Raw genomic sequence first — 72,089 nt, 5'->3', positions numbered from 1 at the left:
AATAAGATCTGGTCCTCAAATTACCTTGTTTCAACGTTCCTAGAGCAAGAAAGATGAATGTGCATACGCATGCCCTCAGCAAAGTAACAGGATACAACGTCACTCCCAGAATAGGTTAGAAAAGAATGAGGTAATTTACACAAAGTCCAAGATGATTAAAATCTCACTGCCCACCCCTGAGGACCCCACACTCAGCGTCATAGTACAGCCTGTAAAGACTGTGAGCATCAGGCTGTGCTGAGCAAGGGAAAGATTTGCTGGAACTGGCTTTCTGAGAAATGCTGAAGATGTGAGCACAAACCCTGCTCCACTAGAGAGCACTAATGACCAAACTCTTTCTGCTGAAACTTTGCAGAGACAATCCCACCTTTATCAGTCTCCTCAATGCGCCTTCACAATTTTGACTGTGGCCCACTAACATGCATGGTGATGAGGACAGCTTCCTTAACAGAGAAGAGTGCCCGTGTTCTGTGTCATAGTAGCATCGGACAAAAAAAATATAGAAGTAGATTGCAAATTCATTAATATTACCTCTCTTTCCTTTTATTTTTGAGCTCCAACATGGCACCATCAGACTTGACAGTTGCAAATAGTGTCAACAGCAGGAGAGGGAAAGTGATGAAACATTGACTGTGTGGAACGTGGCCTCATTCCACTGCTCATAATGGTGGCGCGACCAGCCAGGGTCACGCTGTGCTTCCTCCTCTACCAAACAGCGGTTGTGTGTTCCCTGAGGTTCACAGTCAACCTTAAAGGGCTCCCCTAGTTTTTAGATACAAAAGAAATCCAGAAAACAATACCCAGATTATGTCACTATCACAGAACTATGAAACCACTGGATAGAAGCGATGCTAGTGGGTATTATATACATAGCATTTCTGCAATGTAAAACTAAAGTAAAATGGCAATTCGAAAGTTTCTTTTTAACTAAAATGAATTTTTTAACTTTTATTTGTGTTTGTCTTATGCTGAACTTATTCCCAGGACATGTTTTGTTTCTTCCTTTTCTTCAGGGATAACGTCTGCTGCTGCTGCTGCTCCTGTCGTGATTTAGGAACAATTTGCTCGTTTTCAGCCATGTGGTCTCAGTGTGGCGGGGCAAACTCACATGGAGGCTGATCTGCCTGTGGTTCCGTGGGGAGGAGCATGTCTGGGGCTTTGTTCACCTGGATGTGCTCCATCTACCTCTAAATCAGGCAGTTCAGCATTACTGTGTGTTTTTCAGCATGTGCAGCAAAAACTCAGCCCTCTGTCTGGACCACCGACCCTGCGTCCAGCCCACTGTTTGGCCGGGGCGCACACACCAGCTCCACCACTGTGACAACAGACTGGCACGCATCGCCTCTGTACAGGGACGTCTCTCAGATACCTGTGGCTTTTCGGATATCGTGCCCTCGATGGCCTGCCGGGTTTCTAAAGTGGACACAGAGATTTGAACCTCTTGATCTGCATGATTTTGTGGGGTCTTCTGGGTCAACTGAATGGAAAGTCATTTTCAAAGATCACCTCATGCTGCTTACGGGAAGAGCAAAACAAAATATTTCTCAAGAATATATTTCTATTTTATCATAGGAAACTTTGAGAAATGGTGTTCTGTTAAGAAGTCTTATATAGAAATCGACTGGGTTGCCAGCTCCTTCTGAGTCAAAATCCACAGATGATAACTAGGAACTGAAATTCCTGTAGATCGCATGTGTATGGACAGAGTTTCTCGGACTCGGTTGTGAGTACCCTGACTCAGGGGCTCTGCGTGTGGGCTCTGTCACTTTCCTCCATGTCTCACACGTATTTCGCAGCCGCTCTACCCTTGCTCCTCAGCTCCGTTCCCTCTCTTGCTCCCCCATTTTCTCTGACACACGTCATCCACTCAGTCCACTCAGCTGGAACACTGCCACTGCCTCTCCCCCTCCAACTGGCAGAGTCCTAGTGGTTTTGCTCTTAGACCTCCTCAGTTCCTTCACCTCCTTTCTACCCTCTCCATGACCCCTTTCTTAGGCCCTCTTTTCTCTCACTTGGATTTAGAAATTATTAGTCTTTATCTTTCAGTTTCCAGTCTCTTTCTTTCCAAAGCTCCCTCCCTATTAGCATAAGTGTTTTCTCTCAGCTTTCTAAGTGATATGTCACTCCCTGCTTAAATACTCAGATCCTTGTACTGCTCCTTGCTGCCTCTGAGAGTCTCTGTACATTTTTTAATGTTACAATATGTCGTAACCAGCACTAAAGTTGACACATGCAAGATACATCAGTGTTGTACAGGCAGGCGAGATCCACACTAATCCATGGTGATGCAGAGCCTCCTGCGTCCACCCCACTGCTCACAGTGGGGTCCCTCCCTCAGGCTGGAAGATTTACAAAGGAGCGGACACTCAGCTCATCTGGGACCAGGACACAGGCTTGGGAGTCAAACAGTCATGAATTCAAATTCCTGACCGACCACTTGCAAGATGTGTATTTGGGCAAGTCATTACACTTGTTTAAGTTTAGATTTCACCTGTAAAACGCGGGTAACTGTGCCTGTCTTTCAGAGTTTCTGTGACAGTTCATTGAGACAATTGACTTAATGCCCTGAACACAGCACCTGGTGCAGGGTAAACGGTGTCCATAAACATTGGTACTTGTCCCTGCAGAAAAGTGTGGAAAGACAGGAGACTCCCTTACAGGGAACGGCTATTTCAAGCAGGAAAAGCTCAGGCGACGGCTTGTCCAGGTGAGGCAGTATGAGGAACTCCAGGGGCTCGGGAGCTCGACAGGGAGGAGAAACAAGACGAGAACGAGAAGAAAGCACCAAGGGCCTTGCATTCCATTGCCTTCTGCCCCTTCCTCTCTAAGACGCTTCAAGGCTTTCCGCTTCCTCGTCATTTTCTTCCCGTCGTATCTCACTTATGAGCTCAGTAGACCACACTCACCGTTTATACTTCCTCAGCCCACGGCGATTCGGCGTCTGGTCCCCACTCTCCATGGCATTATCCTCACCGACATCACTAACAGATTCTTAATGGCCATGTCAAATGGGCGCCTGTCAGCCCACGGTCTTCTAGAACTCTCAGGATTTCAGTGCATAACTCACCCTCTGGAAAGTCACTTCCGTCTGGATTTCAGCTAGTTCTTTCACTCTCATGGTTTTACATTTATCTCTCTGGGCCTTCCCTTTCCACCTTCTTCAAGAGACCCTAATCCTCTGCTATCTCTTAAATATGTGGTTCTGCCCTTGGAGCTCTTCTTTCTTCGTTCTGATTCTTTCTTGCAGAACTCATCTTCAACAGTGACTTCAGGTACCCGCTAAGTATTCACGATTCTCAGATCTAATACGGATTTGTAGCCCACCCCTCTCTACTGTCATCCCCGTCTCCCCACCAGACTACATACTATCAACCACCTCCTTCTTGTTTACTCCTCTGAACAACTGCCTGACTCTGCATTTCTATTCCCAGTTCTTCACCCTGGCCGTGCTCATGCTCTTCACCCTGTGACTTTGTGTTCCCTCCTATAGACACAGCTTACTTTCCCCAATGTGTGGGTACTAGACTTGGCCGAGTGACTTGCTTTGGCCAGTGGAAATAGGGCGGAAGTAACAGTATGTCAGTTCTAAACCTCATCACAAGAGGTGTCATGTGTTCCCCCCTCCCCTCTGGAAGCTTTCAGACTGTCAGGGGAAGAACTCTTACCGGGAAACTGGTGCCTCTCCAGCCTTAGGCCCAGAATGAGTCTGATGGGGCAGAGCCATCCCCGTGATCCCACTGACATGCAGAGCGAAGCAGAGCAGCTCCGGACAACCTGCAGTCTTGTGAATGAGATAGTAAATGAGTATTTTTTTTTAAGCTGCCGTATTTCAGGGTGACTTGTCTCACAGCATCTTTGTAACTATAGCTGACAGAGATACTGGCTACACTTCAACCCTTGAGATGAGAGGATAGACAGAGAACAGAGGTGCAAATGCAGATGGATTTGTAGGTTTGATGCTGTGGTGCTGACTACTTCTATTTCCTCAGTGGAGATGGAGGGATGTGACTACTTGAGAAGTGGACTTGGTACAGGAGCAAGGGTGAGAAGAGATTGAAATTATAAAATAAAAGCTTGAAATGTGAGGAAGTAGAGGATGGGAAAAGGAAAATAGCTGGCTTTTCAGGTAGTTGAGTACATTTACTTATAAATTGATGAGCCATATCAATTTTGACCTTCGTGACTCCTTTTTTATGTTACCTAATTATTTTTTTAAATGTGAGTCTTATAATTTTCTTTTTAATTTGTGCAAATTTTCTCATATATGAAAACATTACGCTTTGGCATGTTCCTTGTACATATTTTTACATTTGGGAGTTTGCCTTATATTTTTGTTCATAATTTTTGGCATAGAGAGTGTTTTATTTTGTTTGGGTGGTTAAGTCTATAAGTCTCTTCCTTGTTTTGTTTTCTGCCTCCACTGGAACCTCTGCAGAAACTTCAGGGCAGTAAAGACTTTTTGCATTATAAAGCATTAGAGCTAGAAGTTGTCATTGCCACATCATGAACTTCATTCGAGGAAGATGAGGTCTAGAGAGGTCAGGAGGTGACTCAGCCAGTGGTGTCGCCCGGGGGAGCGGCCAGCTCTGCCTGGATCCTGGCAGTGTGTGATACGAACTGATGTTCCCAGGCCCCTTTCTCCTGATAATATCTCGTATTCCAAACCCAGGGAACCTCAGAGTTCACTTGTGCATCGTATGGCACAGAGACAATGAGAAGAGGGGGATACCTCTGCTCCGTGGTGGTCCGGAGGATCGGACTCCGTGTCAGCGCCTCTTTCCCGGCCCTGCCAGACTGTCATTCCTGTCTCCTGTCCCTTGTTCCTCTCTGTGTGTCTACAAAAGTGTCCCATGGATTCTCTTTAAAGTGAAGCTCAAACTGGACCACAGATGTTAGGCTTTTGTTTAAACATGGGGTAAAATTCAAATATCATTGAAAGTTGAAAGCATAACAATAAGAGTGGGGTTTTTCTCTGTGCACCTGATTTTAATATTTTTGGCTGTGTTAATGAAATTCTATATGGTTTGTATTTTTGGAGGGAACCTCTCCTGTATAATAGTATTTTCCTTCATTTGCTAGTGCAAAGAGTAAAAAAAAGGAGGAAATAATTTTAGAGAATTGCGTTATGTAGAAACTAGCACATAGAGCTTAGAACCTGGCCCTAGGAGCAAGGAGGCACTTGTATCCATTTATGTGGATTTCTAAACAAGAATTGCCCTTCAAAATCTTTCCTTGATGAAAATTATTCAGATATTAAGTAAAATCTCTAATTAACTAGTCACTTTGCAATAAGATCTTTAAAAGAACTGTTGACTCAGATGTTGCAAAGAAAAACCGTGTACTCATTCAAATATGCACATCAGAAGGAAGAGGGGATCATCCTGATTGTCCTCAGTCATTTTCTATGCTGTAGTCATTTCTGACCCCTCAATGCTGATCGGAAGAATTGTGCTACAGCTGTTAACCCAGGCAAGTGTAACTTTCTCCACATGATGATGCAAATGTACGAACCCCTGGCCCACTACAAGAGCACTTCGACAAAGAGCTAGAAACATTTTCAGCCCGCAGATTTTCTTACCAGGTTGGGAAATTGTCATGAGTCCTACTATTTCCATTGTGATATGATTATGCATCTCTTAGCCATCATTATCTGTATCTCGAGGATGCCCAATATCATTCCTGTGGATTATCATTTACATTTTTATTAAAACTCTCCATCTCAGAGAATTTTTCTTTTAGTAAACATAGCCTAACTGTCTTGGTCTTTGCTAACTTTCATGACGAGTTGTGTGTGTATAGCTCTGCATCTGTATGCACCTGTATACCTGCGTGTGCTTAGAAACCTTCATCCTGGGTGAGACTTGTTCTCTGAGTCTGAGTAGCTTGTTTTCTCAGTTGTGTACATTTTCTCGAAAACAAGAGTCCTCGGCTGATGAGAAGTATATCCTAGAAGGGAGTGAGATCCTATCTGCTAGGCTTTTTATTTTTTCTGATTTTCCATAGCAAGAGACTATTTTGACTTTTTATCCCTGATAAGGGATAGGCCAGCTCAAATACTGTAGAACGGATGTATGTAGCCAGAGTCAGAGGTGATGGTGCAGGAGCAACTACCATGTCACAGACTGAGTCCTGCTTGGTGACACATGAAACAGTGATGTTACAACTGGCCTCGCAGCGTATCTGTATCTAGGCTGTTGTATCTTCCATCGGAGTATCAGAGACATTTTGTATAAACCAATTCTTTATTGGGCTGGATGTCCAGGAATATCCATAGAATGTTTACATCCTTGGTCACTGCCAGTGATAAGCAAGTAATACTCCTCAGCCAGTCTGATGATCTGAAATGCCCCCACGTATTTTCAGATGCTTCAGAGGGGGACAGGTAACACCCCGGACTGTGAACCACTAAGTAAAACATTTCATAAAGTCATTATAGATACTTTTAATAAGATTTCCCTAAGTGAATACTTGTTTTACACTTGATCTTCTAATAGCTCATCCTAAAATGTTACTTTGTTACACTCCCTGAACTGGAGGGCAGCTCTTTCTCTGTGATATTTCACAAAGCTCTATATGAACGTGGGGCTCTGGCTCCCTCTTTGATTCACTCTCTGCTGCCACAAACTCTGGGTCAAGATTTAGAGAGATTTCTCTCAAAGAGAGTTCTTTGCCTGCTTGTGTTTTCCCTCAGAGGTTCTCTGTTCTTCTACTGTATCCTCAGTTCTCCAACTCGAGGTTTAAGTACCTAGGCCCCAACAGGCGAGAGATTCTGGATTGAGCTGAGTCACATTTCACTTGAGAAGAGATGAAAGATCTTGAGCAAAGTTTCTATACACCTGGATTACTAAAATTGCTAGAGGGGATGGAAGAAATAATCCAGGAAGAAAGCTAGGAGGTCAAAGGAATAAAAGCCAAGGATAAAATGTCACCAAATAGAGAATATGTCACAAAACAGAAGGGAAAGGAAAATTTGAACTACTGGTGCTACATAACAGGATGCATGCTCCCTATAACACAGATCAGGATCATCTGGGTGAAGGGCGGCATCCTGTTCTCTGTGCACTCGGAGGCTCCCGGGCACCCCCGTGGAGGAAACCTGCTCCCAATGCCGGAGCAGAGAGGAGGGAGGACCCTGCTGACTCCGGGCCAAGGCTTCTGAGCCTCCTGGTTGAGGTCTGACCTGGCTCCTTGAGCCTGTGGTATTGGGGTTTTGTTTTTCTGTTTTGAAACTGAAAGTCTGACTCAATTTACAAAGTCTGTAAACTTGTTCTATCCACTTCTGCTTTTTCATGTGGGCAATGAACTATACTGAGATGGCTTCGGACAGTGAACCTGAAATTTTACGAGGAGGTAAATGCATCTAATTAGATATTACAAAGGCCACACGGGATAGTGTTCCTTAGTCTCATTAAACAGAACAAAAGTGGATTTCTTTCAAAAGAAATAACTTCTAGAAAAAAATGTGAGTATAGCATTTACACACTCTCTCTCTCTCACACACACACACACACACTTGCATGAAAATCCAAGAATATGAAGAAAATAATTATAACGTTTTATAGACCATCTTCTCTATACCTCTTCACCTTTGCCAGAGGGTGAACCTATAGCATCTTTAGTACTGTACAGATTACAGATCACTAAAACTTGGTAAGGCAGGTACATTTTATAGACTAGGAAACTGAAGTTGGGAGGTTTGAGTAACTTGTTTATTGGACGTGCAATGTTTGCATAGCCGGGATTCCAACCTCTTTTGTGATTTCAAAATTTAGAGGTGTTAATATTTTAATATTTTTTTCACTGCATGTGGATTAGATTAAGAGAAGAGTAAACGTGGCATTGTTACTTTTATGGGAGTGATTCCTCCCCGCTAAAGAAGAATACTGATGGTGCCACTTCCATACATTTCACAAAGCTAAGAATGACTGAGGAATTCTGGAGGACTTTAATTATACTGATATCAGCCATGAATTCCTTAAACTATGGGCCTGTGCTGCCAATACGGGAACTCTCAGAAAGTAGATGAAGATAGAAGCGGACTAATGAGGACTTCATTAAAGAAATAAAGGCGAACTGATTAGTGAAAAAAGTCATAGGAACTTTCAGATAATCATGTAATTTTGAATTTAAATTGGTCTATGACAGGGACATTTATTTCAGAACTTTGTATGGTTAAAAGCAAAATTTGGAAAATACTAGAATGTTCTCTTGTACTGAAAATTGAACAAATTGTGACACATGAGAACCCCGGAGAGCTACAGAGTCATCCTAAAGAAAACATTGGATCGCTGTCACTTGTGGGGCAGAGTCCAGGGTTACAGCGAGGGAAAAAGCCAGATGCAGAGATGAACACATCACATAATCCCTTGCTCAGGTGGATTCTCCAGGAAGCAGGATCCAAGATGGACTTTAGACTTTAGGATATTTAATAGGGAGTGTTTTAGAATCTATATCTGTGGAGTGGAGGATTAAAAAGCAAGACTGGGCTGAGGGTGAAACTGAACTGTGAAACAGACCTGAGGAGAATCTTGGCTGAGCCGATGGGGCAGGTTAGGGCTAAAATGAGTTGTCAGAATGTCCTTGCATTGGACCAAAATGGCCAGTGAGTCCTACTCTGACCTGCAAGGTGTGTGGTGCTCAGGAAGTGATGTGGCTTTGGAGGAAGTGGCCTTCTGCAGCTGAGGCCACCCCGGGGGGCCTGAGAGCCCAGGGCATCTGCTGACAGCTCTCCTGGCTTCCAGTCCTCCTGGAAGGGGAGTCCTGGTGGTGCCTCTGTCCATCACATTCCTGAAGCAAGTTATGCCCAAACTCAAAAGTGTAAACACGTTTGTAAATGATCACATGTACATGGAGAGAAGTAGACTGGAATCCTTGGTGATGGGGAAAGCAATTGGTCTGGAGGTAGCACAAGAAATCAAAACAAGGCAAAGGTAAAAATATTAATAAAAAAGTAAGATATAATGTCTTATTTAGGTAAAATTAAAAATATATTTATGTAGTGCTTAGAAAGAAGTATTAGAAGACCATCACCTAATAGTAGTATTTATCTCTGGGTGGTAATGTTACCCTTCCATTGTGCTTCCCTGTGCTATATGAGTAAAAATAAACCTTTATTATTGGGCTAATTTGAAAAATTATGAAGTTATCTGAAAATTAATAGCAATTAGGTGATCACTAGATAAACTTAAAACAAGGCCTTAAGTTTTTGGAAGGTAAGGTTTAGATCACACAGCAAGATACTCTAAAAGGCAAGATGGTACTAGGGGCATTGGAGCCGCAAACCAGTCATGATCCCCAAGAGTCAAAGTCAATAAATCAAGCCTTCATGTGCAACACGCATTGATTCAAATACTTCTGGAGAGCTTTCAACCAGCCAGGGCCTGTTCTAGGATGTTGGGTGACATCTGGAAAGAAAGCAAATGAAAATTCCTGCCCTCGTGGGTCTCACTTTCTGTAGGGAAGAAAGAGACAATGAGCAATAAGAATAATAAATGAGTAAATTCTGTGGCAGGTGAAAAGCTGTTGAAGGCCGGGTCCCAGGGAAACAGACTGTCAGAAGCTGCAGTTTGCATTCAATTTTTTGGAGAATGCTCTTGGGAAGAACAGCTACAGGGGGAGGGGAATAGGCACAGGGAGCCCACAGTGACCTGTGGTGGCCAGAGCTTAAAGGTGAAAGACGCTCACCGGGCTCCTGTTAGAAGCAGTCTCCCTCTGGGAACTCGTCCATGAGGCTTGTAGAACCCACAGTTGAGGTGCCCAGACTGTATCTGGATTCAGAGCAGGGGGGTCAACATGGTCTGAACCAAGACTGTGACAGTGTGCGGCTGTCCATTTGAAGTGGACACAGACAGTTTCTTGCTCTCTTTTCTGAGGGGTGGAAAAGAACACTTACTATGCGCATGCCCCTGTGTGGAAACTGGCTCTGGCAGAGCCCACACCCAGCACAGCAAGTGTCCCTGGCATTTCTGCAGGACGCAGGATCCACCTGGGCATTACAGGGCCCAGCTGGTAATTAAGTGGAGATCGAATGAGGGCCACTGCTCCTGCATCCATTGTGTCTTTAATAGTGGCAGTAACCTTTGCTTACTCTCCCCTGTTTCCAACACTAACATGCCCAAGACCAAGGTGAGGGGCACATTTCAGAGCCTCTGTCTCTGCCTGTCCACTGTGATGGCTCCTAACCTGCATGCCAAGCAGCCAATGGGTGTATTTTCAAAAGCTAGTTATGTCTATTTCAGTTGTGCATTTAGAGACCAAGAGAGTCTGCAAACCCAGTGGTCCCAGTGACCCCACAGTGAGCCACATGTGGGATTCACTTAAGTCCTCCGACTCCCTCCTCGAACAGGAGTGCCATAATGACGCTTTGGGCCTCCAGCTATCTATGTCAGCTTGGGCCCTATGTCTAAGAGATCTCAAAATGTTTGGGCTTCCTCCCTCACACTAGTGTAAAATCACCCAAGTAGATGGCAGGCTCCCTTGGGAGGAACTGGGGGATCGTGACATGTCCCGGGCTGTGGCGTTGCAGGCTTCTTCCTTCTGAGGTACAAGTCTCTCCTTCCATCAACAATTCCCAGGTCTGAAAACCAGCTCAGGTCTGGAATCTGGGTAAGAGCTTGAAACTTCGGTATGGGGTGTGGGGTAACCGCCCTCACCTCCTGGTCGTCTGTCCTTTAGTTGGCTGTACAGATTGAGCAGCACCCTTTGTTGGCTGCCCAGGCGTCTTACCCAGGACCTCCTCTCCGGCTGCCACTCTGAGGTTGCTGTCCACTCTAATTGCTCCAGCTGGTTTCTGACGGGTCTGCACTGCCACTCGCCTCTGTTAATTGGAGAACCCGAGAGTCCCACTGCTGGCAGTGATCCCAGTTGTTAGCAGCGTCTCCTGCTGTCACCCCTGCTCTAGAGGAGGGCCCCCGCTGGAATTCTTATAGTGCCCATGCCCCTCTCCCCTACGTGCTCCTTGTTCCTCGGGTAAGTGGAATTTCCTCTCCTGGATTGTGGTGGTCTGGTAGGCTTTCTGACCTGCTTAGCGTGTCCTCCCCGGCGTCCTATGTCTGTGAGTGCGTGGACCCTCCTCAGCTGTAAGCTACAGCAGTTCCAGCACTTCCGCCTCACAGAGCTCAGGCCCGCCCTCTCTCCAAGCTTCCAGGAGCCGTCCCAGCACCTTGTCTGCTCCTCTCCCAGGGACTCTGCGCTGGTTGTAAATCCTGTAACCTGGGAGGGTGCTCTCACATCAGTGAACTCTCTTTTATCCACACCCTCAGAATGCAGCCCCCTGAGTTGTCTCCTGGCTCCAGCCAGTATATGCTGGCTAGCTTTTCCTCCAGCTTACAATCCTTGCGACTGTAGCAGATCAGCACTTCCCCAAAGGAGTTAGGTTGTGACTTCACCCTAGTTACTGGCTTAATGTCCAGCAGAGGGGGAGAAGTGAGGGCATATCCTGAGAAGAGCACATTTGCTCTTGCAGTGAGGACACCTCAAGAAAAGGTAGGCTAGCCCACTAATTAACAGGAGGAGTACGTCACTTTGACATTTACAAGGGTTGAGGAGGATCTGCAGATTCAAAGTTTGGAAGTTCTGCAACCCAGACACCTACATCCCAGGTCAGAATTCTACTCCTCCCCATCTGGGACCTGACCCTGGCTGAGCAGACCCCTTGGGGTTGAGGATTCCACTTGCTAAAGAGCTCTACTCCTTTAATTAAATTCTGAATTTTCAACTTTCACTCTTCACTGGCCACAGGAGACCCTCTGAGTTTCCTATTGCTACTTATATTAGTGATTAATCACCCTCAGACTTTCCTTGCCTCCAACTTATTAATGGCCCCCAGATATAGTTATCCAATTCCAAAGTTCTTAAGATTCCTATTATCTCTGAAATCCTCCAACTCCTGAGAAATCATACTTCCCAGTGAGTTCCTTTTAATGTCTACCTGTTCCCAGTTCTGCACCATTGAACATTTTAACAGTTTCACCACAGTCAGATGCCTGGACTTAACCGTGTTCCATCTACTCCCATTGGGGATGTTTTTATTGCCAATTGTCTGGCTCCAAATTTGTCTGGTCCAGCTCCAGACATCTCATTTTAGACTTTGCTTCCCAGGATCAATTCCAGTACAGCTGTCATAGGTCAAATTTCATGAGACTCTGATGTTTGTGTGCAGAGGAGTATTGGGTAGAGGTCTCAGCAGCGGCGGTTGTGAAGGATGAGAGAAGAAGCTGAAGTGTGACGTAGCTGCAACAGAGGACTCAGCTGCCCCCACAGGGAGTACTAGAGTTTGGCTGACCCTTCACAGTTGTACCGACTTGACGCACGGGACAGACCTCGGGGCCTTTTGAACTGACTGGTCACTGTATGTGGGCTGCCCCTAGGAGCGACATCGCCCTGAGGGAAGCTGCACTCTTCGTTGAGGGCAATTGTTGGAGAGGAATTCAGCTTAGGATCATAAGCCAGCACCAACCCTGGAGGAATGAGCGACTCTTACAAGGGGAGTGGAGGTAAAGTCTAGGCAGGACAGCAAATTTTAACAGAAAAGTTGATACACTTTATAGGGAAAAAATAGAGCAATTACGTGAGGAAGATCAGAGTGCCTAAATCAATAACAGAAAGATAACTGGAAAATACCAAAATATATGGAGATTAAGCAACACACTCCTAAACAAATATCAGTCAAAGAAGAAATCTCAAGCGAAATTAAAAATTATTTTGAACTAAATGAAAATGAAAGTACAACTTAGCAAAATTTGTGGGATGCAGTGAAAGCAGTGCTTAGAGGAAAATTTATAGCATTGAATGCATATATTAGAACAAAAATCTAAAATCAATAACCTAAGTTTCCACCCTAAGAACAGCAAATTAAACTCAAAGTAAGCAGAAGAAAAGAAATAATAAGAATTAGTACAAAAAATCAATGAAATTGAAAATAGGAAATCAGTAGAGAAAGTCAATGAAATCAAAAGCTAGTTCTTTGAAAAGATCAATAAAATTGATAAACCTATAGCCAGACTAACTAAGAAAAAAACAGAGAGGACACAAATTACTCATCAGAAATGAAGAAGGAGCATCATCACAGATCCTGTGGATGTTAAAAGAATAATCAAGGAAGACTATGAACAAGTCCATGCCCACAAATTGGATGACCTAGATGAAATAGATCAATGCCTTGAAAAACACAAGTTGCCAAAACTCACACAAGAAGAAATTAACAATCTGAATAGGCTTATTTATATTAAATAAATTGAATCAAACAGAAAAGAGAAAAAATATTATTGATGTTGTTAAAACTATGGTATTATGTTACTCCTATACATTTTAATATACTTGATAGATTTCATAACAAAAAGAGAGAAAAGTCAATAGATACGCCAGATGTGGGCAGCACAGATCCTAGTGGTAATTTGTGTAGTTAAACTTGCTCTTTTATCATCAATTCCCTTGATCCTACCCAACCTAATTCTTCCAAGCTACCAGCCTTATCATGGCTTATTTCAAAATACTTTTTAAAAAACAGAAACGGTTTCAAAGACATTCTTTGCAGGCCTTTAATTCTATCATCTTCATCAAGTCTGGCCACACTCACCATGCCAACCATCCACTGTGCATCAGCCCATGCACACGTCCTCTGCTCTGCTCCTGGGCAGCTACAAGTCCACTGCAAAGATACAAATTTATTCCTTCTGGGTTGAACTGACAATATTGGTTGCAACCAGTTTACCTTTCTCTAGCTACTTAATTGAATTCAAGTCAACTCATCATTGAGCATTTTATGTGTCCCAGATATCTGTTAAATCCTGGATTCCCGTCCTTGCTTCCTGAGTTAATATTTCAAATATTTACCACTGATTTTATGCCCACATCTGCCTTCACTCCCTCCCTTTTCCCAGATGTTGCTTACCTCCTGCCTCAGTGAGACAGGAGAGGTGGTCAGAATTGAGACCTCTCTTTTCATCCTCCCTTCACTGCCTCAGAATTTGTCTTTATATTCCCTCAATTCTCCTCTTCACTACATTCTCCCTCTTTGCTCCTTTTTTTCCCCAGAAGAAATTGTCTTTACTCATTTCCAAGGCTGGTTCTATCATTTGGGCTTCTCACTCAATTTTTACATTTCCATTGGTAACTTCATATATTAATTATTCTCTCAAATATATTTTATATTACTCTCATTTATTCGTATGTTTTTTATCGTTACTACTACATGCCCTGCATTATGCACAGCTTTGAACAAAACAATGTCCCTATTCCCATATAGCTTACCTTCTGTGAGGAGACAATTTTTAAAAATATGTTGTTTATATACTGTTAGGGGGGATAAATACTATTAAGGAAAATAAAGTAGTGTATTAGTGAGAGTTCTCCAGAGAAAGAGACCAATAGGAGACAGACATGTAAAGTAAAGTAAGGAATTAGCTCACACTGTTGCAGAGGATAAGCCCTCCCACAAACTGCCATCTGCTACTGGAGACCCAAGCGGGCTGGTCTGTGGTTCCAGCCCAAGTCTGAAGGCCTGAGAGCCAGGAAAATCAATGGTGTAAGTTCTAGTCACTTCTGAAGGTTGATGTCCCGGCTTGAAAACAGTCAAGCAGAGAGAGCCAATTCTCCTTCCTCTTCCTTTTTGTTCTCTTCAGAACCTCAAGGGATTGGATGAGGCCCACCCACATTAGGGAGGGCCATCTGCTTTACTCAGTCTACAGATTGAAGTGCTCATCTCATCCAGAAACACCCTCACAGACACACCCAGAAATGACATTTAGCCAAATAACTGGGCGTCCTGTGGCCCTGTCAGGATGACATATAAAATTAGGGAGTGCCAGGGTAAGTCTTCACTGAGCAGGGGTCACGTGAATAAGAGCACAAAGGGAGTGGGTGTCCAGGTGAATGTGGGGAGAGCAAGAAGGCAGAGGGAACAACTCTGCCTGGTCTCAGGTGGATCAAATCTGAGCTGTTCTGGAACAGCCAGGAGACTGGAGCGCTAATCACGGAGGAAACGAGGCAGGACGGTGAAAAGGAGCCAGATCATATGGCCCCTTTTAGCCACTATAGGGATGGTGGCTTTTACTCTGAGGGAAACAGAGCCACCGGGGTTTCCACATAATGGCGTGAAAAATCTGACTTGTTTAGGAGAATCACTGTAGCTGTAGTGCTGACGACAGACTGTAGGAGAGAAGGGGAAGGGAGCAGAGCAGTCACGAGACTCTCTAGGTGAGCAATGTGGTGGAATGAACCTGGGTGTCAGCAGCTGAGGTGAGAGAAGTGGTCTGATTCTTGATGAACTTTGATAGCAAGGCAAATAGGATTTGCTAATGAGTTATATGTGGATTGTGAGAGACAAAGAAGAGTCAACAATGACACAGGAATTTCTGATCTGAGCAACTGGAATGATGGAGTTGCCATTAACTGAGGGTTGGTTTTGATGGCGTTAGGAAAAGAGGTGTTCAGTGTTAGATAATTTAAGTAGGATTTTCAAATAGTTAGATACAAAAGTCCAGATTGGAGACTTGCATATGGAGTCTTTAGGATACAGATGGAATTTAAAGCCATGAGATGGGAAGGGATCAGCAAGAGAGTCAGTAGGACAGTGTAGTCAGTGTAGAAAAGCATTCTAAAGTCTAAGCCCTGGTCACTTCAGTGTCAGGAGGTTAGCTAGGCCAGGTGAACCAGGAGAGCAGTTTCCTAAAAGCCGTGCGAAGAAAACGTCATACGCTGCTGATGGGTCAAATCAGAGGAAGACTGCAACTGATCTTTGGATTTAACCAGGTACAAGTCGTTGGACATCTTGACAAGAGCCAAAAAGAGAGGAAAGAAGATTAACAGTAACATAATGCTCTGCAATGTTAAATGCCCACTTGAGTAGTGGTCATGAGGTTAAGGTGAGACAGATTTGTAAATTTTTTTCCAGCCACATTTAGCTGTTCAGTACAGGAATAAAGGAAATATAGAGCTGTGCTCAACCAGGGAAATGGTTTTTCGTACCAAGTTTAGCCAAGAGAAAGCCAAGTGAGTTGAAGTCTGTGAAAGGGAGTGTTGAACATGATTGATCAGGGAAAATTGAGAATGTTTGAAAGGAAGTGATTACAGTGATTGACCAAGCTGAGTATGTAGGGCAGGGAAGGCATGAGGGGTGAGGAAAATGGTGGTAAGATCAATGGATTGTAAGTCTGGTGGGACTCAGGGCTGAAGGACATTTGGGAGCCAAGGATTTGAGGAGGTGGTCTAGAAAGACAGGAGGTGATGAGTAGACAGTGGACCTGGAGTGTGACCACAGAGTTCAGTGACTGAGGTAAGGTGGAAGAAACCATCACTGTAGGGAGATAGTCAGGGAGGCAACAGGACTGAAGGAATTATATACCTAAATAGTGAAATCACTCAGAATCAAGGAAAGAGCTGTGGTGAGTGAGCCAAGAGCTAAAGCTAAATTTTTCAAAATTGAGGAGAACCCTTCAGTCCTTTAGATGACTTAACTAAGGACCAGAAGTAAGGGGGTAGTGTGATGACATTAATGTGAAAGAGGGGAGGGAGGTGTTGGGGAGCATAGAAGAGTCTGTACGTGGCAATGAGGAGCGAGGATGAACCTTCCCTATCTTCACCCTTTGAGAGAGCTGCGGGGCTTACAGTGCCTCTAAAGGAACCACATTTCAGTAAGAGCAAGGTGAGTTCAGAGAAGCTGTTGAGGATGTGGGAGATTTTGCTAATGATAGACAATCGGTCTCAGAAGTCAGGGAGACTGCTACTGAAAGGTTGATGTACAGAGCTGCATGGAAATGACAATATGCAAAATGAACTATGTCCTGGGGGTCCAGGGTTTCTGGTCGTGTGTGACAAAAGTAGTGACACAGTGCATAAAGAGATGAATCCTGACGATCTCTGGCCAACCACGGAGGAGGTGAGTGTCGGGAAACATGCAAAGGTTAGAATCATGAACCTCTTTCCATCATCTTGATGGAGGTGTGGGTACCAGAAAAGGGATGATCTTAACTGCACAGTTGTTCCTGTAATTGTACAGCTTGGAAACTCTTCTCTTAATGGCAAAAAGTCCTTCTTATGGCCAAATTTGTTGGCTTCCATATGGGGCAAGTTCAAACATTTAGTGGGTACCTCTAGTTTCGCATAAAATAATATAATAGTTTCCCATAAAATAAATAACCAGTTTGGGCACATGAATGAACAGAAGCCATTGTGTGGTTGTGTCAGAGCAATAGCGTAATGGGTGTCTACCACCTCCTATGAAACCAATAAGTGGTGAAAAAACACATGCTCTGACTAATACCCCAGGATTGCCCTGTGTGGCTTCTTTCAAGACTTTCTGGACCTTTCAGTATCATTATTTCTGTGGACCACTCAGCAATTTAGGACTACCCTTCCTTTTGGATTTCCTGTCACTATCTCCTTTCCTGATGACTCTTTCTGAGGCACCTTCCCTGCCTTTGAAGCTCATCTGTCCCTTAAATAGACTGTATGCATTCCTAGAATTTTCTATGCAGTCTCCTTCCTGTTCCATTCTGTAGCAGGGATCTGAATCAAAAATGCCTTTAAGGGGGCCACCCCGTGGCTTAGCGGTTAAGTTCGCACGCTCCGCTGCTGGCGGCCCGGGTTCGGATCTCGGGCGCGTAGCGACGCACCGCTTCTCCCACCATGCTGAGGCCGCGTCCCACATACAGCAACTAGAAGGATGTGCAACTATAACATACAGCTATCTACTGGGGTTTTGGGGGAAAAATAAATAAATAAATAAATAAATGAAACTGAATGGATGGATCTTACAATATTTGCTCCAGAGTGGAAGGCTCTGCTTGAGTTTCCTTGATGAGATCATAAATAGAGACTCATATATATATATATAAACTCTGCCTTTGTTTAAAAAAAAAAAAGGGCCAGCCCCGTGGCTTGGCGGTTAAGTGCTCGTGCTCTGCTGCTGGTGGCCCCGGTTTGGATCCCGGGCGCGCACCGAGGCACCGCTTCTCCGGCCATGCTGAGGCCGAGTCCCACATACAGCAACTAGAAGGATGTGCAGCTATGACATACAACTATCTACTGGGGCTTTGGGGGGGAAAAATAAATAAATAAAAATCTTTAAAAAAAAAAAAAAAGGAAATGCCTTTAAGGGACATAACGTCTCTTCTTTCTCCAAATCATCATCATCACCAATGTAAGTCCAAGGGATCCTTTCAAAAAAAAAAACCTGATGGTAAACATCCTATGCTCAAAACATTCAATGGCCTCTGTTTATTGCTAAGCAAGTTTTTTTTCCTCAGCATAGCATTCAACGTTGTACGAAGTTTGATCCTGTTCTTCCTGGGTTTCATTTCCCATCACTTTTTCTTTTCTTGGCATTCCTTTACTGCAACCACATCTACTGCACTCATTTGTGGGCTCTGATCAACACCTGTGTCCCCTGGGCTTTTGCTCACACTATCCCCTTTACAACAAACATTCTTTGTCCTCTTCTCCACTTGTTAGTCCTTCCGTTGCAGACTTCTTTTCTGAGTAGCATCCCAATCCTCTGAATTGTCCGGTCCTTCCTGTTTGCTGTCATTGAGTTCTATTTAGACTTCAAAAAGGAGTATTTCAGATTCTGTTTTTTGTTACACTTTGCTTGTTCATTTAAATTCTCCTTTTTAAAAAGGAAGTATGATGATTGTCCTCGGATCTGCGTGTGTGTTTCTTCCCTGTCTGAGCGCCTCTCCTGGATCATCAGTTTCTCCAGGGCAGCTTCTTGTTCCCTCAGTACCTCACACCATGGCGTGCACATAGCTGGTGTCTAAGAAATGTTTGTTCAATTAAAATGTGATGAGAGGGGCTGGCCCGGTGGCACAAGGGGTTAAGTGCACGTGCTCCGCTGCGGTGGCCTGGGGTTCGCTGGTTCGGATCCCAGGCGTGCACCAACGCACTGCTTGTCAAGCCATGCTGTGGTGGCATCCCATATAAAGTGGAGGAAGGTGGGCATGGATGTTAGCCCAGGGCCAGTCTTCCTCAGCAAAAAAGAGGAGGATTGGCAGATGTTAGCTCAGGGCCGATCCTTCCTCACACACACACAAAAAAATGTGATGGGAAAGATTCCAGGCCAGAAGGAAGAGTGAATGGCCATCAGCTGAGTAAGATGACAGTAGAATGCGAGTTCCACGAGGACAGGGATTTTAAACTGCTTTGTCTTTTCGGAGTGCTGTAAAAATTCAACGAATAAAGAAGAATTATATAGGAGATTTCACCCTTATATTTCAACATGTAGCCATAAGCAACATATCGGTATTATAAGAAGAGTGGGGTTTATCACATCCCAATTCAAATACACTTTTGAGAAATGGTGGCTTTTTTTCTCACAGTCAACCTTTTAAAAAAATCTGAACAGACATAAAAGAGAAAAATGTTTTCCCGAGTATAATATTACAAAACATAGTCATTCTTACTTTTACCAAACTTATAGGTTTAAGGAATGCTTATGCTCCTTAATTTTATTCAATTTTTAAAATCAATCACTCTTGTGCTGAATATTTTAAATGAATATGACACTTTGCATGGATCCCATAAATAAACAAAACGTGCACAGCTTTGTTTATGCTAGGAACCTTCTGCTAAGTGTTGCTTCTATTTATTTACTTTTAAATTATGCCAGATTTTTGCAAATTTGAGTCAGTTTGGGGATCAACTTGAAATTTTAAAAGACTGGCTATTTACTTTGCTTCTGATACCTTGCAAATTGTTAAAGTCATGGTTTTAAGGGCCAGCAGAAGGTATGAAAGGAAATTATTCATGATGCATTAATTATGGAAATAGATGTGCCATACCATAAAATTTCTACCATTTGTCTTAATTTAATATCTTTTGACTTCCTCTTTCTTGTTGCTTCCTCCTCATATCCAGAGTATTTAGCCCAATTCCTCGTATCTCAAGCTCAGATGCGCCCTGATTTGTGTAGCACAACACAAACGTTCTGAGATGATGAACATAAGAGGAATCAATAAGGATAGGTTGAGACAGCCACAAAGTTGCTAAAAACAAGCTCTCTTTATAGACATCATAACTGAAATTATAATTCACTAATTCATTCGTGATGAAGAGCTGGCATCCACAAACTGAACTCCTTTTCTCATGTGTAATCTGGCATGGTTCAAGAGATGTAGGACTGGTTAGGTTTTCTGAGAGAGCAGGAATGAAGTGATGGAGCTACGGACGGCAACACAGATACTGATAGTTATCCCACCAACATCCGTCCAACACCCTGCCTCCTTCTTCCTCTTTCTTAATTGATCCAGGATTGTGTTCAGATAGTTCCTGTCCTCCACACTGCCATGTGCTTCAGGATGATCCCATCTCTAGCTCCAGGGATAGCAGTACCTAAAGGACTATGTCAACCTCATGCTCTCTGAGAGTGGTTGGTTTAGGTGTGGGCATATGAGCTAACTTTGGCCATTGAGATCTTAGCAGAAGTCAGCCTTGGTGCTTCTAGGAGATTTTATCACTCTAAAGAGATAGACCCCAAAAAGACAGTCCTTTTCTTTCTTTGAATGCTTTTTATGCCTGCATATGAAGACTGGAACCACTACAACAGTGACTGTGAGGAAAACCTGCCTGAGGGAAGAGCCAAGATGGTGGGCATGACTGGGTGATGAGCTGGGAAGAACCCAATCCCCCACAACATACCAAAGCCACAGGTTGTTCTTCGCCTGGAGACTTCCCTACCTGGAACCTCATCATTTAAGCCAGTTTGAGCATTTTTCTCTTACATGTAATCTGTACATGTCAGCAGTAGTCTGTATGGTTGAAGAATGAAGTTATGTTTTATGTAAGGAAAGGATCTATCTGGATTTCTTTTGCAAGTAGATTAGCGGTCAACAAAATCTCTAGAGGTTAGATTTCTTTGGGCATTCTTCAAATTTTGGACTTCTGAAATTTGGTAAAGAAAGAGGTGTAAATCAATTAGTGTTTCCATTGGGTAACATAATTGTTTCTTTTTCACTAATATAAGGTAGCCAAAGTTACAGGAATAGAATAGCTTTAAAAATAGAAAGCCTCAAAAAGGAAATGCCATCAAATCATCATGCATTTTAAAAGAGCCAAGTTACACATAGGTAAAAACCACTGCTCTTTCAAGCAGAGCTACCGTTACAAATGTTAGCAGTTGACAGAGAGAGACGGGGTGTGAACAGTGGCTCCTTCTTCAGAGAGCGGTCGTCCCCAAAGAAAGAAATGTAACATTATTACAACTATCCACATTATTCTTTTAGTCATTCTGTTAGTTTTCAATTATATATAGCTCCTGTTTCAGCTGCAATGAGTTAACACAATTAAAATTTTCATATTATTTACATCCTACCAGAAAAGTAGTTCATATTAGAATGCATTTTAGGCAAAAATGAGTCCCCAAAGAAGGAGCAAAGATAAAATTGAATATGATTTTAAGCTTAATCTAGATATGGTCTTATGGGATATAATTTCAAAGATGGGATGCTAATTTTTTAATACTAATTAAGGTGGTTGTGACTTTCCCTGCTCTATTTAGTTGACTTATAGCTGGGATACCGACCAGGCTATTTCTGGTCCCTAGAATGCCTTTGTGCAAATTAGACCCACGAGCACACGGCTTGGCAAGCAGAGCAATGGGCTGGATTCCAGCCGCTACGTGCCTACTTGGCCAGGCATTGTCGTGCAGTGAATGTCTGGCACAAACGGACTCACAGGCCCTGAGTCGCAAATTCCAGCGCTTAGGTGGACAGGCGTCAGATAATAGGGGTGCTAAGGGCCCCGGCCAACCAGAGACACCCTCTAATAGCAGCTCCAGCTGCATCTTCCTGGAGGGGATGGAGAGCAGCATTTTCAATCTCCCAAGTTTTGAAAGAGGCTGGAAGTCTAATTCGATTTATTTAATACTACGGACCCAAACAAAAGGTGTTTGAGGTCCAAATTCAAACTGTGGATAGGCAGTTTGTGACTCTGACTTAAGGAAAGCGCATGGCCACAGCTGCTGACTGGGAGGTCACACTCGTCCTGTTCACCCATCCTGTGGGGTCAGGGATGTCTGAGCTCCTGGGGGTGACGGTGTGACTGAGGGAAGCCAGGCAGAGGCCATATTTTCATCTGAGGTAAGTCTCGGGTAGGAGAGAGCGTCGAGATGGATAGGGAAGGGAGAGAAGACAGCAATACACGTGATGTTGCTCTGAAGAAGAAAGAAAAGGAGTGTGTGAAGTCAGGACGGTGTAGTGAGGAGGGAGCTGTGGTTTCCAGGGAGTTGCCTCTTACAGTACTGTTCTGCTAAATAGCTCCAACACTTTGCTAACATTAATTAAACCTCACAAACCCTGTGAGATAGGTAATTACTATAATTAAAGTGATATTCCCGATCAGTAAAATGAGACTTAGAATGCCCAAGGTCATAGTGAGAGTGTGTGGCCCAGTTTGGCAAACTGCGTGTTCTTACAGCACGTCACTCCCCTGAAAGGGCTCTCCCAGCTCCCTCAGCTCTCATTCATGTTCCCAATGTTTAGATTAAGAAGATATAATGACAGGATAAATAAACTTGATCACTGAGAAGTTAAACTGCAGGTTGATTAGGGAAGCTTAAAGACAATATGGAAAAATATCTAAATGAATGATCCATATTCCTTAAACATATATAATACGCAAATTCCATTTCAATTAACTGCATTTATTTAAAATATTTCCATTTAAGTTGCTGGTTTAGCTAAATGCATCAGTAAATCAAGAAATCAATGCACGTACAGCATCTCCTAACTACACAACAGCCTAGAAAAGACTGTCGTTCTCTGGAAAGAGCAGAGCAGACAGACAGAAGGACCTCTTCTTGTTGCTATAACTACAGTGGAACAAAGGTCAGCCCTGGGAAAAAAAAAGACAACAACCTTCCTGGATTGAACGTTAACGACTCATGCATATTATCCTGAATTCTTCCTCTCAACAAAGAAAAATAATAGTCTTTTATTTTAAAAAGGTTTACTAGAAGGTAAATTAAACAATGGAAACATACATTTGAAAATCAAGCATAAAAATCATTTTGATTTGAAATATAATATTGAGCCTAATATCAGAAACCTGTGCTTTTGCAAATGGGGATATCCAGGTTATGATAGAAGTCAGAAATCTCAAGTTCAGGAGAAAAAAATTAAAATCGCAAACATTGCATGAAAAATTTCTTCACTGTATTTAAAAATGGCAAATTGAAAAATGGTGATTTCAATTAACATTATTTAATACATAATAGTTTAAAATAAATTTAATTTCAAAGTTTTACAGAGCTTAAAATGTATGACTTTTATAAGCCTAATTTTATATCTTTAAAAAGTGAATTTTAGAAATAACCTTATTATTAAAACTCTCAGAGATTTTTTGTTTATTTAGAATAATTGAGCAAGTTCTGTTTGGTAATTTGAAGATTCAGAAGCTTATTCACAGTTTCTGTACATAAGCTTATTTTAAACAAAAGTCCACCTCTTGCCTTTGAGCTAAGGAGAACATTAATTACCTGGGTTATGGGGTTTGAGGTTTAGACTGAGAATAAGGAGAGGGCTTGAGAGAGGGGCTCTGTTGCTTGCTTTCCAGCGTCCTGCAAATCCTGTCTGATAAGACGTGTGTGCAGAAGAGAACGGCTGACAGCAACAGGACCAAAGCTGCCACATTCTGCACTGCTGTCCAGGAAACATGGGTCGCTGGGGCTGTGCTTACCCACAGAGCTGTACCAAGTGTCTTCTGGTCAGCTCAGAATCGCCAGTTTCACAAGATTTCCAAACTTCATCTTACTTCATCATTATGTATCTATCGTAAATAACACACACTTTCAAGAAAGCACACAGGTAGTTCCACGTTTAAGGCAATTTTCCTGGGAGAAAGGCCAATGAAGGGTACCTTGATGCTGCCAGACAGGAAAAGAGAGACCCCCAAGAGCAACTTGGGGCTCAGATTGCAAATTTGTGTTTAGAGCTGTTAGTGTCTGGAAGCTACTTACCATGACATGGTGTTTTGCACCAAAATTGACCCATTATTTCCTCCATGAGTAAATACTTCAAAAAAATCTGGAATGTTATTGCTTGGGTTTTCTAATAGTCCAGTGAACCAAGCATACCAAATGTTCATGGTAAAGTGCAAGGAGCCAGGCCAAGTCAGGGAGCCGATGGAAGAAGTGTTCTTCTAGGACCTCCTTTTCTAGCTTGTGGTCATTTCATTCGCATGGGGTTCTGTGTTTGGGGACATCTCTTATTATACTGCCATGTAGTATCAAAGATGTAATTTTATAAAAATGAGAATTTATATAACAAGAAGGAGTGCCATGAGGAAATAAGGATGGGCCTAGACCAAAGAGGTCTTAGGTCTTAGGTCTTGCAAAGAACAATTCTAACAATTAATGTTCAGGATAGTGTTTGGCACGTGTTTGTCTAGTGTCCAAACTGTATGTAAAAACAGGTGAATGTGTGTACTTGATTGCTGTAGTTGATTTGAACATGGTGCTAATGAGGCCAAGGTAATGGTTCTAACCCTGTGAACCCATTATTTTTATTATCCTCAAAAGTCACAGATTTTATCCTTAACAGTGGCCAGCCATTCCATAAATGCATCCTATTAGTCATTAGAAAGACAAGGCAAGAGAGTGTAGAGAGCTTAAGACAAATTTGTTACTGCTGGAAAACAGCTCAAAGCACACGACCTGCTGTTGGCGGGTGAAGAGTACCAGCTTCAAATATGAAGGTCGGCATTGTGATAATGACGTATCGATATTTAACTAGAACTGAAAGAAAACAACAGGTGTGCAGCATACGGATTTTAAAAACTAATTTCATCAAATTCTGCTTGCTAGATCACCAAGAAAATCTGTGAAAAATTTTTAAGGAAAAACGTTCACTTAAGAGATTTAAAAATATTATTTCATTATAATATAATAATTCATTATAAGCAAAGAGTATCTTTTATGTAAATAACAGTACCTTCATCTTAGCTTATGGTTCTTTATTAATTAAAGACTTTTTTTCATCCGGTAATGGTCAGGTGAAGGATGTTTTCTGGGAGATGTGGATCTGCTGGAGCAGAGTTCTTGCAAAGGTATAATAAGAGATGCGATTCCAAAGATGGGGCCAATTGGAGAAGGGCTTTGAATGCCATTTGACGAATTTTGCATTTTTATCCTACAGACAGTGGGGAACTTACTTTCACATTTTACATATGTTACGTCCTTCAATGTGCACAGCACTGAACGTTAGGTCCTGCCACGCGCCAGGCAGTGTACGAGGTGGGACTCAAAGCTGAATAAGACAACTCTCCCTGACGTCCAGGATCTCAAATTCTGGTAAAGACAGATTAATAAAAACCCCAGGAAGTCCAAGAAGAGTTAAAGAAATTGTTCCTATTTGTTTTTTTGGCCTCTTTCTTCTATGAAGGACATGGTTATTTTGTTATTATTCCCAGTATGAATTACCATGGAAAGACGTGGTCCTCAGAGGCTGCGGACAGGAACTGGGAAGGCGGGTTCTAGGACCTTAGGTGAGAGGGATCTACACACCTTTCCTAATCCAGATAGTGGGCAGATTTTGCGACTCACAGGGACACCTTATTGCTGGAGGGGTTAAAGGTTACATCAGGGTTTTGAAAACACCTGCTACCAGGTGTTTTCAGCAGACAAGCTACCAATACCTAAGATGTATTTCTAAGTCAGTTTATTTTAGATTGATATTTCCTCTGCTTGTGTTTCTTCTGGTTTATTTATTCTTTAGTAAATTCTTGTCTGAATATTTTAACCATAGCTTGGCTGTCCTACAAGTATTTAAGAAAGCATAATTTATTCATAGTTGCCACACTTTCCCCAAAGTCATTTAGACTGCGTTTATGGGTAATCTCTAAGGGTAGTAATCAGCAAAAATGCTCCCAGTGGAGGAGGAATCTCAAGGTGGATTCAGAGCTGTGTGGTCCACCTAACCTCTCCAGCACGCTATCCCCTCCCAGTGTTATTCTGTGGGGGAGGCTGCCAGCTGTCCACCAAAACTGTTTCTCTAGGAAAAACTGCATCTAGGAGGTGACTGCCCAGCAATCCTGCAGCTACTTGTGGCATGTGAGCCGCAGCGCCAGGGGCCACGTCAAGACCAAGGATGCCTCCTCTTCACCCTTCTGCCAGCTTGATGTAGTCAATGAGCAGACCCTTGGGAATGGCGAAGTCCCAAGATGGATGGAAACTGGATCCATGCATCACTCATAGAGGAGAGCATCCTCTGATCAAAATCCCACCCTGGATTGTCACATGAGCAAAAAATATACCTCTACAGCTTTTGTGTTGTTACATTTTAGAGTCCACTTGCTCCAACAGATAAACTACGCTCTTCGAGATTCCGGGATAACGATGAGGATATTGATCATGATGGAAAGTAGCAGTGATTTAAAGATACTTCATCCCACAACCCAAAATTTCTGTAGAGTAGAAGATACTTTTTCAGGTGGTGCTCAAGTTGGCATTTTTTATTTTCAATGAAAATATCAAATATCAAATATCGTGCACTCCTACTTCTGATCACAGAACACACAAAGCAGAGTAAAGGCAGCAACTGCTTCCAGGGAGATGGAAGCTGTAGCAGGCATTCTGCACGGGAACCAACCTTAACTTTAGTACTTTACAGAACTGTGGACTCTGAAGGAACATTAACAGAGGGCTAAGTGTTCTCAGCAATTGTTACAAAAACTCCGACACGTCATCATGGAGAAGACCACATAGGACACAGGGTCGTGTGAGACATGGCAGATATGCAAGTGGCAAAACTAGTATGAGAAAATAAAGGATACGAGGTAGACCAGAAACGGATATTTCCCTTCACTACTTTTGGCTAAGGATGTGATCAATTCCCTAGTAGAAAAGCAATGGATGTTACATCTGAGCCATGAGTTACAATGTTTATAATTTGTTCCATATGTTCAATTACTGTCATATTACTGAGGGGCCTAAGTTCTAGTAGGAAGAGGGGGTTTATTGATTAATTATTGATAGGGAGACTAGGGTAGAGGTTATAAGCATAAGGCTTTGGAGATAGACAGGATTGGGAATGAATTTCAGCCCTGCTACATACTAACTTTATGGCCCAATCTAGGCTGTCTAATTTCTATGGGCCTCAACGTCCTCATTTGTAAAAATGAAAATAATAATAACCACCTTACAGGGTTAGCCTCTGTGGTCTAGGGGTTAAGATCCACTACTCTCACTGCCATGGTTCCAGTTCCATTCCCCGTCAGGGAAGCAACCACCCACCTGTTGGTGGTCATACTGTGGCGGCTGCATGTTGCTGTGATGCTGAAAGCTGTGCCACCAAGATTTCAGGTACCAGCAGGGTCACTCATAGTGGTCAGGTTTCAGTGGAGCTTCCAGACTAAGACAGACTAGGAAGAAGGACTTGGCCATCCCCTTTGGAAAAAAATGGCCACGAAAACCCTACGAATAGCAGCAGAGCATTGTCTGACACGGCACTGGAAGGGGAGAGGACGGAGCAGGAAGACGGAGCAGGTTCTCCTCTGCTGTGCACAGGGGCGCCAGGAGTCAGAATCCACTCCACGGCACTGAAAACAACAAACCTCACAGGGCTATTGCAAGGATAAGATAAAATATCTGCAAATTACTTAGTACAGTGTCGGACACAGATGAGTCATTAGTCGTAGCTCTTATTATTAATTATTCAGACTAAATGTTGTATAGTTTTTCCTTTATAAGCTAGAAAATAAAATTATTTGGACTTGAGAGCTTATTTTCTCTTATTTGTGTAAGGTTTCATTTTGAAAGTAAGCTTGAAGTATTCTGAAAAGGAAAATAAATTTGGCACAAGAAAGCATGTCTTTATTTGATTTAAAAAATTATTTATTTAAAAACTTCAAAACTTTATCAATGGACTGATATTTTAAATATTTTGAAAAGATGTTGAAGAATCTATCATCTTTCCAGTATCTTCTCACTTATTACAAGTACCTACGTTTTGCTAATAAATTTCCAATGATGCTCTGCTCAAAAAAAAAAAAAAAAAAAAGCAAATGGAAAATTCCTTTCCTTACTCTTACAAGGCACTAACAAAATTACAAAAATACCTTATTAACTTAAATAATTATTAACCATCTAGTGATTTTGTCTTTAAATGCCAAATAACCAGTTTTACTGATTTTATAACCAAACTTATACTATGTTTTAAAAAAATGACCAAAATAATCAATGAGTCACAAACAACCTGCCCCGTTTCAGTAGTTGCTGGTTCTTGCAGCAGCTCAGGTGTGCAGGCACATCACCATCCTTAACACGTTGTCAATAACAGATCCTCCATAGCTGGCAGAATCTTGATGTGGTCAAGGTTAATCTTTTGAAAATTCAAATACAAAATGGTTAAAAAGTCTTTTCAGCATTTTATTATTATAAAAGAAAACTCATTCTGATGCTTTTCTTCCTTCTCTGAAATTATACTACCACATTATTCTACAATATAGAGTTTTAATATTAATACAAAACCTCGACTTCGTTTTAAACAATCTGAAAATTCTCTTCTTCTCTACTTCTGTAGCTTATCATTAGCTACGATATATTTTTTTCTTTTAGAAAGGAATTTCTCTTAGAAAAAAATTATCCAAAATGATTTATATTTTTATATCTTGTTTCATAACCATTTCCACTGGAGCATGCTTCTTTTCAATAGTAGCATAGCACGCATCCTGGCATATGTCACTTTCTTTAAGGCGGCAGTGAAGTAGTTAATTCATAGCCGAATTCATGAGTGAGTTTTGTCTATATTCGACCAGTGGCAAAAAGATTTATCTTTCAATTATTAAACTATTTTTCCCAAATGTCAAGAAGTCATAGTAGTATAAAATAGATTAATGTAAATATAAAAGTAGTTTTTGTTAAGCAAAGTTTGGAATTAAAAATAGGGCAGTGAGTTAAACACCTGATTAATCCCTGGAACCACCCGGTGGAATTGGTAAGAGAAGGGGCTGGAGGAGAGAGAGTAAGGTTGCTTCTGAGGTCAGTCAAGCATCACGTCACCAATTCTTCGCATTCTGGCACAACAATATTTAAAAGATCTGGACAACCAGAGCAGCGAGCCGTCCTCCCTTGCTTTGAAGACCTCACTGAGAATGGTTTCCTTAAGTCTTCCTGGGCACACCAGGAAAATCACTGAAGAGCCACGCGGTCGGGTGCGAACTCAGAGCTTTCTTCAAGCACACACGACCCTTCCTCCGTCTCTTGTGCTGCTCTTCTCAACCCAGCCAGAACCCAGCCGAGTTTATTCACACCCCCACGCACGCAGGCAGAGTGGCGGAAACGCCCTCTTTCCATCCCTTGCAAACAATTATCTCCGCGCGCAGAAGGACCTGATCCCGGCTTTGCGCGCGGGCAGGGGCGCGGGGCAGGGGCGGGAGTCGGGCCTCCGCGCCTGAGGATGTGGGGGCGCCTCCCGCGGTCCCCGGGATCCGCAGCCAATCGTCGGCAGGTGTCCGCGTCCTGCGTCCTCACCTCGGCGCCACCCCGCCCGGGCCCCTCGCCCCTCCCCCGCACCGCGCGCGCACCCCGCGCGCACCCCCGCGCGCGCGCGCACACACACAGACACACACACACACACACAGACACACACACACACACACAAACAGGGAGCGGGAGGGAGCGAGGGGAGACTCGGCGCCCTCCCTCCCTCCGCGCACACGGCGACTGCGGGCGGACGGCGAGCAGCGCGCTGGGAGAGCAGAGACCACCGAGAGCAGCCGCTCGCACACACACCCACAGCGGCTCCTCTCCCCACCTCCTCCTCCTCCACCCCCACCACTAACACCATCTCCTCCTCCTCCTCTCTGCAACAAGAAAAAAAAGCCATTTACAGGTATTTTTTTTTTGATCTGCATATTTATTTATCCCCCCCACAGTTTGTTTACAAGTATTAAAGTTGTAATGGGGAGCTGCCAAGACACATCTGGATTTGTGTTTCTTTGTGTTAGGGGGTGATGTGCAACTAATTAAAGGCAGACTGGCAGCGTCTGCAAATTCTAAGGCTCCCCAAATAAAAAGAGACTGGTAAGTGATTGTTCTTTCTCTTTCTCTGGCTTTTTTCTCTTAAATGTTTGCTGTCCGTTGGGATTGTAAAAGTAGATTATTAATGATGGACTCCAGCAATAAAAGGCGTCGCTGTATTAATTTATTAATTAATCTGCACCGCCCCTCCTCCTGAATGTTAAATATGACCTTTGATCTCTGTGTCTCTGGTAGACCAGACGTACAATATTAGGCATGTACAGTCACATTGTCTGAAGGCAAACCAGGATCATGAAGTATGGACGTCTAATTTAGCTTTGGAATAGGACTATAGTTATTTGTGTGTGTTTTATTTTGTCTTTTAAAGAAAATCCAAACAATAGCTGTGGCCTAGGTACCTGGTTCATGCTCCAGAGAAGCATTGATTAAACAATAATGACCTGGATACTGGACACAATCATTTTCTACAGTTTCTGGTGGCATTAAACCTTGAGGGAGGAAGGGGGAGGTGATGGCAATAAGAAAAGCAAGGAAAGCTTCTGTCTGGAAACATCACTCTAATACTCTGAAAAGGGACATAAATTCTTTCTTTATTTGGAACAAGGTCAAAAGATTACAATGTTGAAATTTTTCCCTGCACTCAGTGTGATGACTCTTAATGCATGGTTGGGGTAACTAGTTTTTACTGAGTAGCAGTTATGATGGTCTTGCAGTTACAATGTGATTCGCAGAAACTGAAGCTATATGCATATTCTTGCTATGTCTTCCCCCTCCCCCTCCCGAGCATCAAGAATATTTAGCCGGGAGCATTTTGGGGGCACCCTTTGTATTGCCACTAGACCTCTGAGGGAGCAGTTTTCCCTCCTGCGAACCACAGAGGAGGCTCCTGAGTGATTAGGGACTGGCTGTGATTGAAAGGTGCCTGCCAGCTTCTAATCCAGCCTGGGGTGAGGTTCCTTATCTTGATTTACTGTGCCTAATAGGCATTTGTTTACATAAACCCCTCTTCTTAGGGCACCTCATCAGCAGGTCTTGAAGTTTCTGCACTTGGAGTTTGGGCATAAATGGTTCATTAATCTAATTATAAGCATAATTACGATAATTGATATCCATTTTGAAATGAATATTTGAGACTGAGACTACTAGGCCCCCATTTAGAAGCCCCTGAACTCCACATTCTAGACCAATATGTGGGCTTCAAAAGATGTCACAAAAAGATATTCTGGCCCCAAAAAATCTGGAAACAAAGAAACTGGTTTTTTAGGTTAATATACACTTTATGTCTTTGCTTTACTTCTTAAAAGGCTGTGATGTACCTCTCCCTCTGTAATAAACAACTAAAATACCCCTTCCTAAAGCATAATAATGGCCTGTAAGCAAAGGGATGAATGCAAATACCCAGTTAACATTAGACTTTCGTCCTAAAAAGAGCAAAAGAAAAAAATCGTTTTAATGATTATTTCTTCAGGTAAACAGCACCTTAAGGGACCCCCTCCCCCTTTTATTCAATGTAAAAACAAGTGACTATGAAAGATCCTTAAAAAAAATAAATAAACTCCATGCTTTCCTCTTGTTTGGGGAAGAGACAGGAGTCTCCATTAGGAATTACTGGGAATATTCTTACAGAGGCTGCAGGCACTTGGTTTAAAACCTGTAACATTGTAGTATTTTTAAAAATTTTTATCTAGTCCATCTTTCTTTCTTTTAAACAAGTAGAACACCACTCTCTGGCCCCCACCAAGCCCCACCACCAAATGGCTTGTCCAATTGAGACCTGTCCTTGGTCCATTGAATTAAGACCCTAACAGAGCCAGCTGTGCCGGGATCCACACTAATGACCGCAGACACAGAAGGACACTGTGGCAGCTGGTCGTTCTTTTCTCCCTGCTCTTTAGTTGGGATTGTCTGTGGGCCGCGCTCAGCTCTCGGTGGTATTGTGTGTGCTTGCAGTTTATCCTCGGATGTATTGTGGACTTTCTCAGGACTTCATTTGCTAATTTCCTGTTCATTTTCCTCATAGGGCCATTGCTATTCCCACTTTGCATGATTTGCATGCCCGGGCAGCACTTGCTCACACATTTCATAATGTTTAGCTGCCCTCTGCGATCAGTGGTATCGCCCTCGAACCCCTGATTTGCATGTCTTTAGCGTTCCAACTGCCCTTTTCGCTCGGCCTCGGGCACCCCGTCTTTCCTCCTTCCCCGGGTATCCCGGCTATTAATACATTTTCTCAGGAGGGCCATAAGAATAGGGGGAGGAGCTGTGGGAGGGAGGGAGCGGGGCTGGAGCGTGGGGGGAGGGAAGGGGGTCACGTCTGGATTGTTATGCAAACGAGCCGAGGAAGAATGTGGGAGCTCTCGGCGTCTGCGGGGGGGACTGCGGAGGCTGTTTATTTGTAATCTTCTTCCTCGTGCAGCTCGTTGGAATGACTTTCTTTATTTTAGTTGTAACAGTTGGAGGATAATGCAAAAGAAGACGCAGCCTGGGAATTCTCCGTCTGTGGAAATGCGCCCCCGAGAGGAATAAAACACTCCTCGCCTTGCGGTCCCCCCACGACCCGCCCCCTCCCGCCTCGCCCCCACACCATCGCCCCCTCCCCGCCCCGCCCCCACCCAGGTGTCGGCCCGGGCGGTACCCACCTCCACCCTGCACCCCTTCTTCCCGCCCTGCGCCATGAACACCAACGTCTGCGTGGAGCCCGGGCCGAGCCCGGAGGCGCCGGGCCTCCCCAAGGACAGCCACCTGCCCGAGGGGGCCCTCAACAGCCTTGTGGATTACAACTCGGAGATGGAGCGCTACCGCTCCTTCGCCAGCTCCTTCTACAAGACGGGCGGGGGCGCCTTCCCGCAGGCCGCCAAGATTGCGCGCATCACCACCCCCATCTTCCCAGGCAGCGCCGCCGCCGCCGCGGCCGCCGCGCGCATCGGCATGTCCCCCTGGAGCTGCGACAACGCGGCCACCGCCGCCGCCGCCACCGCCATGCTCTGGGGCAGCGGGGGGGGCGGGGGCGCGGGCGCGGGCGCGGGCAGGAAGTCCTCCTCCGCCGCCGCCGCCGCCGCCGCCGCCCCCGCCGCCTCCTCCGCGGGGCTCCCGGCGGGCGGGGGCGGCGGCGGGGGCGGCGCGGGCGGCGGGGGCGGCCGGACCCCCGTGCACCACCGGAACGACTCCCCGCGGCTGGGCAAGGCGGGCTGCGCGCCCGAGCCGGCGCTGCAGATGGCGAACACGAACTTCCTCTCCGGCCTGTCCCCCGAGCACTGCAGGCCGCTGGCGGGCGAGTGCATGAACAAGCTCAAGTGCGGCGCGGCCGAGGCCGAGATCATGAACCTGCCCGAGCGCGTGGGCACCTTCTCCGCCCTGCCGGCCCTGGGGGGCCTCTCGCTGCCCCCGGGCGTCATCGTCATGACGGCGCTCCCCTCCCCCGCCGCCGCCTCGGCCGCCGTCTCGGACAGCGCGTTCCAGATCGCCAACCTGGCGGACTGCCCGCAGAGCCACTCGTCGTCGTCGTCGTCGTCGTCGGGGGGCGCCGGCGGGGCCAACCCCGCCAAGAAGAAGAGGAAGCGCTGCGGGGTCTGCGTGCCTTGCAAGAGGCTCATCAACTGCGGCGTCTGCAGCAGCTGCAGGAACCGCAAAACGGGACACCAGATCTGCAAATTTAGGAAATGCGAAGAGCTAAAGAAAAAACCCGGCACTTCGCTAGAGGTCAGAGGAGATGATTTCTTGTTTCCCAGTCTGCCCCCCTCCCTCCTCACCCCCCTCTCCCCTCCCCTCCAGGGCTTCTTGTCGGCCTTCAAGACGCAGTGCCCCTTCCTGCAGCCTCCCGCAGGGGGTGAGGCATAGCTCTAGGTTGCAGGGGCACGGCCTCCCGCCGCCCTCCCCGGTGCGCTGGGCGGGGAACGCCCTCCCCGCCTTTTAACCTCGGAGGAGAACTAATGTAATTGGTTTGAAAAATCACAAGTTTCACGGTCAATATGGTCAACAATTTCCCTTGGTGGTTGAAATGCCCCCCGCCCCCTTACTATTTTTAAAAGCGTCTCTGCCCGAAGGATTGCACACATAACGTTCTCTATACCTTTATTGGTTAAGAGGGACTTATTAGTGGCCCGGTTACAACAGTGAGGACACAGTGTGTGCACACAAGCCCGTGTTCTCATTCAAGCGCGCGCGCTCGCGCACACACGCACACAGGCACACAGAGTAAGCGTTGAGGCTGAAATACATGGATTCAAAAGGGGATTTTCTACTCCCTTCTAGAATAGTTTTTCTTCTCATCATGATAAAATGTTTCTGTTTCGCATTTTATTTTCTGCATATCTAGCATTTTTTGAGAAAGCAGAAATAGTATGGAAAGCTGAACACCACCTGCAGTTTTTAAGGAGATGTGACTTGGAATAAAAGGATACTATTAGTTCACTTCGGGCAGGTGATGGTAAATTTATTTAAGAATTGTTTACATAGTTTCAGAAACGAATGATTCCTAAAACTTTACCAAAAAATAGTTCCTTTGGGCTCTGCATTTCACAAAGTAACAATTTTGTGGTCACAAAATTGTTCTATACAGCAAGCACAGTCTTGGTTGATCCTCTATATGGTCAATAATGCTTTCTTTTCCCTATATGTCCCTAAAACGGACAATGTACAGATTATCTCTAAAGTTCTTGTTAAAGTAGGCTCTTTCTTATGTTAAATACAAAGATCCATGTGCTTGCTGGAAGTTTCATATGGTAACCTGATCAAAACAAAAAGAAAAAAAATGGAAAATCACAAGTAAATGGTTTTAGTGGAATATTTAGCAAAGAAATATGGACAAGTAACCATATTCAGCCCCTTGATAAAATTTAGAGTGGGCAGCTAGATGTTCCTATGTACATGAGAATGTAGGTGGTGGATTTAGCGTTTGGGATTGTTCTGTGGGCTGCATGGTTGGGTGAGAGTGGCTCTCACAGTTATCATCAGAGAGGCACTTGCACATTCTTAAAAAAATTGTGAGCACTGCTTACAGGACTTTTCTCCATGAGAGACTGGCTTTAAACGTCTGGTCTTTAAAAGTGTGAAATAGAAGACTCAAAGATCTTTGTTGCAAGTGTGAACACAAATAAGATACAGATTTTTTTTAAGTTTTATTAATTTAAATCAAAGCAAATAGCACGTTGGGATTCCAAAAAAATCAGTTATTATATTGATATCATTATTGATTGTGATCAGTTCCATCAAAATATTGCATTTATTCGTCCATCTCTCTGTCCAAAGTTGGACTTGACTCTGGGGCGGGTTATTACATTTCCTTTGGCAACTCTGCTTAAGCAAAGAGGATAACCATTATGAAAATGCAGGTCCATGTATTTTCCTAGGTAGCAAAAATTAGTTTTTAGCTTTTGATTCTCATTTCTGGATTAATTTATTGTAACTTCTTTAGGTCTCTAAGGCTCATGGGAGATTAAAATTCAATTCATACTGAAATTTCCTGGTAATGCCCAGTTGGTAAGGACTACAGTGTCATTTTTCCTCTTGGAGGATAGTGTCAGCAATTGTCTAGCATTGTAGATTTGGTGTTGCTGATAGACCTCGTCTTTGCCTAGAGCCAGGGCACTGGCTGTGTCCCACTCTAGGCTATGTAGTGGACAGGACCACTGAATAGTTATGATTTATTCAGTAAATAACCTCCTTAAGGAGCTTCACATGAGTACCAATAGGTTTTCTGCACAAGTTTCTATGCTGACTTGTCAGTCTAAACAAATTTCATAAATTTCCTTTTTTTTTTTTTTGCCTTTTGATAGTTTTCCCACAAACTTCTTGTGATGTTTAAATTCCTTAGGCATTTTGATCACATATGATCCCATAGTATTGGGTTTTCTTTTTTGTGAGGAAGATCAGCCCTGAGCTAACATCCATGCTAATCCTCCTCTTTTTGCTGAGGAAGACCGGCCCTGAGCTAACATCTATTGTCAATCTTCCTCCTTTTTTTTCCCTTTTTCTCCCCAAAGCCACAGTAGATAGTTGTATGTCATAGTCGCACATCCTTCTAGTTGCTGTATGTGGGACCCCGTCTCAGCATGGCGGGATAAGCAGTGCGTCAGTGCGCACCCGGGATCCAAACCAAGGCCACCAGTAGCACAGCGCTCGCACTTAACCGCTACGCCACGGGGTGGCCTCTCTTTTTTTTTTTTTAAACTCCATGTGTACAGAAGTTCTGTTTATCTTCAGAAGGTGATGTGTGGATGGGAAGGGAAACGCATTTCTCTCTGTAGATCTCTCAGAAGATGTTCTAACAACATACCTCTTCCTCCCAGAGAATGGGTCCTGAGGGCTAATTTTATTAGTGGAATGCTATTTGGCGGAAAGAAAGAAAAAATTTTTGTTTTTTTTCTGTAATTGGCTAAGATTCTGTCTAGGCCATTTAAAAAAGGCATGGCAGCCTGTTTCTCTTAAGCGCACGTGTAACCGCATGGCTGTGGATGGAGGAAACCAGCTGGACGCCTGTCAGGGGCAGGGTTTACATGATGGAACCAGAGCGGAGACAGTGGTTGCGGGTCAGCGGAGAGTCCCCTGGCTGCCCTGCTTCCCTCTCTCATTGTTCCTGTAAGTCATCCTCTGTGGAGATGCTTCCGAGATCAGAGAGACGCCTTAGCTGAGGGGAGTGATGGGGCTTCGTTGTGGATGTTACCTGTGGATTTCAGATGTAAGTTCACTAGTTAAGATTTGTTGGCTGTAAATTATAGACACTATTTAATACCTGGATCATAATAAGGACTTACATTCTTATTTATCACTTCAAACCTCATGTGCCCTTCTTTCCTTTGATTTATTCTCATTCCAAAGTCTGGAGGCATAATCAGATTTTCAGGCTGAGTTAACTGAAATTAAGACAGACTCACATGGATTGCCTACATTTTTAAAACCTCCCCTCTAGTATTCCTTTTAAAACTGCTTTACTTATTTCCACATTTTCATGCTTAGTCTCGTGTTAAGAACATCTTAAAGCCTTAGAAATATGTTTATAAAATCACCCCCTTGATAATATTTCATATGATAACAATGCATATAAAACAAATTTGGTTTTTTTATGATATTGTACATTGTATATTTGCATGTAACACTGTTCATTTAGTCAATTACTATATTAAAAAATCGTCACTAATTATTCAAAGCAGTTATTACAAATGCTATATGCCCCTTGTGTGACAAAACTTATCTGAAAAACTTGTATCTTAAATGATCAATATTAAGTTTTGAGCTATTTAAGAAATATGGTTCTATATTATGATGATAAGTTATATAATAGTACTTTGTCTCATACAAAGGTAATCCTTCAGTTTTTATGTTCAAAGCAGTTACATTTCTGATACTAAGATCTAACTTTTTAAAATATCCCGGCCTGATATGGCTCATGGGATAAAATTGTCCCATGGGCAACCCCAGCCTCTTAGTCCCTGAACATTGTTCAGGTGATGTGATTGATCTCTGTGGGACAGCATTAGAGACCACACAGCTCTGGTTTTTCTTCCATTAGCTGATTTATGGAATTACATTAGTAAGCAGTGCCTCAGGAGGTTTCCCTGCCCCCACTCTTGGCTTTGCTGCCAGTGTGCACACTGCCACCACCCAGGCTTCCCGTGAGCGGAAGAGGGACTAGACAGGGGCACATTACAGGGGAGAGACTGAGAAACTGGAAAGTCAGGAACAAGGATGGTTCCATTCGTTTTCTTTTCTTCTTTCTCTTTTTAAAATTTATCTGCGGAATGAGCAGGCCAACAAATAATTTTACACATGTTAGGTTGAGCTTCTAATGGATTTGGTGGAAAACACACAGATAGTGCCCCAAACTTGATAACTTGATTTAGAAGAGGTTTAGGGGGGAGGAGGGACACATTTCTTATATATGCTGTTAAGTTCTAAGAGCCCAGCCACCCAAATGGCAATTGTAAAATTCTGGACAAAGTGTTGTCCAGAATTGGCACCCACTTCCTGAGGACATTCATTTGTAGACGATACATAAAATCGTGTGTCACTCAAACTCAGAGTCTGCATAGTTACATAATGAAACCAGTCAATGATTGAACATGTCATAAGTTTTTGGAGTTTGATGACTTTTAAAAAATTTGTAGGTAGAATACAAATGTTCCCTATCTTAAATTAAAACATCTACTAGTTTGTCGTTTCATATCATAATTTAAAAATGAGTTTTCAACTTTTAGTTTCAAGAATCAAAAACATGCCAATATAAAAATTTAAATTTTTGTTTTAGTCTGAAAGTGCAAATATATAACTATCAAAGGGAAAGAGGAAACTTTTCAATAAATTCAAACCAAATGATAGTATATTAACACTAGAATGTAACATAGAAATAATGTAGGAAAAAGGTCCTGAATTTCATAAATGGTAAGAAAAAAGCTCAGAAAAGTTCAGCTTTGACTAAAGTCAGAAAATAGATCTGCAGCCAAGACATCAAAGTGTAATAATACAAGTCCAGTGAGATTCTCTTTCCGTCGCTGGATTTAATACAAGGTAGTCAACGCTGTTTTTAAAAGAACCATATATTTTTAGTAATTCCTAAATGAAAATAATACCCCCAACCATCCAAATATCATGTAAGTTCTAAGCAATCTTTTGGATGGCAATTAGGAATAGTAAAATAAAAGCAGTTAAAATCCATTTGTAAACTGTTCTATAAGAATGTTTGTTTGAAATTCAGCCATCATCAAACAAAATGCAAACAAATAAACAATCAGAACAAATCAACAACAACAAACTTTAGATTTTAGTCAGATAAAAATATTTGGATATTTTAAATAAGAATGGAAAGTGTGTCTGTGATAAAGGAAATAAGAGTTACTTGATTTTTAAACTTTTTAATGAATTGATTGCTGATGTATTGCTGCATATTTTGGTTAGTCTGAGCCAGATGTTTTCCTGGGTGAACAGTTAGGAGTTTTGCATGGTAAGACTTGGAGATTGATAGATACAGAACAGTTTAATAAATTAGCCTGTAAGAGTAAACGTTGAGAGGTGTGCAAACAGGATGGGCATTTCATCATTTTTGTTCCAGTTTACCAGGCTGTAGACTGAAGATCTATGTGGGGTGACCCTGGAAACACTGCTAGAATATTCTTTCTGGATACAAAGTAAAACATAGAACTCTCTGAGTGTCCCCAGGAGCAGGTTGGAGTCTGAAGTAACTGCTGCTCTTAGAACTTGCTGCTCGACCTCAGCTGTCAGATTGTCTACAGATGTAGCTCACTTTTACCAGAAAACAACTCACTTTTTAATTTTGCTTTGGAAAAGCATAACAAAATGTCCTTCTATCTAATAAATTTCACAAGAGTGGAAATGCTTCCGTTTCTTAATTTATTTTAATCACATTATACAAAATATTAAAAATAAATTGGTATTCATCATGTAAAAATATTTAATTACATTAATAGGTTAAATTCAAGATTTATTGAAAGCGCCATGTAAATACACAAATTGGAGAAAGAACTACTTCTCTTTTAGTTTTCTTCTTATTTTTAAATTAGTTTTTAAAAAGCAAAAATGAACCCAAAGTAATGGTAAAATCCTTCATTTGTATAATTGTTATTTTCAGTCACTGATTGGAATGAGATGATCTTGGCTGGGGAAACAGAGCACTCTAGAAAAGATCATTTTTTACAAAAAGTTGTTTTCAAGAAAGTATTTTTTTGTAATCAGTGTAAATTTTGAAGATTTTGTGTATGCCTACCTGTGTGCCTTCATCGTGCTGCCGTGCTTCTGCTCCTTCCTGACTGCCTTTTCATCCAGCATCCTTCTCTTCTCCTTAGGTGTTTCAAAATATGGGGAGGGGCACAGGCTGGTTCTATCCTTCAGTCAGATCTCATTCCCTCACATGCAAACACCTGTCCTGAAATTGAATTATTCTGCAGGGTAATCGAAAAGCCTCCCTCCATACAGCATCATATGTTTTCTGTTGTTTATTGAGTTATGTTGCACCATCCCTCAGATGCGACAGCCATTTAATAATGTGGAGACAGAGCTCTGCGGGGGCTAAGAGGGTCCCAGCAGGCTTGTTAACTTCTGCTCTAAAACATTATGAGAAGTATTTTTTCCTCTGTGAAACTTCAGAGCTTTCTCTTAATTTATTTTAAGAGCATGAGAATCCATAGCCAGGTATGAGAAGGAGCCTATTACATTTTTTCTGTTTTTCTATTTCTTAATATTTAACCCATCTATTTCACATTGCATTTCTTACTTGAAAGAAAATGGCAAAGCAAACAATTACTTTTTTAAAGAACTAATACTAAAGATGTATTTTTGGGACTGATTTCAACAAAATATAAATTATCTTCAGAAAATATACCACTAGTTTCTTGGCTTTTCATTTCTTTTATAATTAAAAATTATATTTGGGCCAAGTGGCCACATTTAGATGCCAAGTTGTGGGAAGAGCTGCTTGTGTTGGGTAACTGACCAGTTGAATAACGTTAGGTCCAGCAGCATAACTTCTCTGAATTTTATTTTCTCATCCATAAAATGGGGATGGTGATATTAACCTACCATACAACTTTTAAATGTTGTATGCAGGTTAATGTTCTCTGCATACTGAAAGATGCTGTGCAATTTCTCATTCCTATTTTAAAATCATCAATAAAAGGTAGAGAAGATAGTTATATTTACAGATAATTCAGTACACCAACAGGTACTTATAGTTTTCAGAAATTAAAGCCCAGATAGACTATTTTGTGGCTTGTGTTTTCTGAATATTTGTTTTTAATCAGACAGTTTACCAAAGATTTGGCTTGATTTCACTTAGAAAGAGATGAACCTGAGAAACAAGTTTTCCTTGTTCTTGTGCCTGGAAAACTGTGGCGCGTTCCTGGTGGAGTCGGTGACTGTGCTGAGCCAGTGCAGATGAGTCGGTGCTCCTCCCCTTCCTCACCAGAGGCACACCACCACCACTGGTTTCGGTATCTTTTAATCGAGTGTGTGTGTGCGTTTCACTAACTCTACACCTTTGTTTAGCTGCTATTTTCTTGATTTGGACAGACACAGGGAGTTGTTATAAATGTGAGTTAATGAGTTCAAGAAAATCGTTGTAAGAGAGAAATGGTAAAATGCTTATCGTGAATTCTAGTTGGAGGACATATTTAACAAATATTGTAAAATTGTAGAGGTACTTTTGTTTTGAAAGATATGCGTGGGTGTGTGTGGGAAATAAAACAGGTAGTATGCGTTTTGAGATAAAAAATAAAGTGACTAAGCAGAGCTTTCTTTTTTCTTTTTAATAAGAGAATATTTATGAAATGAAGAAAGTGAGAAATAATAGAAAAGACTAGAGTTTTTTGGGGAGAAAATAGTGATAAGCCCTAAAAGATTTGAAATGCTAACCCAGATAGCATTGAAAACAAAGGAGAAAGGACTGTTAGAGCTAGGACGCAATGCAGTGTCTAGGAGGAACTTGGTCAGACAGGAATGGATATCTGCTTTGCTTCAACAGTTACAGAAGTTTTGCAGAGAGTGGAAACTATAAAAAGAGGGGAGATAACATTTCCATGCCTCGACTCAATACCTGGTTTGGCTGTCAGAGCTGAGGGTCACGCTCAGTGGAGTCAGGGCTGAATTAGAGACAAGGAGACAGATTGTGTTATAGCTGATGTTATTGTTTTGCTTACACCTTTGAAACATTTGGTGGAATTATTCCAAAGTACAACTAAAGGAGAACACTTCCAAGATGGGTCTCGTCAGCATCTAAATTCACATTTTAGAGGACATTCTGAGAAAGTGAAGAAAAGTGTCAAACTATGGGGAAAAACTGTGCTGAAAGTGCCTTTTCTTGCTCAAGGACTTGAAAAACCAAACCTGGCTGATTGATAGTATCCCAAGGACAGAGAGCAAGGAGGACGAGAAGAGAAGGGGTGCACGTTTACAGATCAGGAAGAGTCGTGGGCGTGTCTGTGTGTTTCAGCAAATCGGGCAGATTCTGGAGAGGATGTATTTTCTCCAAAAGTTCACAGAGTGAAAAGAGATGAAATAAATTTTTAAAAGAATAATAGACTATATAAATTTAATTGTATGGAAATGGTGATTATAAGTGATGGTTAATCAGTGGCAGAAAAATAATTGTGCTGGGGAAAGGCTTCTCGGGGGAGTGTTCTTGTTTGTAGGTTAGATGAGATCAGTGGTGGTTTCAGTGGAGTCGAGAATGGGGAAAAGAGATGAAATTCTCAGTGGTGTGTAGAAAGATGAGAAGTGAGAAGATGTGGAATCTGCTAGTAAACACTGAATACTATGTGCTCTGATTTTCATTCATGAAAAGCAAAGTAGAGAACACTGGCCTTTTCCATCCGAAAGAAAATACATATTGGATCCTCTCTGTAAGGCTGCTATGTAGAGGTTAAATTCATCATGAAGTGGAATGGTTTTGGATTTTCCTCCTGTGATTTTCTTCACGTGAATATGTTAATTGTACGATGTGGAGCTTTGTTTTCAAACTATAGGTGAGAGCACATTAGTGGTACATGAAGCCAGTGCTTGGGCTCACAACCAGGGTGTTTAGAGAGTAGGATGGAACAGAGTGGAACAGAAAGCATGTGAGTGCATCCCGTGCAGTAAGAGTACATGTGGTTGACCTGTTTCAGTTTCGTACACAGTATACACAAATGTGCATGTGTGCACATAAAGGTACATGTATGCGTGGACTAGGCTGCTGTGTAGAATATTTCTAATTGCTGATTGCGGTCAAAAAAGTTTGAAAAACACTAGCTTAGGGACAGCAACAGCAATATTGAACAAGTCTGCAGTGAGGAAAGAAATTATATTTGTAAATGGAATGATGTTAACAAGATAGAGTAAAATTTAAATGTTTTTCTATGAATAGAGTCTGTCCTTCTCCTAGGCAGGTCTATACCTATTCTGTACATTCGTGAATACATGGTGTATCACTAAGCACATAGTCAACCCCTGATCATTTCAATTCAATTTAACAAATCTTGAGGTACGAACTGTTATTCTCTAAGACTTGTAGTAAGTGCTCCATGGATACACACACACACACACCCACCCACCCACCCACCCCTTGGCTTTAAGGAACTCAAACTTCTCTTTATTCCTGAACTGCCTTTTTTCAATACTCATGTAATTCCCTGACTCTACATCTAAGTCCTTCATCCAAGATACTACTTACACCTTAATTCACAGTCCAAGAAATGGACACATTTAAAATGATATAATTGAAATTTTGGGAAACCCAGGGAGGAATCTCACACCGATTTAAAAGCCTTGGGATGCCTTGATGAGCTCTTGGCTGAGTTCTTCCCCAGATCCAGATAAGAAGTACAGGCCGCTGTCTCTGATCTCTGCCTGGCTACCTCATGTTGTTATGTGGTGTAGTAGTGTTTTCTATTAGTATTCCAGAATTTTTGAAGGAATGAGAAAAAAAAAAGTACTTGCCTTGAACATTTGAACGTAGTGAGAATCAACAGTATGACTTGTTATATCAAGCATATTTTATAGAGTACTGGAAACCATTGTTTGACTTGAATAAGAGAAGGGGCTTTATTGAAAGAAAGAAGTAAAGGAAGGAAGGCACGAAGGAAGGAAGGGAGGGCGGGTGGGCAGACTAGAGTAGTGTTATATATTAGAGGGAAATCAGGAAGGAGATGTTGGCAGGAAGGATTGTCATGCTCAAGGTCATCCTCTTGAATCTGGTTTAAACAAGAAATTAGTAGAAATGGTTAATGTCTCAAAATTTCTGGAAAGATGCCGTGAGTCTGGCTTTAGACCTGATGGAAGCATTCAGCATTGTTTCTTTTCATTCACCATAGTGGAAAAAATATTTTCAGAAAAACTCACTAGTTTTTTTTCCTTCTAATTCCTTGTTAAGAGTAATTCTTTCAAGTCTGTAATTAGAAACGTAGAAAGGCCGGGATGGGAAAACTGATGCTCCACGTTAATGATGGTGTCTATGGAGATAGAAGCCACCCAGCAACCGTGAACAACTAATTGTTGAAAAATATCAGTGTAATTTTTAAGTGCTTGTAAGGAGGTCTTCCTGGAAAATATAGAATTGCACATATAGAAAAGACTCCAGAAAAATGATGAGAAGAATGTTAATCACCACATCTTATAAATTCTGTGCCCCAAAAAAGTTAGGCTTATTAATTTACTGTGCCGATTAGTTAACTGTGTGAAAGTGACCATGTTTGCACAAAGATGGAGCACGTGATACCTAGGGAAAAAGGAGAAGTACGTGGACGTTCCCTGAGGAGAACTTGAGTCTAAGTCCTCAGGTTTGCTCCAGCACCAGACATGCTGATGTCTCGTAGTGGACAATGCTGGGGGGTGTCTGTCCTCTTAATGAGGGAAACTAACCAGCATCTATTTCTAAAGAGCTAGATAACGTGTAATTGATAAAATTCTAGCAATTGTTGACTATGTACCTTTTACTTTTATTTAAAAACAAAATTAAGGAGAGAGACCGAAAAGTCAGAATGGTTATGAATCTTAGCATTCCTTGTAATGGCAATTGTAGTTATTAAAAACAATTTAAAAAGGAAATACTCCAAAAGCTACATATTGTTCTTAGAAGTATAGTTTTAACCAAGCGCCTTGTTTTGATGATAACATCTAATTGACTGAAATGTTTGGGATTTTCTCTAAATTCCTCTACGTACTTCGTGGACATAAAACGTGCTTTGGTTTCAAGGTTGGGTCTGTCTCAGTGGTTGGACTTTTGTGACAGAAGGTTCTGAACAAAATGAGGTTCAGTGACTGCGTCCACCATGTTACAGAACTTAGGTGAAGAGAAAAAATTCTGTTAAACTTATTTTCACTTTTTATATCATATAGAAAAAATGAATATTTCTCAAATTCTCAGATCTATAATAATCAAAGAGAAGCGCCGTAATTTGAATTGCTTATAGAGGTTAGGTGTAACTGTTGTATTTTATTTAAACATAAGTTAGAGGCTATCCAAATCATAGCTTGGATAGTTCTAAAAATCACCTCTTAGTATTTTTAAATGACCTCTCATTTCCTCACATTTTACATGAATGGTTCTTCTTCTCTCCAATACAAGAATGAGACAGTTTGCTGTCTGCTTTAGAATTAACCAAAATTTTCAAAATTGTCCAGCAACTTGGTCATGAAAACAATGCCGGTTGTTTTTCGATAGTTGATTAGTATGATCTCACCTGGAGGTATTCCTGTGTTCAACAGGATTTAGTGGAGTGACTTTTTATTTAACTTTTGTCTCTGCCATATATGTATATTCATTCAGATTCATTTATCACATAACCACTTATATCTGTATATATATTCATAAATGACACATAAACATACAAACATATATAAATAAACTGAACTCCAAACATTTTAATCATTCTTGACAGTATAGTATTGATTTTATTAACCTCATTTTTGCTTTTTTGATCTCAATTTTGCTTTTAATTTCCTTTCACAATTCCTCTTATACATAAGGTTAGAAATACTATACAAAATAATTTTTCAAAAACACCATTTTAATTTGTGGATCATTGAAAAATTTTCCTCTTTTGGCTTACCCTGCTACCATCCTATTATAGGTTATTTTTATATGTCCAAGGACATTTTAATCACTAAACTACCCATTTATAATACAATAAATTTACTTAATTGTTGGAATAATGTGGGTTGAAGTGTTTTTCCCAAAATTACTTGAAATATAATCTCCTATAGCCTTAGTCAGGGGACCTGCTTACATCAAGTGGCGACATTAGAGACCAGGGCTGAGAGCGGGTTCCCTTGGTCACTTCTGGACCAGCATGCGTCCTGGTGTTCAGTGTTGCTTACCTCCCTACATGATGTCTCCCACCCCAGACACAGATTCCCCTTTGGACAGCTGTTTTCCCAACTGGCTCGACCACCATGTTGATTGACTTAGCACTTTTACGATGTAATTTATAACCTCATCTTTCCGTTTACAGAAGTGATCCAGGTTTACCCTCTAAAGTCAGGGCATCACAGTGGCCGTGGGGAGGGTGGTGTGTTGTGAGGAAGGGTGGGGAGAGGAGGAGCCCTCGAGTTCTAGGCAGCAGGAGCAACAGCCCACAGAAAGTTGATGCTCGAGAAACAGCCGTCTCCAGTTCTCCACCATTGATCAGAGAAATCCTGGCCACAAATGTCCACTTGGAAACCAAAAACGTGGAATTCTCCTTATAATCATATTTAAGACCTCTAAAAAATTGGGTCCCAGATGTTATCCAGCTACTTATTTGGTGCTTTCTTTCCTTTAAAGAGGGGTCTAATATTCCAGTTAGTGGTAATATTGATAGATGTTTTTAGTTTACGTCTGGATAATGGCCAAAATAAGATGTGAGTCTAGCAGAGACTTCTGCAGGTATATGGTGAATGAATGTGATTTACGAGGAAAAATTAATCTGACCTATCTGATGTGCATGATACATACATATTAGAACAGGACAGAAGGAGACAATAAGAAAGTAAAAAGTGGAAACAGTGTATACTTACACATGTTAATCCACATATTTTTAAATTGAGGTATTATTAAAATATGAAGTTGTTTTGATTATACTAATAGTGTATCATTGGAGTGTGAGATGATCATTTATCATATGTTAATTGTTCTCTCAGACTTATTAACCTAGGCTATACCTGTGATTGCTAATAATTCTATTATAGTTAGTCGACTATGATTTTTAAAATATGTTATTTATAAATAGGACATAGAAAAATATTTCTGCTAAAAACATTTTGGGGAGTCTCTAACATTTTCTGGATATCATTTTAGACAATAATTATTAGTTATACAAAGATTTGTATTAATGTACATGTGTGTATTCACATTCACAACATTGTATATGATACGATTTTCCATTTCTCCAAGGAGGAATGTTTTTCCTTTTGTTCATCCCAAACACCCCGAAGATTGAAAGTTTAATATGAAGCTGAAACAAAATATAATCGAATATCTAAAGGCAAACAATGAGACCCTCTATTATCTTTTGTCTATTTATTCACATACTTTCCACTGCAGAATTTCAGTGGTTCATTAAGATTTTCGAGTTCTCGTGTGAAGAGGTCGATCGGTTGCAGGGAGGGGTCTGATTTCAAGGCCTGAGGTGGCCAGCAGTCAGCACAGGGCGGTAGGCTCCTCACAGTGGAGCAGGAATTCAGAAGAGTCCACGAGAGCTGCAGCTCAGAATCGCTTTGCTTTGGTTGGAAAAAGCATTTTCACATCATTATATTGGAATCAGAAAAGGATTGGATGACCAATGTTTCTTTAATTAACAATAAATGGAAAAGCAAGAAATTATTTTTTGATTAGTGTAAGAATAATGGTATCCCAAAATACTGACTTCATCTTGGGAATCAGTGTGTTAGAGTCGTCCTGTTTCACAGTAGAATCTGAAGGCCTAGGTGAATCACTGAGATTTTTGGATTAGAAACTATAGAAATAAATATTGGAAAGATATATTTAACTTTAGTTACAGAATCTGCTAGTGTCATCATTATTATCTCGAGTTATAACTTTACGCATTCTGAAGTAAATTTCAGCATGGAGTTGCCTTTAATTTGCTCTTTGAAAACTCATGTCTAGCTTTATTAAAAATGATTAGTTTTTGTTTAGTGTCCTGAATACTGCTACATTTTATATCTTGTATCTAGACATCAGTAGCCAGTCCCACATGTCTTCATATGGACAGGGTTATAGATAGCCCATTTTCAGCTTTTAGGAGGTGAGTTTGTTTTAGACTTGACTCATTTTAACAGGAGCATGTAGACTCCTGCTCACCCTGAGGGTAGCACAGTCCCGGACTGCTTAGCAGGCTCCACAAAAGGGCAAGTTATGCTCAAATTTTAAGGTGGTAGCTTTTGGGATTCTTACTTATTGTAGGTTGTTTATTTCTTCATTGCTGATTTAATGAAAAACTGAGATACATTTCTGCCAAAGACGTTGATAATTTTTGTATTCATTTCTTTAAAAAGTAAATGTAAAATTTGCTTGGGCTTGGATTATATCATTCTTTTATTCGAGGAAATACCCTCCCTTTTTAAAGTTAGGAGAGAAACTGAAGGCATTCCTTTAAGCTTGACGTCTTGTATCTGGCTCATGTAGGGATGAATTCTCTGGACGCCATGCTTTCCAGCAGCCGGAAGGAGAGCGGGGCTGCAGGCTTCCCCCGGGCCTCGGGGAGCAGGCCGCTGTGTTGTGTCTACACCTGCAGGAGCAGTGAAGGCCGCCTTACACACTGCTGAGCGACTCAGTTCTGTCCTTTTCCTCCATCCCCTTCCCTTCCCGTCACTCAGGATAACGACTTCCTGCGAGCATCATTGAGATCCAGTCACTATAATCTCATCAGGAGCTGATTCCCCGGCTGGGACTCTTGAATTTATATAACCCAAAGGTAGCTGGTCAGGTGTTTAGAGCCCGTGCTGGCGTGCTGAGCTCCCGAGCCCTTTAAAACAGAGGACCTCTTACAAAGACGACCTCATTCGTTAACAAAATTACAGAAGATATGCCCCCAAGTTAATACAGACTTAATCAAAACCTGTAATTTAGCCCAATACGTTACCTGTGAAAACAGTGTTGCTTCACCCATCTTGAAAGGAACTTAGACCAGGCCTAACGTAGACTTCCGGTGAGCCTGATGAAAACTGGGCCGGAGGTTGGCTGTGCATCGTGAGTTTCATGTGGCCTGTGGGAACTAAGGAGTTTTGTTACTTTTTTAACCCCGAAATAAAACTGTTGGAGAAAGCTCTCTTCAAATTTCTGGTGAATGCCTTGATAATTTGTTCTAATTAGTGCACCAGTGGTTTTTCTAACTTTTCTTACATATTTTAGATGCTTTCCCAACTAATCATTTTTAGGCTTCATGATCTCAAAGATCTTAATAAAAGAGAGAAATAATTTTTGAAAAATACTTCCCTGCTTGTCACCCTACAGCAGTGGCTTGTCCATAGCCTTGTATGTGGACATACCGCTGGTCTCAACGTGTGCAGAGTGACACGTACACATCATGTACTGTTTTGTGACAGATCATGTTAGTAGAAAACCAGCTCTCTCCTTTTCTTGCATTTGCATTATCTAATTAATTTTTTGTGCTAACAAGCATTGAGAAGTGATTATCTTTTTCCTTACAACAATGACCTTTGATCTCAGGTGGCATTTTATAAAGCCTGCTTTTTCGGAATATTGAAAATAACACTGCGTAGTGAAGGGGGCACATGAAGAGCAAAGAGCTGGAAAAGAAATTTAAAAATATGTCTAAGACATAAGGAGTTCATCTCATTTAAAAAAAGGACCTCGTATACTTTTTCTGTTTATCTTCATAAACATGTATGTTCATCAAGATACAAAATTATGTAAGTGTATACTTGCAATCTTGTTTCCAGTTGGCATCTGAGAAGAGCTTGGCATGTCTGTGTCATATACTCCACACGTAAATGTGAATAGCTACGAATGTACGTGCACATGTTTATTTTTCGTACGTGAATCTGTAATTGCACGGATACGCTTGGACCTAACTATCTTGTTAAAAACGACTGCGTTTATATAAGTATGCCTACTTAGATGAAATTTATTCTTAGTTGGCAGCAGGCAGCAAGTTAGCATCTGGTATAAACTTTTAAGTTTTCATTTACTGCTTGTGTGCGTGTGGGTGTCAAACATGAATATTAGAATGAACATGTTTCTTATTCATATAATTCCTTTAATAATTGTTAAATAAGTGTAATGAGCATATCTGATTATTAAATTTATCATTCAGAAGTTAATTTTAGAAAGTGTTAAAGGGGTTTTTCTCACCAACCAAATCAGATGATGGGGATCCAAGTAGCACAGTGAGCTGGAGAGAAGAAAATAGATGAGATCAGAGGAGTGAGGAGTAAAATATTAATAAGTACTGTTTTTATGGGAGTAATGGACCTTTTTGTTTGTGCTTTTAGAAAATACTTCACAAGTTAAGTATTTTTGTATATACGCGTATACAAACTTAGATCAGATATCATTAGTTCTTAGCACAGTCATTTTGAAATTTATGTTGACTGTGAGGACAATTATTTAAAAATTCTTTTTAGTGCAGATTCTGAAACCAGCTTTGCTTTCAGAAATGGTTGTATTATTCATTTAAATTTCAATTGACATCTTAATCAATTAGTACACTTTTATTTTTAGACAACATTTCTACAGTAGGACTGTGTCAACCAAATAAGTCATGTGTGAGAAAGTAAATAAAAGCTAACCTCAATTATTGAAGAGTGTTTGTAGTTGACTTTTTCATGTATTTTCTGAAATGTGAAATTCAAGTGCTGTTGACACTGTCTCTGTGTTTACAAGATGTGTGTGTGTGTACATGTTCCTCTATACCTACTCAATATTTCGGTGACATTCAATATACCAATTTATGTACTTATTTATTTTTAGCATCCATCTTATAGTCTACACAGCTTGTTGGACTGGTCTAAGGAATAAAATCAACTCTTTCTCATTTGCCCCTATAGGAAAATTTACTCTTAGCTTGTTTCTTATGTACCTTATGTACCAGTATGTACTCATGTGATTCTGTTTTATAATGAAGAGTGTGGTATGATGAATTACTGTAATGCTAATGTAGAGAGGAAAATTCAATAGCTCAACTACTGTTTATCTAACAAAAAAACACATGGTAACTATAAGCTTTTGTTTAAAGGATTGCTTATACTTTTATTGCTAGCTTATTACTCCTTTGGAAAACTGTGGTATTTTTATGGTACAAAAGGATGGTTATGCTCCATTGAGTATCATTGGTTAGTATAAGTTTTTTTCATATATATGACGTTAATTTGTTGAAAACACAGACTTACTTTAAAATAGTGCTATATTTTGTCATAATATTTCTGATTAGATCATACGTAGGAATGTTTAGCATTAGTAGTGTTAAGTGATAGAGGTAATATTGATGTAATATTTGATGTAAAAAAATTCTCCAGAATAAAGAAAGTACTTTCCTGATTTCTAGCCATCACCCTTTCACAGGATGTGCAGGTAACTGACTGCTGTCCCTGTTCTAGGCTGTTTTCTGTGTTTTTTAGACCGATGTGTTTTAATCATTATATTCAGTTAATTAGCATTAAATTCAATATCCTAATTTTTGTAATATTTTAAGATTGAACATTTCTTTTTTTTATTAAATGTTGAAATATACAAGTCATTATGTTGTGTATTGTTGACTAAAAATATTGCTGAAGTGTAAAGGAGAAAAATCTAATTCTATGTTGGCATAGAAAGAAAGCTTAACTTGTTTTCTTGCTCTTTTTTTATAGAGAACACCTGTTCCCAGCGCTGAAGCATTCCGATGGTTCTTTTAAAGCAGTAGTATATCTTATTTCCAGGCATTTGGAAGTGAAGGGCAAACTAATGTCTTGTTTTAAGAACCTGCTTAGTCCAGCACTGAAGAAAATATCCACATATTATTTTCATTTTATGTATAGGGGTTTCTTCAAAAAAAAAAAAAGGAAAAGAAAATAAAAAGACATATAAAAATAATTTGGGAGCTTGGGGAATTGGCCAGTCTGTTTCCTTTCGACACACTGATTCTTTCTTGGATGTAATTTAGCTATTCTAGTGAAGTCGTTGTCTATTTTAAAGTGGCTGTAAAAAATAAGTTTGGGTAAACCCCTGCTGTAAAATCATGTATCTTTGCAAAGTACATATCTATACTTCCTTCTCAAATCTCTGTGTCTCGGTACTGTAAACTGTACAGATAGCAGCCTGTATTTTGTGTGTTAGGCACGAGGAGACAATCACGTCTGAGCATCTATGGAGATTAGAGTTTGTACACAACAGTATGGTTCTGCGAGTTAAATCTGGAGCAATAAATTGTAGCTTTAAATGTTTTTTGCCAGTTGTTTCTAGAAGCAGCCACAGTAGAGGCGTGTTTTGCAATGCGTCTTTCCGTAGAGACTTGATGCCAACGGTCCGGCTGTCACGTCCAGCTGTGTGTCCTGAGGGAGATGTCATGAAAGCCTCGGTCACTCTTCCAGCACCGTAGTTGAGTAGTGGTTTGCACTTGGATTGCTTGCAGATGAGCTGTACAGAGGGTATGCCGCTCGAATCTTAGTGTAGTTGACCTGTCGGGGGTTGCACTGTAAGGCGGAGTACTCAGAGTAGTTGGAACTTGCAGAGTCAGTTGTATAAATTTTTTTTTTTTAAAACAGTGTTTTCTAGGATACAGAATAAAATATCAGATCTTAGGAGGAGAAATCCGTGACTGACTTTTTTCCCAGCCCAACATAAGCTGTATGTATTTTTTGTTTATTTTTTGCCTCTTTTCGTGTAGGAAAAATAAACACTTAATAAAATGTATCCAAATATTTTAATTCTGTGTATGATATTAAATGGGTAGTTTTGTTTTTAAATTTGAACACATCAAGGCCTCCTGCACTGAGGCATGGCTAGGTTTTTTTTTAAGTTAATAATTACATACATTCACAAAAGTGGGGCTTTTAAATCTCCTTTTGTCTTCCTTTCTCAGAGCCTCCCAGTTGGCCCAGTGGCCCTCAGTGGAACGTCTCATCCTTCCCGAGAAGACAGGGCACAGTCTGTGGAGGTCCTGAATGCAGACAGCCCCCAGACAGGATCTAGTGTTCCGTGGGACCTGCCCCACCTTCTCAGGGGGGTTCGGTTCTCTCTGGCAGTCAGGGTTCCTAAGGCTGTCCCCCTAGGACAAATGTTCTTTGTGATGACATGATACCTAAGAAGTTCATGTCATGTTTTTTTGCCAGATTATAAAGACTGTCTTCAGCTTGAGGAATAAAATGGACTTTAGCAAAAATACGTGGATATCGAAGTTGCCACATTACTGTAACTTTCTGTTCTTTATCCACCAGAGGCTGTTTTAGCCCATGATATCCATGAGCCTGCTGAAAAATGTTAGCAAAACGGACCCTGTGAAGAAAAATAACTGGAGAAGAGAAAGGATAATGAAAAGAACTCTAGGTTTTAGGAAGACTGGCAGAGGAATAAGTCTGAAAGGCTGGTTGTAGATTTGAGTGGGAAATAGTGTGACATGACGGGGGATTTTGAAACACAAGGAGGAGTGCTTCATCACTGGAGTCTGGGCGGGAGAGGGGAGAAGGTCCACAGGAAGCCAGCGTGGACAGGGGTGCGATGCACCTGCCGGGGTGTCAGTGCGAGGTCCAGGCAGGGTCAGGCTGTCTTGCCTTCCTGAGAACTCACTGTGTGACGCTGCCCGGTGTTGAGAGCAGAGAGGTGAATGAGCACAGACTAAGACGCGCAAGGTGTTAATTCTGAGCTGCTGCTTGGTGTGTATTCCTTTGAAAGTTTCTAGTTAGAATTTCTATTTCTGCTGTGGGACCAACAACAGCTGTATGAGTTCTTTTGTGTTCCCCATTTTTATTTTATGTTACTTATTTTTTAACCAATTTGCTAATTACTTGCAAGTAAGTGAAAACTTACTTTGACGCTTGAATGGTGAGCTCTCCTCCCTTTCTGGAAATGATGATTGCCCTTACAGAGTGAAGCAGACTTCCACTGAGGCGACATCAGGCATACAGTGGCATATAATAAAGACCTCACAGCAGCATCCTGAGAGTCTAGAACACATGCTGATATTGCAGGTCTTGATGTGTTTTTGTTTTGTTTGCTTTCTTAAAGAACTAGTGAATCTGTATATTGTAAAATGTGGTTTTTACATGTCAGTTCAATTTTTTAAATGAAAGAAGATCTGCCGAATATTGAAATGGAAACATGTGGCTTTTTTTTTAGTTCTCTTACATACTTTTATTCTTGATACTGTTCTTCTACACCATCCATTTTTTTACGTTTTAGGTAAAACTCTCTTTACATAATGTAAGGTGCACATAAAGATCTCATTGGTGACATGAAAGAAGACATTCCTCTTCCCGCCCCCTCTAGTTCTCTTCCCCCTAAGTCCATCTACAGAGAACTTGTAGAGGGCATCATTATAGCCCTGAGGGAGTGATTTAAAGGCTTACGTTTTTCATGGTTCTAAAATACCAATGAAATGTAACTTTTAAAAATTCCTCGCTGTATGTTTCATATTCAATACCAAGAAAATTCAGAATATAGCAATCAGAATATAGATCATCTAGACTATCTATACAACTTAAAAATTACACATCAGATAAGCCAAACACAGAACTTTGTAGGAGGGGTCCAAGTGCACAGGAGTCCTGCTTTCTCTAGGGGTAGACAAGGAGATGCCATATTCTGTCAGCATTTGGGGAGAGCATGGAGAATACTGGGGTCCTGGTACACAGTGCAGTGAACCAATTTCCTTGTCAGCTGTAGCTCAGCGCCCTAACATCACAAGAGCATCATAATGCAAGCCTGTCTGTTTCCAGGCCTTTAGACCAAAGTGGCTTTCAGATGGATTCTGCCTGTCTGTACAACTGGAGGCGTATTTACAGACTCGAAATGTAGCCATCCGTGGGAGAGAGCACAGTGACAGTCTTCCTCCAGTCTAAGAGTATGTAAAGACACCTCCCCGGTTGCTTAGTTCCCAACACCCAGCTTCCTTCTTCTGGACACACTTATAGGGAGCGGGAGATGCGGGCTTCCCATGAAGTAATATTAAGTGATCACTGAAAGAAAGGACGTCTCCCTTCCCTTCATTTAGAACCCTGGCACATAAGTTATGCAATTAATATCAAGGCACATAAAATGTCTAAGCTGATGGTATCTGTAATCAAATAAAAAGGAAAGCAGTTCAATGAAAACACCGTTGTGGGGCAAACATGTTCAGCAAAAAGCCGTGGTGGGTCTTTGATCCTGGCGAGAGTCACAGTGATAACAAGCAGTCGGTTCTCATGGAACGGCTAAATGTTTCCCATTTTGTTTTTGTTAAATTCGGCAGTTTCGCACTGAGATCCGTATTCCTAGTGAATGAAAGATGGCTATAACGTTAGGCATTCCATTTTCACAATTGCAAGGAAGCCGGAGATATTTCAGGCATGTAGGCCACAAATGTACTCCTCTCACAGTGTTCTCTTATTCTGAACTGTGCAGTTATCTATTAAATTTTCTAATAGATATTTGTGTAAGGTGTATGTATGCTTGTGCAATGATGAAAAAGCAGTTTTGGAAAAGTGTATTTATTAAAGAAAATTACTTATGGGGCATGTACAAAACTGTAAAAAAACTAAAAAAAAAAAAAACCACATTCAATTTGCCCAGTAAAGTTGTTTTTGTGAAATTTCTGTGTTGTTGAATAAAGGACTTTAGTATTCAAAAATATCTCTATTTTTCCATGAACAGATTTTTATTTGTGGGATTTTTAAGTAATAAAAATATGATCCTGAAAATCTAATCTTGTTTATGATACAAAAGTTTATAATTCTACATTTGCTCTTGTCAGCAGAATGAATACTGTATATAAATCTTTCATAAAGTATGTCAGTTTTGTTCATTTTGTTTTTTCTCATGTATTTTGTCTTTCTCATATATTTAAAGAAAGGAAAACAGAAGGATATGATTATTTTCACATTTCTAAAGAACATATTTTTGCTGAAAGCTTTAAAATGCTACCTAACTAGAGGAAGAAATGAGTGTATCCAAGCTTCTCTCTTTCCTTCTCAATCATGAGTGTGCGGGAGAAAGCACCCCTGAATTGCTGCGCCCTGAGTGAGCAGTCCTGTGATGACACTTGGACACACTGAGGGGCATGAATAAGGGTGCAGCACTGGAATTCCGTCTCCAGCCGTTCCCCCCAGTACTCGGAGATTACATTTTCATTGTGTTACTTCTTTTTATGGAATATTGCTGTTCACTCATGCTGTATTATTTGATGGTGAACGTATTTAATCCTTATTTCACTGCTTCTCAGAATGAAGGTCTAATTTTTTTGATGCCTCATAAACTACAAGAAACGTAGAACACGGTTTTGTATCTTGGAAATCTTCAATATGGTCGCAAACGTGGAACAATGGAAGAGATCATGTCCACACAAAGTAATAGCACGTTAGAAGATTCTTGGCAGTTTTATAAACTTCAGGATGTGTTGTGTTAGTACAATATTACAAATGTAGAATATCTTGGCCGTGACAACAGCTCTGGATTACATAGAGTGAGAAAGGAGAACTAGGTAACTTGATTACTAGGGTCCTGGGTGCCCAGCAGTGTTTCAGGTGAGTCGCTGTGCTGCTTCATTGTATTTGGTGTAAGTGATGATGTGGCACAAATTTAAAACTGGTTTTCATGGATAATACTTTCTTTACTTGAAATCTTCAAGGATACAAATACTTGACGGTTCACATGTGATGATAAGAGGATAATTTTTCAAAATGGTTTGGATTAACCAAAAAGGGATGGGAGAGAAGTTCTATAACTTATGTAGACATTGAGCCAGATAATAATTTCAGATGGTTTCTGCAAAATCATATATTTTTTAAGTATTTATTGGTGAACATTGTTTTTGTTACATGCTTTATGCAGAAGCTATTCTCCATTTTATTGCCACTCTTGTCTTTATTTTGTCTTTTTCTAATGGAGAAAAAATGTTATTTTAAGTAAACACAACGAAAACAAGTTTAAGGTTGTAATTGCCTACACTAGATAAGTAGCTAGTTATATCAGAAATTTTTGCTTATTTGGAAATTTTGTTTCTAATCTTTTATTCTAATATCTTTTTATGTCCTTTAGAATTCAGATTTTTTGACCAATTTTTAAGTCAATGTTTCTTATTTTCAATGTATTTCTACAAAATGAGATGTCAACCAAATTATCTTTTTACTTTAAGTCTGTGCTTTGTTTACAATATGTTACTTATGACAAAAATCATTCTGGTTAACAGGTGTTGTAATTTCACACATTGGGAGCCGTGTAAAGATCTCTTTCCAAGAACAGTGCTCCTAAAAGCTACTCTTATCCTGTATAAACTACATGGAAAGCATCTTTAATAGAGGACTGAATTACGTGACTTCTTTAATAGATAGACAGTAGGGGAATCTGGTTGCCTGGTTTGCATTATGGTCTGCTTATGACTTTTCTGAAAAGTGATCTTCTATATAAAATTATGTGGCTTCAGGAAAACTGCACAGTTGGAAGGGAAGTTGGAAAAGAACAACATTTAAATGGTTCTATTTAACCTTTGATACCATCATAAAACATATGTAGCTGAAAATTCTTATTCATTATATCCTTCAAGAATGTTTCTCATCTTGCCTTATAATTTTATTTATTTATACATATTTATACGTTTATTTATTAATATGTGTGTGGGTGGTGATAGATCAATCTGTGTGTTCGTACACGTGTGGTTTTTTTAGTCAACAGAGTTTAAGTCATGCCCCACAATGGCTAAGGATCAGTGTACGTTGTTAAACATCTTTTGTGGAAAAGATTCTGTCACCGTTGTACAGTTGCAGTTGAATTTGATGACTCAGCATCTTATCATACTTAACCTATTCTCTGGGAATCAAAATTTGGGGAAGCTATATGGGTCTTTTGGGTTTTTTAGGTGCTCTTTAATGAGTTAACACTTCCATTTGCTGTGTCCTACTTTCAGTCATTTAAGGGATTGTGTTGTAAATTATGTATACAATTTTCTCCCCAAATGCATTATTTATCTTCATATAATTTGAACATTTTAGGTATATTTTATACTATTGAGATGTCTATTTATAGGCATGTATATTTGAGCTTTGAGTGTATGTCCAACCACTGATAGATGACTTAATCCATAGCTTTTACACTTTGACCATATGGAAAAGGCCTTTATCCCCCCAAAATTCTTGGTGTCTACAGAGCAGCGGTGAGAAGAACATTGTGAATATTTTTTTTGTGTTAGCAAACGAACAATTGATTTAGTTTCTCATTTATTCAACAAATATTATTGTGTATCTTCAATTTACCAACTACTGGGACTATCAAGATGAATAAAACATGGTTCCTGATACATTGACCATCACCATGGAACTCAATCAAATGGTTGAAATAAATACACAAAAACAGTGGAAAATGTTTGTTGTGAATGGAGCAGGCGTCATGTGGAGAAGTGGCAAGAGGTGACAGCGTAAAGCTGTTTAATTTCAAGTTATTCCCAGAGGAGAGAAGAGGAAAAGACTTGTGCACTCCTGGGATGTAAAACTTGAGGGTCAAGTAGTGAACCAAAGAGATTGGAATGGCAGAATGGGAAAAGAGGAAAGTTCAGAAGATGTGAGAGATATCACCTCCTTAGCCCAGGTTCTGTTATTTCTCACGAGGATGACTTCAGTAGCTACCACAATATTCTCCCACCCTTCACTCTTGTCTGTCTTCATTACATTTTCTCTGCTGCAGCCTGAGTAGTCCTTTTAAAACACACACATACACACACAAAGTTCATGTGATTCCATGCTTATTGTCAATGATTTCCCATTGCTCTTAGAATAAAACCCTAAATGTGGTCTGCAAGGATCTTGTGGTCTGGCTCTGCAATCTCATCCCATATCATGTCATTCCTTTCTCTCTCTATGCTCCAGCCACTCAAACTTTCTTCCAATCTTTACACTTGCAAGATGGAGTTTCCCTCCCACCTCAGGTCATTTTGTTCAAGTTGTTCTTAATACCTAGAATCTTCTTTCCTTCTCTCTTCTACATAATGCATCTTCATTCTTCAGAACTTAGCTACAGCTTCACTTTTTAAAAGGAAGTTCTCCCTAACATTTGTGACTATGTTAAATTGACCTTTAACAGGCTCTCAAAGTAACACGTACCTCTCAATAGAATTGATGAATTAATTCATTTAGTAAATATATATTACACACTTGCTGTGTGCTCTTCACTCATATAGGGAACTAGAATATGTTCATAAGAAAATAAGACAAAATCATGCCTTCATTGAGTTTACATTCTACTGGAAAGGAAGAGGTCATAAACAAGTAAATAAATATAAATGTCATGTGGTCATATATACTATGGGTGCAATTAGGGAGGAGACATTAGATTAGGAATGCCAGTGGGGTGAGATGATGAGAGAGAGTTGGAATTTTCAATGGGACATTCAAGAAATCCCAATTGACAAGGTACCATTTGAGGTTAAGACCCGAAGGAGGAAAGTAAGTGAGTCAGCCCTGCAGATATCTTAGAAAGGGCCACCCGGCAAAGGGAATAGCAAGTACAAAGACCTTGTGATGAGAATGGGCTTGGAGTTGTCAAGGACCAGCAAGAAGCCCGGAGTACAGTGAGTGAGAAAGAGGATAGTGGAAAATAGAGTTAGACAAGTGGGAGAGACAAGAGTGCGCAGTATCATGTTGAGGACTTGACTCTTACTCAGAATGAGGAAGGAAATCTTGGGAGGGAGTGATGGAGGGAGGCATGATCCACCTTATGTTATAAAAGGACCGCTTTGGCTGCCATGTTGAGAATATACTAGACTGTAGGAGGTACAGAATGGAGGAAGGGAGCTGGCTTGGGGAGGGCATTGCCGTAATCTAAGTGAAAGAAAGTGGTGGAACCAGAGGGGGAGCAGTGGATGTTGAAGAGGTTGAATTCAGCATATAGTTTGTAATAGAGGAAATAGAATTTGTAGACAAGTAGGGCGTTAGGAATATAAGAAAGGGAAGAATGAATAATAACTCCAGGGTTTTTGATGTCAATAACTGGAAAAGTGAAGTTGCCGTTTACTGAGTTGGGGAACACTGAATTTTGGTTTTGGACTTACTAAGTTTAAGTTGCTCCAAGTTAAGCTTAAGTTACATTCAAGTTAAGTTACATTCAAGTAAAGGTGTCAATACAATTGCCATACAATCAGATATATGGGCTTGAGTTCAAGTAGACCTACAGGCAGGGGATATAGATGGTATTTAAAAATAATGAGACTGGAAGACCTTATCAAAGGAGTGAGTGTGGATAGATAGGGAGAGGAAGGGCCAGGACAGATCTCTGGGACTGACCTACAACTGTTGAATTCTCACCTTCACGCTGATCATTATTTGATTAGTGCCCATCTCCCACCTGACCAAGGTAGAGAAGAAGTGGAAACCCAAGGGAAGTCCTGCAGGTGACTTCTTCCATTTCCCCCTCTTGCCAGTGACCCATACTCTTTTGACCTTTACTGACCCCAATCCTTATCCTTCACCCACAGGGGACTGACTTTCCAACAAGTTCAAAGTTTAATGCTGACCAGAATTAGTGCATTAAAAATACTAAGCATAATTCTACCACACTTGTAACATAGTTGATCTTTCTGTTCTTATATTCTTTGTGGCAATTCCATTAGAGGAAATGAAATCATTAACTCCTATTTAACATCTCAGGTCTAAAATGTTTGAGCAGAGAATGGATAGATTTTATAACTACAAATTGAGAATTGAAATTCAGATTGGTTGATTCCCAGTCACAAAGAATAATAATAATTTCAGATTTCCTAAACTTTCCTTTACAAGGGAAGGAGTTGGCTCATGACTATAAAAATATTAGAGTGCAAACTTATTAACATTTATTTCTTTGTTCTTTATCCTTGATTCTTTACAGAGTAAGTCATGCACATTTTCATTAATAGCCTAAATGCATTACAGGGGGCATGGTCAGGAGAGAAGTGTTTCTTTACATTTTGTATGCAAGAGAAAGCAATTTGTACCAGAATTTCCTTCGACTCAAGTTTCAGTTTCAAACCTACCATTTGATGGAAATCTCTACATACCACAAGTTCCCCATTGACTTCTCACCACTAGAGTTCTGAGGACTAAATATGAGTAGCTCCAAACCTGAAAGAACTGAATGATAACTATTTCAGTCTATTAAAATCCCAAGGACCCCCAAAATGTCCAGACCAAAAAAAACAAGCAAGCAATGACCACAACAAAAACTGGAATGCTGGATTTCACAGTTTGGTAGAAAATGTTGAAAATCTTATGAAATGTCAAGAATAAAAAAAAATCGAGTCGAAAATAATTTAGCAATAAAGTTACAATCTACACTTTTCTTTAGGAGCTTGGGCCACATTGTCACCATGGATGGTTGTACAACTGAGGTTTATCAACAGATTCCATCACTAAGAAAAACATCACATAATTATCCACAGCGCCATATCTGTTGCATCAAGTAAGGGTTAATTTACATGCTGAATTATTAAATGTGTTCTCACACCATAACAAAATTGGGAACCTGAGAGGTCATAGTACTTTCCAGTCTATAGAGCCTTCAGTGGCGAATGTAAGGGAAGCTGGCACCTCATTGGAAGCTCCGTCTGAGTCATGGCTGGTGTAAACTCTTTCTTGTTTAGCCTTGTATGCAGCTTGTTTGCATTTCTTGAACAGATTTGCTGTTTCTATTCTAGCTGCATTGTGTATGGCATGGGGAATGCTGATTAATTCTTGTCGGTAATCATCGTGCAGGCTGCCAATGCTGTACATTTATATTCTCTGTTACATAATCTATGTATGCATTCCTTATGCTATTAGTGGAGCAGCATGCAATAGGTAAATAAACCTGTTCCTGATTTAGAATAAAAACGACTGTTGATCCTTCTCTGTCTTTAAAAGATAGAAGCTGAATTAGATGGAAGAAGCTGGTACAGGCTTTATCTGCTTTAAGGAGCTTTAATTAGAATTCTTTAATTGTCCCTGCAGCTGCCACCAATAGTAAACTCTGAAATATCAATTGTAATTGGAGGATAAATTTGCATTTTATTCCTGATGAAGATAGTATGTCTTACTTTGTGAACTTTAAGACAGTGAACTATTGAGGCCATCAGGGTCCCTTAATGGCCCTTTGATTGTTCTGATACTTGCCTTGTGGGGACTGTCTCATCCACTTACCTTAAAAAGAGAAGTAAGTGGAAAATGAGTTCTAGGTGAGCCTAATTTAGTAGACTACTTACTGGTTTATTCAGAGACTAGTGAGTAAGTAAGTTTTTAAATGACAAGTTATAGTTTGAAAAAGGTGTTTCACTAGAAGCCCTAAAGCATTTAAAAAGAGGTAAAGTGTGTCACCCCTTACTTCATGCTCATAGTCAAATTATGATTTATACCAGCACTGTACAGGGAAAGGATAAAAAAATAAATAACAGATAATATAAAAAACCAATGTATCTGTATCTTCTTAACCTTATTCTCAACTTTCTCAGTCTTTTCTTGAGTTACTGCATTGGAATCACCAAATCAGATGATTAGGTTCAGTACAATGACCCTTCCTGTTTTCTAGAAGAGTCAATGAAGTTCTGGTTTCTCTGCTAATGGCATTGTCCAGAATCTTTTATTTCATGGTTGGTCATTTACTACTTCTTACAGAGGCAGAAAGTGCAACTACTCACAACGGCTTAAACAATAAAAGAGGAATTTGTTATTTCAGAAAACTGAAAATTCCTGAGGAAAGACCAAAGCACAGATCATACTATTTGATCTTATTCTGTCCCCATAGTCCTTCCTCTCAGTTAGCTTTACCTGCTTACGTTGTGGCCTTGAGCACCTCTAAACATTTATTTTCCATCACTAGGAATTGCTGTAAAGGGAAAAATTTTCTTTCCTGACAAATCCAGAAAAACTCCCAGGATTAATTCTTTGTGGATCCACTTGGCCTAAACTGGACTATGTGCCCAACACTGAGCCAGTCACCACAAAGAGCAAGGTTTTGGTTAATCTGATGAAAATACAATATGCAAAGCTTTGCTTAATCTTAGCCTACCCTTAAGATCTAGGTGGAGATAAGCCTTTCCCATCCACATTTACTGAGAAGGAAAGAATAATAGTTCTCCAGGGAAAATCGGGGTATGACTATCAGAAACAAAAAGGGAAATTGATATTGGGTAGAAAAAAATGAATATAAGGAAGGAAAAAAAGCAAGGAAGGACTGAAGAAGAAGAAAGAGAAGAAAGAGAGAAAGTAAGAGGAAGAGAGGAAAGGAGGGAAGAAAGAGGGAAGGAAGGAGGGATGGAAGGATAGAAGTAAGGAAGAAGCAAAGGAAGAAGGGAAGGAAGGAGGGAAAGAAGGAAGGAAGAAGGGGAGGAAGGAAAGATGGGTGGAAGGAGGGAGGGCGGGAAGGAGGAGAGAAGGAAGGGGAAATGATAAATGAACACCACATTATGTCTTATTGAAGGGTTAATGGTCAGGGAAGCAGCAGGAGGGAGGAGGCAGAGAAACTGAGATCTTCACTGGAATTCTAATAGGATAATTTCCCCATAATTGTGTGATAACTCTTTTTGGTTAACTTGAAAGATCCATTTTTATTAATTGGTCATGTGTATGCTTAAACACACACACACAACACACAGGCACATACAATACCGTTATGTCTCTGGTTGGATCTACACGAGCACAACACTGCTTCTGAGATGAAGACAATTTACGATTAGTTTTATAGACTTTCCAGGAAAATTCTATCCCTTATAAATGTGTACCAGTGTTGATTGTGTAGAAGACTAGCTATAGGCTTATATACTGAGACAAGATCACAAAATCTCAAAATACAAACTAGATTTTAGCCACCGACTTTAACATGCATTTCACACAGATTACTTAATTGTATTTGCTGCCTCATCATTGAACCTGCGTTTCTCAGTATTCAGCCCAATGAGTATGATTGAAGCCAAAGGTTTACTGGTTTCAGCACACTTAATGCTTTTCATCTTGGACTCAATTACTTCGTGTTCATGAGAAAATTCTCATTTGTTATTCCTTGGAATAGCAAAGTCTTATTTCCTGTTTTATGCTATTATTTTGTCAAATAATGAAACTATACGTAGTAAGATACTTAGGTGGTTACAACAACATTGCTATGAAGACTAAGCTGGCACAAGTGAAGAAGCTGAACCGTGGGTGGTAGTGATAGCTGAATATGCTTGTTCTTGTTGAGGAGGGAAGCCTAAATCCTGCATTCAGCACTTCCAGTTTTCACTTGGGAAGATAGAGAGCTAGAAAGTGTATCACTCTCAACCTTGCTGAGAGGAGAGGAGGATCAGTGTGGAGAAAACATGGAGTCAAAGCCACAACAAGGGGGTGGATGCAGGGCAGGTGAATGGGCGAATGCAATGACTGCCCACCACATGGGGAGGTGGGAAAGCTCACCACCAACCCCTCCAGGCTCCCAGCTGGAGAAGGAAGAGGTGCACAGCCAGCAGGGCCTGTGGTCTTGTAGAGAAACAGGCAGTCTTCCCAAGTGTTGGAATTCACGCTCCAACAACCCCTGCTCTGCTCTCAGTCCCTGTGATTCCGGTGGGCTGATGTCACACCCCTAGCCTTGGTGGGGAGAGAGCCCATGAGCCCATCTTGATTGTATGGACTGGTGATTAAGGGGTAGGGTCAAGATCCACTCCAATCCAGACTAGGATTTTTTTTTTCTCTTGGAAACCACTGGAGAAGGAGAAACATTCTTTCTTCAAAGCTGTGACTGTATCTGCCATTGACCATGTTGCTCTTTCCCGAGGGTGAGAATCTGCCTGAAAATGAACCCAAACAGAATCAAACCTAGACTCCAGATAGATAGGGAAAGACAGCTCACATATCCTAAACAACCAGGCTCAGCTGTGCCTATTACTGGGCTTTTGAGTTATACTGGTCAATCAATTCTTCTTATTCATTAATGTGGAAACATGAAACATTCAACATGGAAAACATTCTTCAGATAATTGTTTACTTTGTGAAGATACAGCTTATAGTCGGTTCTTGTACATATATAAATGGTTTTTCTTCTTGCTCTCTAATTTGGAATAGAAGAAAAAATTGTAAAATTTTAGACAATTTAGCCTTTTATATTTATATAAAATATACATGGGACTAAAATGTGTGTATGAATAAAAATAAAACACCTAAAATAGGTAATGCTAAGAAAGAAGAATTTGTAAAATCCTGAATTGTTTCTCTTTATATTTGAATAGTTAGAGACAATTTTTTGGATTAAAATAGACAGAACTTTATTACAGATATCAACATGAAAAGTTTGATCCAGGGACACTGCTGTGAAATCTGAGAAGTGTGACATTTAAATATGCTCATAGGAAATTTAATTATGCTTTGTTTGATTTATGACAATGAATGCTTTCTAATTGGAACATCTTATTTAAAATAAGTGGTTAGACTTAATAATCAGTCTATATCCATATTTATGAATTTTCAAATTATTTATCATTCCTGAGTCATTAGTAGAATACATACACATACATACAAACACTGGTTTTTTAAAAAGAGGTGATATTCATCCTGAAAGTGACATGGTTATGTTTACAACACTGACAACATTGATAAATTCCCATATTTAAAAGCCTGACTGACTGGTTGACAGAAAGGATTCTTATGTCATTTGATGTTGGATAACTCAAATATAACTACTGCTACTGTTGTTCTGTAACATCTACCTTATGTCAATGCCCATCACTCACCTGTGTGTCTCTTCTTCAGGACGCAGACGTCAGCTGAGTGTAGCCCCTACCTTGTTCATTCCTACGGTGGGAACTCCTTAGACATGATGTCAAAAATAGCTCACAAACTTAGATAGATACATAAAATATTATACTTCTCAAAAGCTTCCACTGAAAAAATATACAGTTAAAGCAGACTCCAATCAAACATACATTTTAATAAGCCTTGTCTATATTAGATGTTGTCAGTATAGGCATGATATTAATGTTAGTTCATTTTGCTTTTTCAAAGGAATGGCTAAAATCTTTATACATTATTTTCTATTTTGTAAGCAGGAAAGTATTTCAAGAAATGGAAATTATTGAAAAAAACTAAACTAAACAAACTTTAGCAACTTTGAAAGAAGGCTGCTCCATTGAGGTCTCCATCCCAGCGCCTTCAGCCCTGGAAGCTCTTTCCTCCAGGGACACATAGTTCCTTCTTAATGATGACTTAATGATTGTTTACCAGACGTCAGCACATGTGGTGATTCCTTCGTAGGTGTATTGACCATGCATGTACAATCAGGAGACACTTTTTACCTTAAGTGGATCCTTGTCCCCGCTCATTTCACCAGAGCACAGCGAGGATGAAGGACAGAGCTCCTGGAGCATGTCCTGGGGTTCCTGAGTCTGCTCCAAGGCAAACTTGAAAAGGACTTGCTGACACCCCATTACGTGCGCTTGCTTAGTCAAGTGTTTTAGCACAAGTGTCTCAGCCATCCACACAGAGTGTGTCTGCTATTACCTAAAGTTTAAAAAAAACTTAAGTGATTTTCAAATCCTTTTGATTTGATTCCTAATCCTTTTTCTTCTCACCCTGACTCCCACATCATTACGCTCATAGCAGCCTTTATGTTAAGCACTGTAAGCCTCCCTCAGTTTCTCAGTCCAGCCCCTCACTGAGAGTTAAGACGGGGTTTCTCAGCCTGGCATGTAAGGTGCCTGATCCTCCAGACCTGACTCTCCAGCCTCATTTCCTAATCTTGATCCGATAAAACCCATGGCTGTGTATACATTCGTGTTAGTACAGGTCCACCTAGAAGCAGACGATAAAACAAGATTAGATGCAAGAGGTGTGATGGGAAGGCGCAGGCGAAGGTGGGAGAGCCTTCAGAACATGGGGACATGGGATGCTTGTGTGAAGACCCTGCAGGTGGGAGCTTGGGGAGGGTGAGTGCTGGATTGCAACACAGCTTGAGAAACGTCTGCTGGGCTGGTCCTCCTCCCTTCCCTGAGGGCCCTTGTCAGGATGCTAAATCTGGAGAAGGTTACCTCTGCAGAAAGTGACCCCTCCCCCCAATTCAATGAATTGTCCCTTGTCCAGGATCTCATCTGGCCCTCTCGATCAAGCACTTCTAAATGCAATCCCGGGACTACTTCCGGGCCCTTGGTGGTGCATGCTAGCTAATTCTTACAAGTACATTTGAATACGGTTCTTTTCCCCTCTTATCAAGCCCAGCAACCCCTAGCTGGGTGATTCTGGAGTTTAACTTTAGTTATGGTCCTGGAAGCCAGGAGAGGAGGTGGGGATAGGTCCTTAGGGGAACACCTGTTGCCGCGCAGAGTAGCGGCTTCTGCAGCATCTTCTAACGTGGGAGGAAGCTGTAGACCACCTCTGCAAGCTCTGAGGGGTCAGGGTATTGTTCAGAGTCAACATTCTCAGGGGCATCCATCTGCAGGTCCCCATCCCATGTTTCAAGATCCTAGGCTCTCCCAACCAGGTCTGTGAGTTTGGTATAACAGATCTGGCTTTTCTGAGCATTCTGTGGTCTCTGGAACTCTGTGACTCTATCAGATTTTGGGGCTGCTACTCAGCTGTCCTGCTCTTCCATTCCAGGAGACAAGGTCTTTTGGGGTCACCAAGAGTCCCTCCGGCTCTGATACTTATTAACCACTTTTTAATGGCCCTCGGTGTCTCACCCTCTGTAGGGTGTCAATATTAACGCAATTTAGCAGTAACCAGCCAACTCCACGTCACTCAAAAGCCTGAACCATTACACCTGAAAGGCAAGTCATCACCCAATGAAACCTTCAGCAACTGGGCCTTGTCCCAGGGGCTTTCTGTGACCCACCTTCCACTCAGAATGGGTGGGCAGAGAGCCATAACCAAACCTCCCTTTACCTCTTGGATTCTCAGACCACTCTCGGTCCACTTGCATTAGTCGAGATCCACAGAGCAGCAGATGCACAAGAGGGTGAGACGTGCAAGAAGTTTACTGGGGAAGAAGCAACAGCAGGTGAGGGCAAACTTCAGACTGTGATGTAGGTTTGACAGCTGTGGGAGGATGGAGGCAAGGAAGGGGAATCGGGTAGGAAGAGTCTCAGGCTGCAGATCCAATGAAGATTTGGTTGGCCAGTGGGAGTCCTTGAGCCAAAATCCACATCGGGGGAGGCCTAGGTGTGGCCCTGCACGCTCAGTCATTGGATGGAGCAGACAGTAGGAGGTGCAGTGTTGGAAGGAACGTGGTTGTGGACCTAGAAGTCAGCCAAGTTTCCCACAGTGGAGACATATGTGGTCCGTTTTCCTGGGCACCATGGGTGCCATTTCCTGGACAGGTGGATGACACAGCGATTGAGACATGGACTTGGGAGTCTGGTTGCCTGAGTCCAAATACTGCTGGGCCCCCAGCTAACTCTGGTACCTTGGACAAGTTAATGTAGGATCTTCCACTTTGTCACACTTAAGTTCGTGATAGTAGTTGCACTCATAGAGCCATTGGAGGGATTAAAAGAGATAGTTCAGGGGGCCGGCCCTGTGGCTTAGTGGTTAAGTGCCCGTGCTCTACTACTGGTACCTGGGTTCGGATCCTGGGTGCACACCGACGCACCGCTTCTCCGGCCATGCTGAGGCGGTGTCCCACATACAGCAACCAGAAGGATGTGCAACTATCACATACAACTCTCTACTGGGGCTTTGGGGAGAAAAAGGGAAAAAAAGGAGGAGGATTGGCAAGAGAAGTTAGCTCAGGGCTGATCTTCCTCACAAAAAAAAAAAAAGAGATATAATTCACACAAAAGCTGTTGTTATTATTATGATTATGTCCCCAGCTCTGTCATTTAAAAAGATATAACTTTCTTCTTTTTCTATAACTAGACTTCTTTTCACGTTGACCCCTGATCTTGGCTGGCGTTAGGTAATTCTGTGTCTTCCTCACACAGCACAGCAATTATGAGCGCTATGTAGAATCAGACTATCAGTCTTCAGATACCAACTCTGCCGTTTCTAATTGAGTGACCTGGACAAATTATTTAACCTCTCTGTGACCTAGTTGTGTTACCTGTAAAATGGTGATACTATAAAGTAAATCCCTCATAATCTGGTTATGTCTCAAAATTTGGTAAGAATAATGCCTGGCCATATTAAGTGCTTGATCAAGGCTGCCTCTTATTGTTCTTACCCTTGGGTTTTAAAGGTCCATCCTGTTTGTGGTATCTCAGTGCTAAGGGTTTAATTATACTTCCAAAATCAGGGCAGGGCAGAGTACAGGGCCCTTCTCAGGAACCAGCAGCATCTAAGCCCTGCCTTCCTCCTGGGTTATCTTTCCTTTTCCTTGGTCTGTGGAATCTTTATGTAGTCTGAGTGGGGAGGTCCGGTTTTTTATTCCTTGTTTATGCTGTGAATGGTTCAGGGCTTAGCTTCTTTCATTGCTAAAGCCTTGCCTTTTGAGATTTAAAAGCTTTAGTTTTGGGAAATAAAAAGGTTTTTCTTTGTATATTATGGTATTTTCTCTCTCCCCTAACGTGAGAGGAGGACAAGAGAAGGGGGCAAAGAATAAAAGGAAATGCATTACAAGAGGCAAATCTTAGTTAATATCTCAAAATATCATTCCTCTGCCGTGTTTCTGTTTAGGCTCGTCTCTGTTCCTGAAATTCCTTTTTGCTACCAATCAGAATTCTGTATTCAAGTTGCAATTTGCGTTCCTCCTCTCCTTGGAAGCACTCTTGAATCACTCCAGTCCAAACTGCTTTCTCCTTCTAATTTCGTCCAGGTGGATGCTGCCACACTTATCTTGAACGGCCTGGTACACACTCCGTTTTCCCTGCTAGATTTCATGCTCCTCATTAGCTGGGAACAGACCTCATTCATCTTTGAGAGCTGTGTTCTCTTCAGTACCTACCATAGGCTTGACACACAGAAGTACTTAAAAATGTTGAACATATTAATTAAACAAATTACAGAAAGCTGATTCTAGCAAAGGCTTACAATTCTGTCTGAATCTCTACCTATGTTTTCATGGTCTTCTGAACAGGCCTTATCTGTTGCTATGGATCATTGATATTGATGTAACATATTAATACATACAACATAAATCTTTATTTCAGTTAAAAAAATATTAAGCACACTATGTGTCAGCCATTTTACCAGACTTGGGAGATGCAAAATTGAGTAAACCTTGCCATCAAAGTAGAGATTCCTAAAACAAGCAATTAAAATCATACACGTCTAGCACAGAGCCTGACTCATGGTCGCCGTGACAACTTTGTTGGAGAAGAAATGAATAAAGAACCCAAATGGAGTTTGCATGAATTTTCTTGGAGCACAGAGCTGATGCCTTTTGTTTACCCCAAAGAAGTCTTGAAGGAGGCCGTGACCAAGGTGAGTCTCAGAGGGTGGACAGCGGTCAGGCAAGGAAAGAAGCAGACGGACAGGCTTGGCAGCATCAGCGCAAATGCGGTGGTGTAAAGCAACAAAATTACGTACTTTATGTAAAAAAAATCAGATTTGTTTATATTTTAGCCAAAACACCTTCTCTGGGCAGCATAGGGTCATAGTTTAGAGTGTGGCTTGGCAGCCTGACAGCAGGATGTAAATCTTGGCTCCATCATCGTGCTAACGTGCTCCTGATCTCAGTTAAAATCTTATTCTCCCTGTGCCCGGGCTCTCCACCTGAAGACTGGAAATTGTGCCTTTCAGCGTGGTTATGAGTTTCAAGTGCAGCAAGGCATTTAAGGTGTTCAAAAGTATGTTTAACAGATAAGTTCTCAATAAATTTCAGCTTATGAAGATTAAACATAATTTTCTTTTTCTTCCAGCTTCCATAAGAGGTATTTCCCATTGAACATCATTGAGATCCTTGTTTTCCATCCGAGATTCTCAGTGGGGAGACAGTCGGAAGAAGGGTCTGCTCTCCTAGCACACTCAGTGTGGTCACTTGGGGATCACATGTCTGTTTGGCTTCCCTCCTACACCTCAATTTTAGAAATGCTGTCAATACTTTAGTTACTTACCCTGGGGGACAGTCTAGTGTGACGTTTGATTCAGGGATGTGGGGGCAGAAAAATGGCTTTTAACTTAATTTACAGATGTTCTAGATGCTGAAGAAATGCAGTCCAGTTCCAGGTTAAAATAGCTCAGTTTGTTTGTTTCTTCTTGTTTTACTACTGTGTGTCGTTGCAAGGACTAGAAAAATTACCACGGAGCACACCTGCTCTCCTGAGCACACTGCAGTTTTGACGACTCCTAGTTAAATACTCCATAATCAAGCCATTCCTTTGCTGGTTTCTGATGAAACAGGTGATATTTTTTGAACATTTTTCTACAATAGATCTAGAGAAAATAGAAATAAAGAAGAGAAAAAAATCCAATGTTTCAACTCAAAAATCATAATTTTTAAGTTATGGCAAAGAAATTCCACATTGATAAATATTACTTTATGCAGGAATGGATTTTGGCTTATCTGTAATTTTCATTTGTTGGAGGGAGTAGTTGGGAATGTGGAGTGTGTTAAAGTGTTTTTTCTTGGCTCAAACTCATTAATTCAATATTTAAAACCCATTCATTTCTCAGCTAGGTGCACCAGTTATATTTATAAAGACTTTCATTTAGCTAAAAGTGATTAATCATGAAGATTTTATTTCCATGTGTTTGATTCCCAACTTATACCATAATTTTTATTGAAACAAGTCTCACCTATTTAGTCAGAAAATCTCAATATTCTTTAAGCACCTACTAAGTGTTATACACCGGTGGTTGCTTTATTTGAAAGTGGAATAACTCTTGAAACTGAGATTTAAATGATACAAATATGGCATGCTCCTCTCTCTGTTATTTTTTTAAATCATATAACTCAAGAAAAATATTTTAAAAACTGGGACACTTCATGACATTATAGTTTAGTGACTGACATATAGTTAATTCATAGAATAATATTCTGCATTAATCTGTCACTATAATTATAATGCTATATGATAATCCAACAATCCAATATAGGTGTGGAGTCTCAATATGCTACAAATTGCTACTTTCAAACTACTGTTTAGATCATTTGCCCTATACTATGAATAATTATGTGTAATAAAAATATCTTAAATTTGTGTAATATTTTGCAATCTTCAAAATGTAACAACTTTTATGTTTCCTTTCAATCTCATGCAAATGAAGTAAAAAGTAAGTTCTATTAGAAATAATAACAGTTTAGAATTTGGACACATAATATATGCCATGCATTGTGTTAACATGCATTAACTATGTATAATTGAAAATGTCTCAACTCTTCTAATCCTCATAAGAAATCTCTGAAGGAGGGAATAGCATTATCCTCATTTTACAGAAGAAATTAGGACTGAAACCAAGTTAAATAACTGCCTGTTGGTAGAGCCAGAATTGACATAAAGCTATGTCTGAAGTGAAGTCCACGTTCTTAAGCACTATGTCCCTCTGCCTCGTAGAAATTTTCCTTGCTAGCATCGATGAAGTCACACATTTCTTTCATAGACAATACCTGGTTAGGATATTTTGACACCATGTGATTAGAATCGTAATCAACTATTTGATTTATTTAAAACTAGTTCCATATACACAGAATGTAGAAAGGATA

General features: G+C 41.0%; 1 protein-coding gene across 3 annotated transcripts; it reads left to right on the top strand.

The window, feature by feature from the left end:
- The first annotated feature begins 29,590 nt into the window (after window positions 1-29,590).
- Window positions 29,591-53,029, top strand: CXXC4 (CXXC finger protein 4). Of its 3 annotated transcripts, XM_058549838.1 has the most exons (4): window positions 29,591-29,819; window positions 29,935-30,010; window positions 32,413-33,667; window positions 51,239-53,029. In XM_058549838.1, exons 3-4 carry the CDS (start codon window positions 32,642-32,644, stop codon window positions 51,281-51,283), a joined length of 1,071 nt encoding a protein of 356 aa, XP_058405821.1. In that variant the 5' UTR covers window positions 29,591-29,819; window positions 29,935-30,010; window positions 32,413-32,641; the 3' UTR covers window positions 51,284-53,029. The 3 variants fall into 3 exon arrangements, with proteins under 3 accessions (XP_058405821.1, XP_058405820.1, XP_058405822.1); XM_058549837.1 differs by lacking the exon at window positions 29,935-30,010; XM_058549839.1 differs by lacking the exons at window positions 29,935-30,010; window positions 51,239-53,029 and adding an exon at window positions 48,054-51,120.
- Window positions 53,030-72,089: the final 19,060 nt, after the last annotated feature.

The sequence above is a fragment of the Diceros bicornis genome, chromosome 11 (genome assembly GCF_020826845.1).
Source record: "Diceros bicornis minor isolate mBicDic1 chromosome 11, mDicBic1.mat.cur, whole genome shotgun sequence".
NCBI lineage: Eukaryota > Metazoa > Chordata > Mammalia > Perissodactyla > Rhinocerotidae > Diceros > Diceros bicornis.
Note: the sequence above shows the minus strand (reverse complement) of the source record. Positions and strands in the feature narration are given on the sequence as shown.

Coding starts and splice junctions, on each gene's coding strand:
- CXXC4 (XM_058549837.1), top strand. CDS start 32,642: ATGAACACCAACGTCTGCGTGGAGCCCGGGCCGAGCCCGGAGGCGCCG. Junction 33,668..51,238: donor AACCCGGCACTTCGCTAGAG/GTCAGAGGAGAT, acceptor CTTTTTTTATAG/AGAACACCTGTTCCCAGCGC.